Source organism: Odocoileus virginianus, chromosome 23 (assembly GCF_023699985.2).
Source record: "Odocoileus virginianus isolate 20LAN1187 ecotype Illinois chromosome 23, Ovbor_1.2, whole genome shotgun sequence".
NCBI lineage: Eukaryota > Metazoa > Chordata > Mammalia > Artiodactyla > Cervidae > Odocoileus > Odocoileus virginianus.
In genome coordinates, this window is record NC_069696.1 from 41,226,440 (window position 1) to 41,290,707 (window position 64,268).

Genomic DNA, 64,268 nt, shown 5'->3' on the forward strand with positions numbered 1-64,268 from the left:
TTTTATTAGTGACAATGAAAAGTCGTTCAAGTCCTAGCCTTGATTTCTCTGTCTTCAAAATGGGGATGATCATAACTGTCTTACAGAAGAGTGAGAGATTGAATGTATAATCATACTAAATGCTCAAAAACATTAGATACTTTATCCCATGCAGGACACTATGGGACCTCCCCAGAACAGACACCACTCCCTCCCGACCACCATCCCTTGTCCTCAGCCTGCCTCTTGCCTGTAAAAAACTTTAGTCAAAGAGTAAATTTAATCAGAGAAGACAGAAAATGATGAAACAAAGGAAAACAAGACTAAATAATAATAGTTTAGCCCCATCAAGCAAATTCAAGGACCTTCTCAAGGGCTATAGATAATATTCTGAGCCATATAGCCTTTGAGTTGTTTTTCAGGTACTGAAACTCCCATCAGGTGGAAGGAGTTAACTACACAGTGACCAGATTATAGCCATGACATAAGCTGCTCCATTTGGCCAAATCCCAAGGAAATGGGAAGAAACCTACCCTGGAGTTAAAGGTAAATTGTACTTAAAACAGTCAAGATGATACTGACCAGACTATCACGTGACCAGTGTCAAGATGACTGCAGGAGTCGCCTGCACTGTTACACATGTAACCCCCTACCTGTGAACTCCGGAATCTCCCCTTTAAAAACTCTTGCCCCTTGATTGCAGTGAGGACTTGATTCTTTGGGACATGAGTCTGCCTTCTCCCTAGGATTGCCAGCTTTCTCAATAAAGCTATCTTTCCTTTTACCCAGTATCTGTCTCTCTGTATTGGATTCTTGAGCGATGAGCAGCCAAACCTGAGTTAGGTAACAATACTATTTTTTTTCTAACATCCTGAATCTATGATTCAGAGTAGAGGTCACAGTCATCCATCGCTTTACTCTGTAGTTGAAATAAATTACTAACATTGGGGGTCTCCTGGTAATTAAATAGACTGATTCATAGAATTTTGAGCCCTCAACTCCTCTTGCAATTGCTGGAAATAGTCAAATATAGTAACAATAATCTGCTTTTTTAATTATTTTAAAAGATGATGGGATGGGAAGTTATATTAAATGCAATTTAGACTCAAAGACTTAAAGATTCCTTGTAAGTCACTTCTAACTTTTAAAATGTCCTAATAGATAAACTAGATGTTCTAAAGACTATTCACAAGAGTTCATAGTGACAATACCCCAGTGATCCAGAAAAAGAAAATCTTTATTTAGTTATTATATATATATATATATATATATATATATATAGTTATTATTTTTTCACTTATTTATATTAGTTGGAGGCTAATTACTTTACAATATTGTAGTGGTTTTTGCATTACATTGACATGAATCAGCCATGGATTTCCATGTGTTCCCCATCCCGATCCCCCCTCCCACCTCCCTCCCCATCCCATCCCTCTGGGTCTTCCCAGTGCACCAGCCCTGAGCACTTGTCTCATGCATCAAACCTGGGCTGGCCATCTGTTTCACAATTGATAATATATATGTTACAATGCTATTATCTCAGATCATCCCACCCTCGCCTTCTCCCACAGAGTCCAAAAGTCTGTTCTATACATCTGTGTCTCTTTTTCTGTCTTTCATATAGGGTTATCGTTACCATCTTTCTAAATTCCATATATATGTATTAGTATACTGTATTGGTGTTTTTCTTTCTGGCTTACTTCACTCTGTATAATGGGCTCTAGTTTCATCTACCTCATTAGAACTGATTCAAATGTATTCTTTTCAATGGCTGAGTAAAGAGCTTGATCATGGGAAGAAAGTTCTATTAACATTATTTAACTTCAAAGGCATCAATATCCTTGAGATACCATAGAATTAATTGATTGCTTTGTAAAAATGGAGATTACACAGAGTCACACCTGTCAACTGAAAAAAAAAAAAAAAGAACAGAAACAACTATGCAACAAAAAAGTTGCTCATTTATGTGTCCCCCAAAACAGTTTAACCTCTTGTCCTTTTTGAATTGACTTGAATTAACTTCAGCATTTATCAGAGGGAAGGAGAATAATATAGCCTTACAGATTGCTATGGCCTCTTTTATTTAGAGGAAAGCAAGGTTTCATGATGAAATCCTAAGCTTCAGCCCCATCTCTGCCCCTTATAGCAATATGTCTTGAACTAGTCATAAAATGCCCTGGAATTTCAATTTCCTCATCTGTAAATAGGGATAAGTTTTAAACACCTTGTAGAGCTGTTGTAAGAATAGCTGAGATTTGCTTTCCAAAATGTGTATTTTTTTTTTTTTTTTTGCAAAATAGTACAGCCACTTTGGAAGACAGTTTGGCGATTTCCTACAAAACTAAATGTGCTCTTAAAATTAATGACTCAAAGGCACAGAAAATTTATGTCCACACAAAAATCTGGACAAGGATGTTTATAGCAGTTTTATTCATAGTTTCCCAAACCTGGGAGTAGCCAAGCTGTCCTTCAGTAGATGAATGAATTGTGGTATATCCAGGCAATGGAATATTACTTAGTGCTAAAAATAAATAAGCTATAAAGACATGAACAGATATAGAGGAAACTTAAAACTTAAATGCATATTACTAAGTAAAGGAAGCCAATCTGAAAAGGCTACATACTATGTGATTCCAATTATAACATTCTGGAAAAGCAAATCTATGAAGACAATAAAAGGTGGGTGGTTGCCAGGAATTGGTTGGGGCAGGTGGAGGAATGAAGAGGTAAAACATAGAAGATTTTTAAAGCAGTGAAAAGACTCTGACATTAATGATGGATCCATGTCATTATACATTGGTCTAAATCCATAGAATTCACAAGAGGAGTGAACCTCAAGGTAGACAATGGACTTTGGTTGACTATGATGTGTCAGTGTAGGTTAATCAACTATAACAAGTGTACCACTCAGGTGGGGGATGTTAATAACGGGGGAGGCCATGTGTGGGAGCAGGGAGTATATGAAAAACCTCTTTACTTGCGGTGAACCTAAAACTGCTCTTATTTGCTGTGTGTCTCAGGAAACCCAAACAGAGGCTTTGTATCAACCTAGAGGGGTGGGATGGAGAGGGAGATGGGACGAAGGTTCAAAAGGGAGGGGATATATGTATACCTATAGTTGATTTATGCTGAGGTTTGACAGAAAACAGCAAAATTCTGTAAAGCAATTATCCTTTGATTAAAAAATAAATTTAAATTTTAAAAACTCTTTTAAAAATGTGATTCTTGTGTCACTACTGTTCTGCCTATAAAGAAGGTATAAAGAAACCAAACAGATAAAGTCTGGGTCCTCTCACTCCACAAAGTCCATAGTAGCTCCATACTGACTCCAAGATTTCAAGCATTTGAAAACCCTTCAACATTTTCATTTAGTGATTCAGGTATTCACACATGTATACTTTATTTTGCTATGATCCAGACACTGTCATAGCCCCTGGGGACACAAGAGTGATCAAGATAGACAAAGTCCTGGACTTCATATTCTAATGGGGTTATGTCCATAAGACTGAGGGGAAAGTGATTATTATTTTACTAGAGGATTGGCTTTAAGAAAACCAACAAGTCTGGCTGTCACTTGGAGAACATGTGAAATCTGAGTTTGGAAGCCAAATCTCTATGTCATATTTTTCAAGAAGTTGTGCCAATCTGGCCAAAATGCTTCCGCTCTGGGGAAACAGAGTTGCCAAATGGCAAGATGGGTTCCAGTGACATGGTACAGGCATCCTTCCCCAAGGTGGGGCAAGAAACCTACTGCTCAGAGTAACTTTCCAAGCATCCTCTTTATGATATGAAGAATTCACCACTCTCCACTCTTTAATCATATGGCTGCTTAACCTGCAATCAGAGGCTGTCTATGGATTGCCTTGAGCTAGTCTTTACTAAGCATGGGTCATTTTCATATCACTTCCAAGGTATTTCTCTTTTTTGCCATATATAGGTACTTTCATTATCATGTACATATGTGAGAGTTGGACCATAAAAAAGGCTGAGCACTGAAGAATTGATGCTTTTGAGTTGTGGTGCTGGAGAAGACTCTTGAGAGTACCTCAGACTTAAAGGAGATCAAATTATTCAATCATAAAGGAAATCAACCATCAACCCTGAATATTCACTGGAAGAACTGATGCTGAAGCTCCAATATTTTGACCACAAAAGAGCTGACTCATTAGAAAAGACCCTGATTCTGGAAAAGATTGAAGGCAAAAGGAGAAGGGGGCAACAGAGGATGAGATGGATAGACAGCATCACCAACTCAGTGGACACAAATTTGAGCAAACTCAAATTGAGCAAAGAGTTGGACACAACTTAGTGACTGAAAAACAACAACAAATCACTACATAGGTTTAAATCTACTCACATTTTACTCAAAACTTGCTTATAAAAACTTCCAGTGAATAAGAAACTGGAATCACTTTCCGGAAACCAGAAGGTGTGCGTAGGGAATAAATGCTACACACAAAAAAAATGTTATTAAACTTTAAAGCTGTCTGCTAAAGATTTTCAGCCTGAGACCCGCTGTCTCTTTTTAAAATGTACTAAAGAAAGGGTTCAGTCAGTCAGTCAGTAGCTCAGGCGTGAGTAGTTCAGTAGTCAGCCAGCCCACCAGGCTCCTGTCCATGGGATTTTCCAGGCAAGAATGCTGGAGTGAGTTGCCATTTCCTACTGCAGGGGATCACCCCAACTCAGGAATAGGACCTGGGTCTCTTGCATCTCCTGCACTGGCAGGCAGATTCTTTACTCCTAGCATCACCTGGGAAGCCCATAGCAAATGTTAGAATGCTGCTAAAGATATGCTGACAGTAACCTGGACTTCCTGCTTGCCTTAATCAGAAACATGGAAATTGAAAAAGGGCTGTCTCAGTATGTGACTCAATGATATTTAATTCCATGGCTGCATACCACCTAAATTCATCTCACAGCACACACTGATCTAAAATAAATAGACTGCCATACATTTCTCCAGCAAAGATGGGTTATTTAGAATCAGCAGAGAATTGCAATTTGGGGTCTACAACCATGGTGAGCCACATGCAAGACCCCACATGAAAAGGGAAGGAGAACCTTTTTATAGAGGGGGGGGGCGGAGGAAGAAGATGGGAGGGCTGCAGTAAACAAGGAATCTGTGGCTTTTCATTGGCTGAGTCCTTGTCAGGAAAAAAGAGGAGTCTCTCTTCCTCCCGTTGGGTTCAGCTCCCATCGCCAGGTGTGAGAGCTCCCCCTGCAGGTCTCCTGACTATTCAGCTGTGGTTTCTGTTCATTAGGGCTTCCCTGGTGGTTCAGGCAGTAAGGAATCGGCCCTCAATGCGAGATACCTGGGTTCGATCCCTGGGTCAGAAAGATCCCCTGGAGGAGGGAATGGCTATCCCACTCCAGTACTCTAGCCTAGATAATCCCATGAAAAGAGTTGCCTGGTGAGCTACAATCTATGAGGTCGCAAGAGTTGGACATGACTGAGCAACTAACACTCTGTTTGTTAAATGTTTATAATTTTTATTTTTTTATTTTTTATTTTTTTAGCCTTACATTTAGGTCTCTAATCCATTTTGAGTTTATTATTGTGTATGGTGTTAGGAAGTGTTCTAATTTCATTCTTTTACATGTAGCTGTCCAGTTTTCCCAGCACCACTTACTGAAGAGGCTGTCTTTGCTCCATTGTATATTCTGGCCTCCTTTGTGCCCAGAGGTGGCCAGAGGTGCATGGGTTTATCTCCGGGCTTTCTGTCTTACTCCATGGATCTATATTTCTGTGCTTGTACCAGTACCATACTTTCTTGCTTATTGTAGCTTTGTAGTATAAGTCTCAAGTCAGAGAGCCTGGTTCCCCCAGGTGCTTTTTTCTTTCTCAAGATTTCTTTGACTATTCAGGGTCTTTTGTGTTTCCATACAAATTGTAAAAAAATTTTTTTTTGAATTTTGTGAAAAATATCCTAACCCTAAGGTTTTGATTCAAAGGAAAATAGGAATCTCACTTGGACCTCTAGGGTTAACCCAATGATAGCTCAAAACAAATTTTTATCATACTTAGTCAGCCATCTGTATCTGTGGGCTCAGAATCTGCAGATTCAACCAACCACAGATCAAAAGTACTTGGGAAAAAAAGTCCAGAAATTTCCAAAAAGCAAAACTTGGATTTGCTGCATGTCAGAAACTATAGCATTTTCACTATATTAGGTATTATAAATCATTTAGACATGATTTTAAGTCAGTGGGAGGCTGTATGTATGTCACAAACAAATATTACACCATTCTATATAAGGAAATTGATCACCTATGGATTTTGGTATCTGCAGGGGGTCCTGGAGCAAATTCCCCATAGATACCAAGGGATGGCTGTACATTGAGTTTTGGGGGAACTGGATCTGCTAATGATAAAGTATCCTCCTATTGCTTCTCCTGTGTTTTGCTTCCTTAGGAACTTGGTGGAAATGGGAGTTGTATTATTTTCTATTGCTGCTCATCAAACCACCCCAAAACCTAATGGATTAAAAACAATGACCATTGATTTGTTCATCATTCTCTGGGTTGGCAAGTTGGACAGGGTTCATCTGGGATGGCTCATTTCCGCTGCACCTGTGTCAGCTGGGCTCATTCATGTGTTTCCAGTTGGTGGATCAGCCAAGTGCTGGCTGTCCCTGGATGCCTGATGATTGCCGAGGGTGATGGGGGAGCTGGGCCACATGTCTCTCACCACCCACCCAGTTAGTCTGAATGACTTCCTGTGGTGGCTAAGTCCCAAATATCAGTCCAAACAGACCCAGTCACATGACCAAGTCCAGAGACAATGTGGGAAAGGAGATGAGGTATAAAGCCTTGCATGAGCTGGGGCTACATTCACCTCTCTGGCTTTGTCTTTAGCTAGACCCCCCATCCTCAACCTCACCAGTCTCCTTCCTTCTATCTGCCTCACTCCCACCCTATCTTATGATCTAGATTCATGGACACTAATTGTATTCCCTACCTTCTCCAGGTTTATTTTCATCTCTGGCCCTTCGCTCATGCTATTTACCCAGCTTTGGACTCTTTTTGTTTTTTTTTTAACCTACCACCATCCCTCTTCTGCTTCTTGTGACCAGTACTGGCCATTCTTCAGCATTAACTGCAACTTCCTACTCAAAGCTTTCTGCCAATCCTCTGAGACTGTAAACTTTTCTTAAAACATGTTTTCATGGCGCCCATCTCCTGTGCTATTACATAACATATGGAGCTTCTCTGTTTGTTCATCTGTACCCCCACCAGACTAAGGGCTTTATAAGGATGGAAACCACGCACATTTCTGTGAATATAGCCCATCGAACTTGTTTCCTCTAGCCTTCCCGAGGAAAGAATTCTCTAGAATATAAGAAACTCACTTCTGCATTACAGTGGTGTGAGAACAGGGCAAGCTCGGGACATGGAGATGTGGCATTTTCCCATTCTTTTCTGGACTTCTGTTTGGCTAATATGCTCTATAATTGGCCTTCAGGATTTGAGATGTTCTCCTCTGAAAGCAGTTTACCTATTATATATAGTTACTCTAACATGCTCCCTGGGGGTATTATTGGGAAGGAGAAGATTTAACTGCTACAGTGTTAGGATTTTTTGTCCTTATTTCTTTTTTTTATAAAGAGCTTGTATTTGTAGACATAAATGGGGGAAAATTGACCCACATGGTACAACAATAGAGAGATGACTCGAATAGCTAGACTAGAATTTAATGGCTAATAACCAAACCTCAACACAATTATCAGCGTTTCTGCTTACAGGACACATACTGTGGGGGAAACGCCAGAAATACCTTAGTGAATAACCCTTGTCTGACCTTCAAGGGTTGGGAGACATCTTGCTTTGGGGAAGGAACCCCTCACATACATACCATCCCACCACCCTTAACATCAGTGTGGAAACCAGAGAAACTTTCGCAAAGTAATTAGTCATCTAAAAGGAGACATCTAGAAACCCATTCCCCCCTACACACCCAATGGTCATGAAGGTTGGATCCCATGTCTTGTTCACAAAGCACAAACACAGCTTTAAGCATCGGAGATACTTAATAATCATATGATGAATAAATTGATGATCTTGACAAACAGGAATATATAAAGTCCACATTCAAGTCTCTGTTCCAAGTGTGTAAAATTATGAATGAAGCACACCTTCTAGAAGGTGCTGAAAAAGTCTTTGTTGAATGAAGGAAGGAAGCTGATGCCCTAGAGAATGTCATCATTGCTATTCAATCTCAGGAGTTAGCCTCCTCTCTTTGATGTTTCTTCCAAAGTGAAAGTCCATTATCCTTGAAATCTGCTCCAACACTTTGCCTCTGATTATTCTTGAATATGTAAACAAAAGAAAAAAAAAACAAGGCAATCACCTGGGGAAGTAAAATTTATGATGGTAGGCTTTGAGAGGGAGATTTGATTCATTCTGGAATATCCAAGATGGAAACTTAATATGTAGCAATGGTAGAATAGTGGCAATGCCTCTGGGAGTGACATGAGTCCTGCCTACTGCTTCTCATTCCAAACTTCTACCTTGGGAAGATGCAAGGTCTTTAGAACATCAACGCTGGGTCTGAAATAGAAGACACCTTGTCTCTGCACCTTCTCTGACTACATAGAGCTACAAATTCATCTCAAGACAAACAGGAGGGCAGTACATGGCATAAAGACAGAGTTCTGTGTTGCAGGTTGATAAACCTGGGTTCAAATTCAGGCTGTCCAGATAACAAAGTCTAGATACTGCATGAATTATTTCTGCCTTTCAGGCTTTAATTTTCTCATCAGTAAATAACTACAATGATGTTTCAGGTTGTTGTAGGCAGTAAAATAGAAAATTATTTTATAATGAGCTGCAAGCTGTCATTACTATAAAGACAGAGCTCTCAACTAGAGGAACTTAAAATCTAATCAGAGATAGAATCTGTGTTTGAAGCTGGAATTCATGGAAATCCATAATCCTAATCCATCTGTTCCATAAGTGATTTTCAATCATTATGTGTTCATTTAACAAATATTAATCAGTCAGATAATGCCTAGGTACTGTGAGGATATAATGGCGGGAAAAAGAGAGACCATCCCTCTTCTCATGGATCTTCTAACTAGGAGGGAGATCTGCAGACACATGCAAACTGGATGTTAAGAGCTTTTAAGGCAAATCTCATTTGGTTGCCTCCTGTCTTCTTTTTCCATGGACTGTATAGTCCATGGGTCACAAAAAGTTGGACATGACTGAGCAACTTTCACTCACTCACTTTTTTTTTTAAAGGTTTTTTAAAATGATACAATTTTTTTACTTGTTTGTTTGTTGAGGTTAAAGTGTCTGCCTCCAATGAGGGAGATGGAGGTTCGATCCCTGGGTTGGGAAGATCTCCTGGAGAAGGAAATGGCAACCCACTCCAGTATTCTTGCCTGGAGAATCCCATTGTCGGAGGAGCCTGGTAGGCTACAGTCCACAGGGTCGCAAAGAGTCGGACACGACTGAGCGACTTCACTTTCACTTTCACTTTGTTTGTTTATAATTTTAGGCCACATGCCAAAGCATGTAGACCTTAGTTCCCTGGCCAGAGACTGACCCCTTGCCCCCTGCATTGGGAGGTGGAGTCTTTACCACCAGTCCCTCTCATCTCTCTTCTTTGACTACTGTGATCACTCTAGTTATTTCAACTGCCTGATCTTTGAAGACAAATGAGTTGGCAACAACTGGGCCTACTATTTGGCTTTTTGCTGAAGGGGATTTATGAACTAAGTTGTTGTTTAGTTGCTAAGTTGTGCTTGACTCTTCTTGCAAACGGCTTGGACTGTAGCCTGCCGGGCTCCTCTGTCATTGGGATTTCCCAGGCAAGAATACTGGAGTGGGTGGCCATTTCCTCCTCCAGGGGATCTCCTGACCCAGGGATCGAACCTGCATCTCCTGCATTGCAGGCGGATCCTTTACCACTGAGCCACCTAGGAAGCCCTTATGAGCCAAAAGGAAGGTTAAGATACACCTGACCATGGAAGGGATATGAAAAAAGTCCGGGAATGGAAAGATAAAAACTCTTAGGGATTTTAAGGATTCCCAGTCCGAAAGTTTTCACTGACATAAAGAATTCAGTTTAGGGACTTCCCTAGTGGTCCAATGGCTAAGACTCTGCTTCCAGTGGAGAGGACCTGGGTTCAATCTCTGGTCAGGGAACTAGGTCCCACATGCTGCAACTAGGAACTGGTACAGTCAACAAAATAAATAATTAACTTTTAAAAGAATCCAGTTTAGATGAAGACGTTCTTGTGTTTTTCCCTGGACTGGCTCTTTAAGGTTTTAGAAAAGTGGCTCTTGTAGAGGTAGATACAGGTCCACGTGGCGCTTGTTTCTAAAGTCAAGGAAAGAAAATCGGCAAGTCTTTCAGGAATATAGACTTTCAGCTTTCTGAAGTCACCATCTTAGTGAAAGGCACTCTGAGGAGTAGAAACATGGAAAATTTGTGAAATTCCCATTCTTATTTTTTTATTTGCTTTCTCATACAGATCAGCAGTGAAAACCCTTTAAAAAGCCAAGAAGGGACCACTTCTTCAGGAGAAGCTGAGAAAAGAAGATGTGGATAATTTACATCCCCTTTTGCAGCTGGAGTGGATCCCAAGCAAAAACCTGGATGGGGTGTGCTGCAAAGACAACACACTTCAGTGGCTCTGCTGGTTGGTGGGGGAACGGGGAGAATTAGCTGTTTGGATGCTTATCTGGACCAAAGAGGGCACTGGGGCTGAGCCAGGAAGACCAGGGAGGATTCCCTGAGGAAGGGATTTGGCTATGAAGCCAGAGAAAGTCACCCTAGGGCAACGATGTCATTCCCCAGATGGAAAGGCTGAAACCCAAGAAAGGCGTCACTTTTCACTGACCAAGAATCCTCTCCTCAACCCAACTCTCGCCAGGCCCCTCTGAGCCACCTTCTTGAGTGAGCATCAATCTTGGCCCCCATTCTGTCCTCAGACTGCAAGAGCCCAGTTTTAGCAAGAATCCTGCTAAGTCAGTTAGTCAACAATCCTCCTACCTTGATGACCTCATCACCCTAGAAATCTGATCAAGTTCGTCATCCCTCACCTTTGATGTGTAAATCCATGTCTGTCTTCAGCAAGAATCCTGTTAAGTCAGTTTAGCAAACATCTCCCTCCTTTTAGTGTCTCCTCCTAGCGATTTTCCATCCGCTGATCCCTCACTGTTGATTGGCTGTAAATCCTGCTGCCTCTGCTGTGTTTGCTGTTGAGCTGAATTCTTCTCCCCACTTGCAATAGCCTTGACTCCTAATGCCATGAAGTGAAGTGAAGTCGCTCAGTCGTGTCCTACTCTTTGCAACCCCATGGACTGTAGCCTACCAGGCTCCTCTGTCCATGGAGTTTTCCAGGCAAGAGTACTGGAGTGGGTTGCCATTTCCTTCTCCAGGGGATCTTCCCTACCCGTCCTGAATAAAAGTCTTTTCAACCCACTCCAGTATCCTGGCCTGGAGAATTCCATGGACAGAGGAGCCTGGCAGGCTCAAAGGGTCACAAAGAGTCAGACACGACTGAAGCGATGTAGCAGCAGCAGCTACCATTTTAATTGCCAGAATAATTTTATTTTCAACATGAACTCTAGTGACTCTGCAGAATAAGAGCCAGATCCCGTGACTCCAAATCCTGGGCTCTTTCTCCCAATCATTCAGACGTATAGATTCATACTACTCTACCCACAGCTTGACACAGGTCCTCTGCCTTACAGATCGTAGGGAAGCCTCATGGCAAGACTTAACTACTTATCATGATCTCCGCTGCCACCCTCTCCACAGTGTGGTCCAGGCAGTATTTCTGGAGAATGTGTGACAGGATACATTTACACCCCAGAGCAGGCTCTGTTAAGAAGAGAGAGGTTGAATTGTCTCTCAGTTTACATATGGAAGACTGGAAGTTAGATGCAGTCCTCATATATGTTTGTTTTACCCACAGTCTTTTTTATTATTTTTCCCCATTTGTAATTGACAAAATACATTGTGTGTGTGTGTTCTCAGTCACTTCAGTCATGTCTGACACTTTGCGACCCTTTGGACTGTAGCGCGCCAGGCTCCTCTGTCCATAGGATTCTCCAGGCAAGAATACCAGAACGGTTGGCCATGCCCTCCTCCAGGGGATCTTTCTGACCCAGGGATTGAACCCACGTCTCCTGTGTCTCCTGAACTGCAGGCAGATTCTTTACCCACTACACCACCTGGGAAACCCAAAATATATTTTAGATGGGCTAAATATGTTTACATATTCATAGTAGTCTACTGAACTCTTTTTAACTCTAACTGCTTATTGTCAGTTGATCAAGAAGCACTGTGAAGGCTTTCATAGCTCTGTGGATGGTGTTATTTCTACTGACACTTTAAATATGGTCTGACTTGATTAGCAAGAAGTCTGCTTCATGTCTAGTTGAGATGGAGTTGTTGGTTGGTGACCCAAGAGTTTTATTTTTTTTTTTAAAGAATATGTTAGTTAACAACTAAAATTAAGAATGAAATCAACCTGGAGAATCAGCTAAGAGCTTAAATTTCTTCCCTTGAAAAAAACGGAGCATCTAGCCTTACTGGGCCAGCATTTCTAAAAGGCAACAATCCATTCATCAGTTGATGGACATTTAGGATGTTTCTTGTCCTATTGTAAAGAGTGCAGCAATGAACATTGGGGTGAATATATCTTTTTTGAATTATGGTTTTCTCAGTGTAGGGTTCTCAACTCAATATTCTGTGGTGACCTAGATGGGTGGGATGGAGGTGGGGTGGGAGGAAGGACCAAAAGAGAGGGGATATAAGTATATATATATATATAGCTAATTCACTTTGTTGTACAACACTGTAAAACAACTACACTCTTATTTTGAAAATATAATTAAAAGGCAACAATCCAACGGGGGAGCAGTGGATGTTGTTCTCATAGGTGGTGTGTGCTCCTCAGTTTGCCCCAGTCCCCACCATTCCCTATCGCTTTACCCCCGTCCCACTCCATTGAGTGATTTAACTGCCTAATCTTTGATAACATACATGTTTATGACAAATGGGGAACCTACTCAGGCTTTTTTGTACTGTGTGAGATATGCAAGTTAAAGGGAAGAGTGGACATGTACCTAACAAGGGAAGAGATATAAACAGATTGGGTGGGGAGGGAAGAAGTTGGAGAGAAATATCAGAAATGGCTAATGGAGAAGTCTGATGAAGCAACCCACACCTTCCGTGAAATCTCTACTTCTGGATGCTTTTTGTCATTGGCTTTGAGAGTTACAAAAAAGCATTCAGAATCAGCCACAGGTAGACGTAGTCCCAGAGCAGAGACTGCCTAGGGGGTTGCCCAGCAAACATGGCTTGTGGATCTTCCTGGTCACATCACTCTCCTGTGATAAATCTGTGTCCCTCTTTCCTATTCAGCTGTGGGCCTCTCATGAGTAGGGACCATGTTTTTTTCTTTGTGTCTCTTTTATCTTTCTATCACTTTCCTGATTAACTCCAAGTTGCTGAGACTAGAACATAAGGCCTCCAAGATCTGATTTACTTCCCAATTCTTTTTTCTCCCTTCTTCCTCTGAAGCACTGTAAACTCTTTAATACTAAAATGTTTACAGTTCTCCAAATGCACCTTATTCTTCTACATCCTCCTGCCTCCACATTTGATGCTTCCACTGCCTGCAATATCAAACATCACCAAGCAAACAGAAAATTTTCTTCAAGCCTCAGCTTAAGTTTCTCCTTGTTTTTGAATTAACCCCAAACTCTCATTTTTCCAAGGGCCAAATGAATCCTTCAGCTGTTTTTGTGCATACCTGCATTACAGGCATTTCATTCATCATATTGTCATGTGAGCACCTCTTTACAGGATTATCATCGCAAAAGTTTTCAGAGCAGAAGATAATAGTAAAAGCATCATTCCATAGCTCAGCCCCCACCTGTTAATGTTCTGCAAATGGAATGCTGGCCCATCTATGAGCATTTCTCTGCCCTCTAACCAGCATGCTCTCTGCTGAATGGATGAGTCTGTGGATGGAGAAACATATACATGGCTTGAGAAGTGGAAAAGTGACTCCTGATGTGTCCTAAGAAAGACTGCTCTCCTCTGCACCCATGTTGTCTTGGCTCACACCCAAACTATCTTACATCCCTGCCATTGCCTGATGCAGTCCTCGTCCTCTTAGTCTAGAAAGTGCCACTGAAGATGCTCCTGCCTGGCATCCATAGCACCTAGGGCTCTGTCTTTGGGTCCCAGAATCTTTCACATGAGGGGCCAAATAAGGCCTCTGGCATGATTCTTCAAAGTATGCTCCGTAATTGGATCAGCAGATGTTCTTTCTGTCTTACTTGTCATTTTTCTTATCATGCAGTGAAAGCCTTCCAAAAGGGATACATCTCACACTGGGAATGTTCTCATTTCTCAGACATTTGCACCATTATCTGGGTGTTTTTCCCCCAAGTTCCATGGAGTGATTCATTTCCCTCCACACGGGAAGGTGCCCCTTCAGAGAGCTTGCCCCACCTTCCAAGCAGCTCCTTCAGCTTTCTGCTTCCTCTTCCCATTTCATAATATCTCAGTCAGCAGGCTTGACTTAATTCTTGTGATTTTCTTGAATGCTTTTGCCGCACATAGAGGTCTACCTCTCTCACTAGACAAGGCTTCTGAAGAATAGGAGCCATCTTTTCTCATCTTTATGGGCCCTAGCAGTTGCTTTATAACTACTTGTTTAATTAAATCCTGGCCTATAGTTGTAATAATAACTGTAATATTAATGACAGTTTATTGAGCATGGGCATACATAAATTATGTCATTTAATTTTGCCCTGAATCCTGAATGGTCATATTATTTTTTCCATTTACCAAACCAAGGTTCGGGAAAAGTATAAGACTTGCCCAAAGTTACACAGTTTAAATAGTACCCATGTTTTTGATTGGAACAAAGACTGGACTTCAAAACACATACACAGAATGAATGCAAGAGCAACTATGTGGACGTTTGCATTTGATAGTAAATGAACAAGTAAGTGGAGCCTAAATATTTCAGTGTAGGCATGATCCCATCACCTCCACACATGCTGTAACACTGCATAGCTCTTGTGATCTGCAGGTGCCTGGGGTCTTAGAAGCAAGAAACTTGGGTACTCTTCAGTCTCCCAATTGTTACTTGGCTGATGAAGAAGACTCAGGGGTTAGGGCAGAGTAGGAGGCAGAAGGAAATCGGGGAGGAAGTTAACAGAATTTTGCTCTGATCTGTTCATCCGTTCTCTGGCTTGAAACACATTTTTCTCCAATTCAAAAAGAAAAGAAAAGAAAAACCAGAGATCTCTTTTGCCTCCCCTTGCTCTTTCTGAAGTCTCAAGCTCTTTCCCACAGGTCCACAGAACTATCAAGTATCCACTGAAGTGGAAAAAAGGAGGTTTTCTATACCTCAAGTTCTGATCTTAGGAACACCTCTGGAATGGATCTTTCAAGGAAAAGACTGTCACCTCAGTAATTACATTGCCTGCCACAAATTCCCTCGATGCCTCCAGCACACTTTGCTCTCACTGGAATAGGTGACCTGAGACTGGAAGAGCTTCATTTTATCGACATAGGTGAGGGGGACTCAGAGCCCTTTTCTGTAAATGGATTTTCCTCGTGTTCTCAGGACTAGGACTGATAGGAGTGTTGAGCCTTCTAGCTAAGGACACTGTCATTCCCCCAAAGAGCTGGCACCAGGAGGTAGCTAGGCATTGTGAGGTAGGTAGCGGGTCTCCAGGACTTTTGGACTTCCCTCAGAAGCCCAAACACGATACACTCTGATCTTAGCAGCTTTCCCACTTTCTGTTCTCTCGTCCTCAAAATATGCATCTCTGGTCTCTTCATCAAAGCCATTGGAACCCAGACTTGTGATCTCAGCCAAAAGATCACCTACTCCAAGAAGTCTCTCTTGACCATCAGATTATGTCACAGTGGTAGAGTGATTAAGAGTGTAGGAGCTGGAATCCCTTGGCTTGGAGTGGTACCCAAGCTCCCACTTGGAGTTGGACCCATAGCTGTGATCTTTGGGCAAATTGAGCACATTGCCCTGTGCTTCAGTGTTCCCATTTCATATTAAATTGGGAGAATAATGCTGTGAGCATTAACTAACAGCGTATAAATCACACAGAAAGTCCTTGCCACGTAGTAAAAATTCCATAACTGTCAGTTATTGTCATTATCATTATGATTTTCCTTGATTACACTTTGGCACTTGGAGTTATTTGTTCAATATCAGCATTTGCCCCTAGACTTCAAGATCCAAGGGGTGCAGCGAGTGTGTTTGTCTTGTTTACTGCTGAATTATGGCTGTTGCTCATGGCACATCAAAGACTGAATAGTTTTGAATAATGAGTGACTCAATCAATGAATTGAAAATCTTTAACAAATGCTGAAAGTAATACCAGATACCTCTAAGAACATCTATCATGTTTTCTTTTAAATCCCGAAGACCCACCATGGTTTCAAGCTTCTAATAGACAAGAAAGAAATATTTTGGGGGTGAGCAAATGACACTTCTGCGGGGAGGAGGAAGAGTAGTAGAAATAAGAAATGCAATCGCCATGCATGTGGCAAAATGCTAGAAAGGGTTTGTTTTTGCAACTGTTTAACATCCAACAAAAGTCATCTAGGATAAAGGGGCTTGCCCTATAGCACCCTATGAGAACACAGAAAGGAAGCACAGTGTGGCTGCCGAGTGAATATGTTTCAGGCAAGTGACGCCAGGTTGTGTGGTGGAGGGTGAAAGCGAAAATAAATTCCTCACCACTGAAATCAATGAAGTTTGATTTCTGGCCCCGCTCTCGGTGCAGAGCTGATCTACAAGGAGCTTGCTCAATGGACTCCCCCAGGCACCAGGCTAACGGTGGCTCTCTGTGTGTGCTAAGTCCTGTCCGACTCTTTGAGACTCACAGACTGTAGCCTGCCAGGATCCTCTGTCCATGGGATTCTGCAGGCAAGAATATTGGAGTGGGTTGCCATGCCCTCCTCCAGTGTATCTTCCCGACCCAGGAATTAAACTGGGATCTCCTGCACTGCAGGTGGATTCTTTATCAGCTGAGCTACCAGGGAAGCCTCAGCAGAGGCTCTCAGTTCAGTTCAGCTCAGTTCAGTCACTCAGTCATGTCTGACTCCTTGTGACCCCATGGACTGCAGCACACAAGGCCTCCCTGTCCATCACAAACTCCTGGAGTTTACTCAAACTCAAGTCCATTGAGTCGGTGATGCCATCCAACTATCTCATCATCTGTGGTCCCCTTCTCCTCCCACCTTCAATCTTTCCCGGCATCAGGGTCTTTTCAAATGAGTCAGTTCTTCCCATTAGGTGGCCAGAGTATTGGAGTTTCAGCTTCAACATCAGTCCTTCCAGTGAATATTCAGGACTGATTTCCTTTAGGATTGACAGGTTGGATCTCCTTGCAGTCCAAGGGACTCTCAAGAGTCTTCCCCAGCACCACAGTTCAAAAGCATCAGTTCTTCGGTGCTCAGCTTTCTTTATACTCCAACTCTCACATCCATATAGGACTCCTGGAAAAACCATAACCTGGACTAGATGGACCTTTGTTGGCAAAGTAATGTCTTTTAATGCTTTTTAATATGCTATCTAGGCTGCTCATGACTTTTCTTCCAAGGAGTAAGTGTCTTTTAATTTTATGGCTACAGTCACCATCTGCAGTGATTTTGGAGCCCCCCCCCCCAAATAAAGTCTGTCACTGTTTCCACTGTTTCCCCATCTATTTGCCATGAAGTGATGGGACCAGATGTCATGATCTTAGTTTTCTGAATGTTGACCTTTAAGCCAACCTTTTCACTCTCCTCTTACACTTTCATCGGGAAGCCCTTTAGTCCTTCTTCATTTTCTGCCATAAGGGTGGTGTCATCTGCATATTTGAGGTTATTGATATTTCTCCCAGCAATCTTGATTCCAGCTTGTGCTTCATCCAGTCCAGCATTTCTCATGATATAGTCTGCATATAAGTTAAATAAGCAGGGTGACAATATACAGCCTTGATGTACTCTTTTCCCTATTTGGAACCAGTCTGTTGTTCCATGTCCAGTTCTAACTGTTGCTTCCTGACCTGCATACAGATTTCTCATGAGGCAGGTCAAGTGGTCTGGTATTCCCATCTCCTTCAGAATTTTCCAGTTTGTTGTGATCCACACAGTCAAAGGCTTTGGCATAGTCAATAAAGCAGAAGTAGATGTTTTTCTGGAACTCTCTCACTTTTTCCATGATCCATTGGATGTTGGCAATTTGATCTCTGGTTCCTCTGCCTTTTCTAAATCCAGCTTGAACATCTGGAAGTTCACCGTTCACGTACTGTTGAAGCCTGGGCTGGAGAACTTTGAGCATTACTTTACTAGCATGTGAGATGAATACAATTGTGTGGTAGTCTGAACATTCTTTGGCATCGCTTTTCTTTGGGATTGTAATGAAAACTGAACTTTTCCTGTGGCCACTGCTGAGTTTTCCAAATTTGCTGGTATATTGAATGAAACCCTTTCACAGCATCATCTTTTGGATTGGAAATAGCTCAACCAGAATTCCATCACCTCCAGCTTTCCATCAATACCAGCTTTATTCATAGTGATTCCTAAGGCCCACTTCACTTCACGTTCTGGGATGTCTGGCTCAAGGTGAGTGATCACACCATCATCATGATTACCTGTGTCATGAAGATCTTTTTTATACAGGTCTTCTGTGTATTCTTGCTACCTCTTCTTAATATCTTCTGCTTCTGTTAGGTCCATACCATTTCTGCCCTTTATTGAGCCCATCTTTGCATGAAATATTCCCTTGGAATCTCTAATTTTCTTGAAGAGATCTCTAGTCTTTCCCATTCTATTGTTTTCCTCTATGTCTTTGCACTGATCACTGAGGAAGCCTTTCTTATCTGTCCTTGCTATTCTATGGGACTCTGCATTCAAATGGGTATATTTTTCCTTTTCTCTTTTGCCTTTCACTTCTCTTCTTTCCTCAGCTATTTGTAAGGCCTCCTCAGACAGCCATTTTGCCTTTCTTTTTCTTGGGGATGGTCTTGATCTTTGTCTCCTGTACAGTGTCATGAACCTCCATCCATAGTTCTTCAGGTACTCTGTCTATCAGACCTAGTCCCTTGAATCTGTTTCTCACTTCTACTGTATAATTGTAAAGGATTTGATTTAGGTCATACCTGAATGTTCTAGTGGTTTTCCCTACTTTCTTCAGTTTAAGTCTGAATTTGGCAATAAGGATTTCATGATCTGAGCCATAGTCAGCTCCTGGTTCTGTTTTTGCTGACTGTATAGAGCTTCTCCATCTTTGGCTGTAAAGAATATAATCCATCTAGTTTCAGTATTGACCATCTCGGGTTGTCCACGTGTAGAGTCTTCTCTTGTGTTGTTGGAAGAGGGTGTTTGCTATGACCAGTGTGTTCTCTTGGCCAAACTGTATTAGCATTTGCCCTGCTTCATTCTGTACTCCAAGGCCAAATTTGCCTGTTACTCCAGGTATTTCTTGACTTCCTACTTTTGCATTCCAGTCCCCTATCATGAAAAGGACATCTTTATTACCTCCACCATAGTTTGAATGAAGTGGCTCAGTCGTGTCCAACTCTTTGCGACCCCATGGGCTGTAGCCCACCAGGCTTCTCCATCCATGGTATTTCCCAGGCAAGAATACTGGAGTGGGTTGCCATTGTCTTCTCCAGGGGATCTTCCCAACCCAGGGATCGAACCCAGGTCTCCCGCATCACAGGCAGACACTTTAACCTCTGAGCCACCAGGGAAGGCCTCCACCATAATTTGGCCCTAGGTAAATAGCAGAGAGGGAACACAGCTCCACCCATCAACAGAAAATTGGATTAAAGATTTACTGAGCATGGCCCCGCCCATCAGAACAAGACCCAGTTTCCCCCTCAGTTAGTCTCTCCCATCAGGAAACTTGCATAAGCCTCTTATACTTCTCCATCAGAGGGCAAACAGACTGAAAACCACAATCACAGAAAACTAACCAATCTGATCACATGGGCCACAGCTTTGTCTAACTCAATGAAACTATGAGCCATGCCGTGTGGGGCCACCCCAGACGGACGGGTTATGGTGGAGAGTTCTGACAAAATGTGGTCCACTGGAGAAGGAAATGGCAAACCACTTCAGTATTCTTGCCTTGAGAACCTCATGAACAGTATGAACAGGCAAAAATATAGGACAATGAAAGATGAACTCCCCAGGTCGGTAGGTGCCCAATATGCTACTGGAGATCAGTGGAGAGATAGCTCCAGAAAGAATGAAGAGACAGAGCAAAAGCAAAAACAACACCCAATTGTGGATGTGACTGGTGATGGAAGCAAGGTCTGATGCTGTAAAGAGTAATACTGCATAGGAACCTGGAATGAAAGGTCCATGAATCAAGGCAAATTGAAAGTGGTCAAACAGGAGATGGCAAGAGTAATGTTAACATTTGAGGAATCAACAAACTGAAATGAACTGGAATGGATGAATGTATCTCAGATGACCATTATATCTTCTACTGTGGGCAAGAATCCTTTAGAAGAAATGGAGTAGCCCCATAGTCAACAGAGGCTCTACCATCTTATAATTCACCATCTCAATGCAAAACTTCAGGGTTTGCATCAGCAATGTGAAGAACACAGGGAAACACATGTCCCACAGTTCAGGGAAAGAAACTGTGCCTTAGATCATTTGGCAGTTCAGTTCAGTTCAGTTCAGTCACTCAGTCATGTCCGACTCTTTGCAACCCCATGGACTGTAGCATGCCAGGCTTCCCTGTCCATCACCATCTCCTGGAGCTTGTTCAAACTTGTGTCCATTGAGTCAGTGATTCCATCCAACCATCTCATCCTCTGCTGTCCCTTTCTCCTCCTGCCTTCAATCTTTCCCAGCATGAGGGTCTTTTCCAATGAGTCAGTTCTTCACATCAAGTGGCCAAAGTATTGGAGTTTCAGCTTAGCATCAGTCCTTCCAATGAATATTTAGGACTGATTTCCTTTAGGATTGACTGGTTTGATCTCCTTGCAGTCCAAGGGACTCTCAGTAGTCTTCTCCAACACTGCAGTTCAAAAGGATCAATTCTTTGGTGCTCAGGTTTTTTTATGGTCCAACTCTTACATCCATACATGACTACTAGAAAAACCATAGCTTTGAGTAGGGGGACTTTTATCAGAAAAATAATGTCTCTGCTTTTTAATATGCTGTCTACTTGGATCTAAGTTTGCACTACTCCAGTATTCTTGCCTGGAGAATCCCCATGGACAGAGGAGTCTGGCAGGCTGCAGTTCATGGTGTCACAAAGAGTCAGACAACACTGCGTGACTAAGCAAACGTTCACTGAGCTGGTACCACTGGATCTGAGTCTTTCATACAACTCCTAGAAAGCAAAAAGAGTGGGAGTGAAAATGCATTATCTTAGGAGCCGGTAGCAGCATTTTTCTTGAGGATGAAATTGTCTTTTTTAAGGGAAATGCTTTAGGAAGTTTCTTGGGGTAGGAGGTGGGACTCTGAAAGCAGTGATGTTGGCAGGAGCTCTAAGAGGAAATAAGCCATTCTGAAGGAGATACCAGAAACAAATGTAAAGGAGAGGAAATCTCATTTGTTCCTAAGAAGGGAAAGATGGTTAAGTGAATGAAACGATGCTCTTGAGATCTAAATCATGCCCCAACTTTCCTCTCATACACATCTTCAGTAATATCAACCAACGCAAAGAGAGCTTAACATAAGCATACAGTGCATGAGTGTGTGGGTGGCTGAGTTCCTATATAGGCCGACCATGTATGGAGTGAAGACACCGTACAGTGGTGGGTGAGATATCCTGCCCAACGTGGAAGCCAAAAACTCTGCCAAAGGCAACTATGAGAAATGGACAGCCCCTGGGAATTGTCAAAAATGTGGGACAGTACTTTGAATTTCCGGAGACTAGGATGGAGGCCAAAGAGATAGGAAGAGTCTGGCTGGAATCTGGGACATCTATAAATTAAACGCTCATGAAAACATTTCTTCTCTAGTGCCCTGCAGTTGTAAAAATCACATACTAAAAATAAAAATGTTCATGGGAAGAATGAATTGGGGAAGATCATTCGAAGCTATTGGTTGGCCAAAAAGTTTGTTTGGTATTTTTCTGTAGGACCTTACAGAAAAACCTAAATGAACTTTTTGGCCAACCCAGTATTTGTAACCAGAGCACTCATAAGAAAATAACAACCCTAGTACAAAGGTCTGTGTGGTCAAAGCTATGATTTTTCTGGTAGTCATGCATGGATCTGAGAGTTGGACCATAAAGAATACTGAGCAGTGAAGAACTGATGCTTCTGAACTGTGGTGCTGGAGAAGACTCTTACAAGAGTCCCTTGGAGAGCAAGGAGATCAAACCTAAAGGAAATCCTAAAGGAAATCAACCCTGAATATTCATTGGAAAGACTGATGCTGAAGCTGAAGCTCTAATACATTGGCCACCTGATATGAAGAGATGACTCATTGGAAAAGACCCTGATGCTGGGAAAGATTGAGGACAGGAGGAGAAGGGGGCAATAGAGGGTGAGATGGTTGGATGGCATCATCGACTCAATGGACATGGGTTTGAGTGAACTCCAGGATATAGTGAAGGACAGGGAAGTCTGGTGTGCTGCAGTCCTTGGGGTCACAAATACTTGGACACCACTGAGTGACTGAACAACAACAAAGTACAAATAGTAACAGAATAAAGTTTGCAGCAGCAAATACCTACAAAGCAGAGTGAGATCTCAGGAGCTTTACACCTGGGCCTTATGTCTCTTTTAACTAATAATTTCATCAAAATTAAAAATATGACCTAGGGTGTAACTTTCTTCCTGAACCCATCTCTTTAATATAGGGGAAATATCTTCCCAGAATCTCTAGAAGCTTAATATGTGGAAAGCACAGTAGTTCTTGTGGAGAAAGAAATGACACCCACTTCAGTGTTCTTGCCTGGAGAATCCCATAGACAGAGAAGCCTGGTGGGCTACATACATTCCATGGGGTCGCAAGAGTCGGACATGACTTGGCAACTAAACCACCACCTCAGTAGTTCTTGAGACCATCAAACTAGCCATGAAGTGTACAAACATTGCTGGGTCACTATCTTCTGTTACAATCTCTTCTTTAATTATTGGAAAACTTGCTCCTAATCATGTTTTTACATGATTAAAATGCTGGGGGAAAGCTGTGAATGAGCTAATGTGACTTCTGCCTTACACAGACATCGTCTTTTTCTTAACTGATCACATAGGAGACAATTCATGTCAACGAAATATGTTGGAAGAACAGACGGCATTGGCTACTTGCTTCTCCCTATCCCTTCTTTGTTATTTTTTCTTTAAGATGATGGAGACTTTAGGACATCTTGGATCCCTCTGAATCACCCATCTGAAGCAACTTCTTACCCCAGACAGCATCCCTGGCAACAGAGTAGCAGTGATCACTGAGACCTGGATAGGACCAAATGTTAGTCACTCAGTCGTGTCTTACAGTTTGTGACCCCATGGACTATAGCCCATCAGGCATCTCTGTCCATTGAATTCTCCAGGCAAGAATACTGACTGGAGTGGGGTGCCATTTCCTTCTCCAGGGAATCTTTCCAACCCAGGGATCGAACCTGGGTTTCTTGCATTGCAAGAGCAGGAGCTCTTTGTAGCTCTATTTGGACTTGGACAGGACAAAATATCTGCTAATTAATTTTAGAACATTTTCATCTCCTCCAAAAGATGATGGCTGCACCCTCAGCCATTACTTTGGTAATGGCTCTTTGCGACCCCATGGCCTGTAGACCACCAGGCTCCTCTGTCCGTGGGATTCTCCAGGCAAGAATACTGAAGTGGGTTGCCATTTCCTTCTCCAGGGGATCTTCCCAACCCAGGGATCTAACCCTGGTCTCCCACATTGCAGGTAGACGCTGTATCCTCTGAGCCACCAGGGAAGCCCCAATCCCCTCAATAACTCTTCTCAGAACTCTCCTATTGAAAAATGTGTCATAGATGCAAAGGAATAATTTAATATATATGTAAAGTTTTAAAAATAAAACAAAGAATAAGCTTTCATTGAATGAAGAACTAATAAGTAAAACAATGTTAAAAAGTGAAAATGAAACAAATCTCGAATATTCATTCCCTAGATGAAAATACAAAACATTGCAAATACTATTGATGCTCCCCGTGCTTTTCTCTGATTTCATCCACTTACTTTCCACCTAGAGGTACCCAGTGTCCTGAATATTTAAACATTAGTTTGATTGCTTTTGCTAATAATTTTAGAAGAAATGCATGTGTTCTTTCGTCGTTGTTGTTGCTGTTGTTGTTCAGTCGCTCAGTCGTGTCTGACTGCAGCACGCCAGGCTTCCCTATCCTTCATCATCTCCGAGAGCTTGCTCAAACTCATGTCCACTGAGTCGGTGTTGCCATCCAACCATCTCATCCTCTGTCATTGCTTTCTCCTCCTGCCTTCAAGCTTTCCCAACGTCTGGGTCTTTTCTAGTGAATCGGCTCTTCGCATCAGGTGGTCAAAGTGTTGGAGTTGCAGCTTCAGCATCAGTCCCTCCAATGAATAGTCAGGACTGATTTCCTTTAGGATGGACAGGTTTGATCTCCTTGCAATCCAAGGGACTCTCAAGAGTCTTCTCCAATACCACAGCTCAAAAGTGTCAATTCTTCAGCGTTCAGCCTTCTTTATGGTTCAATTTTCATATCCATACATGATACTGGAAAAACCATAGCTTTGACTGTATGGACCTTTGTAGGCAAAGTAATGTTTCTGCTTTTTAATATGTTGTCTAGGTTTGGCATTGCTTTTCTTCCAAGAAGCAAGCGTCTTAATTTCATGGCTGCAGTCACCATCTGCAGTTATTTTGGAGCCCAAGAAAATAAAGTCTGCCACTGTGTCTATTGTTTCCCCATCTATTTGCCATGAAGTTATAGGACTGGGTGCCGTAATATTTGTTTTTTGAATGTTGAGTTTTAAGCCAAGCTTTTTCACTCTCATCTTTCACTTTCATCAAGAGGCTCTTTTGTTCCTCTTCACTTTCTGCCATAAGGGTGGTGTCATCTGCATATCTGAGGTTATTGATATTTCTCCCGGCAATCTTGATTCCAACCTGTGCTTCATCCAGCCCAGCATTTGGCATGATGTACTGTGCATATAAGTTAAATAAGCAGGGTGACAATATACAGCCTTGACTGTATATTCCTTTTCCTATTTGGAACCAGTTTGTTGTTCCATGTCTAGTTCTAACTGTTGCTTCTTGACCTGCACACAGATTTCTCAGGAGGCAGGATTGGTGGTCTGGTATTCCCATCTCTTTAAGAATTTCCCATGGATCTTTAACTATGTGTTATTTAGTTTTATCTGTTCTCGACTAGGCTTCCCTGGTGGCTCAGTGGCAAAGAATCTGCCTAACAATGCAGGAGCCATGGTTCGTTCCCTGGGTTGGGACGATCTCCTGGAGGAGATGGCAACCTACTCCAGTATTCTTGTCTGGAAAAGTCCCATGGACGGAGCCTGGTGGGCTACAGTAAGGTTGCAGAGTTGGACATGACTCAACATGCAGGCATGCATCTGTTCTTGAAAGTTGAATAAATGATATCAAACTTAATATACTCTTCTGCAACTTGTTCTTTTCCCCTTCAATGTTATGGTTCTTGAGCTGTATCCATGTTGATGCTTGTAGCTCTAGTTAATTTCACTGCTTATTCATTTCTGCTGCATGAGTGGAGCACAATTTATTTATACATTTCATTTATAGACAATTTAGTCAGACATTTTAGTCATTGTTTTTGCAATTCTGGAAAAAAAAGCTGCAATAAACATTCTTTACATGCCTTTTAATATTCATAAGTATGCATGTATATAGAGTATAGTTTCAGTTGTAGAAAGCTGGGTAATAAGGCAAGTCCCTGTTCAACTTTATGAGCTAGTGCCAAGATGTTTATCAAAGTAGTTGTTCTATTTTCCACTCCTTTTGTAAATAAATGATATTCCTAGTGTTTCACCTCTTTGGTATTTTTGACTTAATCTTTTTTTCAATTTAATATATTTATTTGGCTTTCTCCCAATTAACACTGAGGTAACAAACTTTTTGTCACATCCGTATTAGCCAATCATGTTTCCTGTTCTGAGAAATGCCTAATTTTGTCTTTTGCTTATTTTCTGTTTTGTGATTTGTCTTTTCATACTGTTTCACAAGCACTCACATACATTCTGGATAATAACTCTTCCTTGGTTATGCATATTGCAAATACCTATTTCAAATTTATGGCATATGTTTGTGGTGTCTTTTGATGAGAAGAAATTCTTAGTCAAAATTACCAAACTTTTCTTTATGGGTTGTATATTTTTGAATCTTGTTTAAAAAATCTTGTCCTTTTTGCCATCAGAAAGACTTTGTTTTATACTGTTTCATTCTTTTTTCTTTTAAGATTTTTTGATGTAGACCATTTTTAAAAAGTTTTTATTAAATTTGTTATAATATTGCTTCTGTTTTATGTGTTGGTTTTTTGGCCCCAAGCCACAGAGGGGTCTTAGCTCCTTGACCAGGGCTTGACCCTGCACCCCCTGTATTGGAGGGCAAAGTCTTAACCACTGTACTGCGAGGAAAGTCCCTTCACTGTTGTCTAATAATTTTAAAAGTTTTCTTTCGTATTTAAATCTTAGATACATCTGGGTGTGATTTTCATGTGTACTGTGCAGAAAATATCAGTCCTACTTTTCCCTATGAATAAGCACTTAATATATAATGAAAAGGACTTCCCTGTAGCTCAAATGGTAAAGAATCTGCCTGTGATGCAGAAGACCAGGACTTGATCCTTGGGTCAGGAAGATCCTGTGGAGACAGGAATGGCAATCCACTCCAATATTCTTGCCTGGAGAAATCCATGGACAGAGGAGCCTGGCGGGCTACGGTTCGTGGGGTCACAAAGAGTCAGACACGACTGAACGACTAACACACACACACAAATAATGAAAATTAAGCTAATGCTTCTGTTCATCTGAAACATCAGCTCCATCATGCATCATGACTCCAAGTAGACAAGGATATGTTTATGGTCCAAAATTGTGTTCATATGGATTAGTTACCTTGCTTTTGCACCAATGCAATCAATTACTATTATAGCTTAATTGGACTTCCTCAGTGGCTCAGTGGTGAAGAGCCCGCCCACCAATGTAGGAGACACAGGAAATTCAAGTTTGGTCCCCGGGTCAAGAAAATTCCCTGGAGAAGGAAATGGCAACTCACTTCAGTACTCTTGCCTGGGAAATCCAGGCAAGAGGAACCTGGCGGGCTACAGTCCATGGTGTCGCAAAGAGTTGGACACAACTGAGTGACTAAACCACAACAGCAACAACTATTCATTCTTTCTCCTTTATAATTATTAGTCTATCAAGTTCCATGAATACTCTTCTTGGGATGTTGATTGGGATTTTGGTGAATTTGCAAATGAATTTGGAAGGAATTGACATATTCATGACATTGAGTTTTGCTGTTAATTAGCATAGTATCTCTTCCTCGTATTTGAATTTTCTTTAGTGCCTTTCATATAACATTTTATAATTTTTACCATAAAAGTCCTAGACAACTTCTCATATATTTTGGTGATTTAAATATTGTTGGTTCATTCATTTTCAATTTGACCATTGCTAATGTATAGAAATGCAATTGAGTTTTGTATGTAGATCTTTTATCTAGAAGTTTTGCTAAACTCTCTTACACATTACAAGAATCTTCAATAGATTCTTTGAAATTTTTGATATAGAAGATCTCATCCTCAAGTAATGACAGTTTTATTCTTGGTTTTCAGTGCATTTATCTTTTACTTCCTTTCCTTGTTTTATTTTGTTGACTGGAAATTTACAATAAAATACTGAAAATAATAGATGATAACTATCATTCTCATCTTTTTTTCTGATTGTAAAGGAAATACATTAGCTATTCTACCAGTGGTGTAATATTTGCTGCAGGGTTTGTGTGTATATGTTAAAAGCAATTATTAAACTCCAAATCTGAGAATTATAATCTATTAATGGGCATGGAATTTTGATAAATTCATTTTTACATCCATTGAGGTGATCATTTATTAATAATTTCCCTTTAACTTGAAACACAATGGTTACAATAATAAAATTTTCTAATTTGAAACAACCAGGCATCCTTGGAAGAAATTTAACTTGGTCATACTATATTATATATTTTTATGCCTATGGATTATTAGATTTAGAGTACAAGTGTATATTCAGGAGTGAGATTGATCTATAATTTTTTGTCACTATGATTGCATGGTATAGTTCTGATGTCTAAGTATGGAAGGCAAAGAGTTGGGAAATTTTTCATCATTTATTTTTAAAATTTATTTTAAATTTATATATAGTAAAATTCATTATTTTTGATGCACATTTGGCAAGGTTTATTTTTTTCTGTTCAGCCTCCAAATGCATAGATAAGCACTGATATCTCAAGCAGTGACTAATGGTGTTGAATATCTTTCCACGAGCCACCCATATATCTTCCTTGTTAAAGTATCTGTTCAGATTACCTGCTCATTTTTTAAACTGGATTATCTGTTTTCTTATTGTTGCACTTTTAAAATTCTTTATTATTCCTATGTGTATACATATAGATATATATATAGGCTTCCCTAGTGGCTCAGATGGTAAAGAATCTGCCTGCAAAACAGGAGACCCAGGTTCAGTCCCTGGGTTGGGAAGATCCCCTGAAGAAGGAAATGACTACCAACTCCAGTATTCTTACCTGAAGAATTCCATGGATAGAGGAGCCTGGTGAGCTACAGTCCACGGAGTCAGAAAGGGTCAGATATGACTGAACTGCTAATACTCCACACATATATGCATATATATATGATTTACAAATATTTTCTCACCCTTACAGTTATGGTCTTTCTTCAAGTTTTGATTTCCTGCTCCAGCTGGCCTGTTATTATTTTTTAGAATTCTCAGGTAGTTATTTTTTGGGGGAGTGAGGCAGGAGTCTAGAGCTTTGTTATAATCAGTGGGAAAGTCAGGCTATAAAAAACTAATTTCATCTCAACCTGCATGTAAAGTCAGTCATTCTTTTATCCTCCAAAAAGTTTTTTGAAAGATTAGAATGATTAGTTTCTTTATGTTCCACAGAATTCACATATAAGACCATTTGAGCCTCTTTGGGTAGATTTTAATTATCTACAGGTTTTGAAATGACCATAATATCTTTCAGTTTTTCTATTTCTCCTTTAGCTGGCTCAGTAATATACATTTTGGAGGGAATTTGTGATACTACTTAAGTTTTAAAATTTATAAGCATAAAGCTATTCATAATATTCTCTTTTCAATTATTGTTTATCTCTCATTATGGCTTTCTTTTGCTACAGTATTGTTTATCTTTGGCTTCTCTTTTTTGTGGAAGAGGAATGTGTCAGCTATGACAGAGGTTGACAAATACGTTACCGTTTATAGAAAAGGACTTTCTACTTTTTTATACATTTGCATTCTATTTAATCTCTTCCTATTATCTTCTTATAATTTCCTTCGATCTCTCTTCTTTGAATTCTATTTTATCTGTAACTTTTCTAGTTGGCTGTGTATTTCATTTATCTCCATCTCTTCAGGATTGTAAGCATTAGAAGCTATACTTCTCCCCTATGTATACTTCTCTATGTAGTTCTAGTCCACATGAGTATTGGTTTGTGGTTAAGAATTCTTCTGATAGACTCTTGTATGTCTTAGTTATGCATTTTTTATAGTCTATCCCACAGGGAAAATATAGCCTTTTGTTTGAGGTTTCTGCAGTTTCCAGTCAATTTTACTAGCCTCGCATGTATAGCACATGCCTTGTTGGTCACCTGCCAAGAAGAGTCCATCTGGATATGACATGTCTGATTCTCATGCCTGATTCTCAGTAGCTGTTGTGGCAGGACCCTCGGGGAATAAGTGACTGGCAATCAGCAGCTCACCCAGGAAAGTCTCATCTCTCTCTGGGATTTTCGTTCTTCTATTTTCCTTTGCTCTCATAGCCCTCAGTTATCTTTTAAAATATGAACTTGCAGTTTACTAATTTTTTCCAGTTAACGCAAAGGGAAAGTGAGTCTACCTCAACCTACAACATATCACTTAGAAATAAAATCCTCTTTGTACATTTTTAAACCATTTCTCATTTTCTTATGATGTATAAATTTATATCTCCAGTCCTGAGCTGTTTCTTGATTCTTGAATTCACGTGTTCACCTGCCCTCAGACCCATCAACAAGAAGGCCCTATTTAGTTTCAACAGGGTATCCAGCATGGAGCTCCTAGGCACCGCCTCCCACACAGCTCAGCCCTCTCCTGTTCCCCGCCTCAGTCGGAGGCTCCACCGCCTCTCCAGTCACCCCAGGTGTTTGCATACCTCGCAGTCCTAATGTGAATTGCTATCTACTTACATCTGTAAGCGTAATGATTGGTTAATGAACGAAACCTTGACTCACAATGGGCCAATCAGAATGCTTCCCTGGAAATGTCATGCCTAAGCCTGAAATAAGAGGCCTTTCCCATCTGGAAAGACGTGTGCCTGAAGCTATTTGAGACCAAGGTCCCAGTCTCACAGATAAAAAAGGGCTGAGACGGTGAGACAGTAATGATAGATAACTCCCTTTACTTGAGCACTTGCCATGTGCCTGGCGCCGTTCTTAAAGCCTTGCATGTATTAACCATTTAAATCCTTATAATAACCCTATGCGGTAAGTCATATTATTCTCCCCATTGTACAGATGAGAAACTGGAGCACAAAGGCGTAAACTAATGGCCAAGGCGGTCCAGTGGGGAGGCCAGGCTAGGAACACAGGCAGGCTGACTCTGCTCCTAGTCGCTATGCTATACTGCCCCCTAATGGTTAGTCAGGCATTGCAGCTGAAGCACATCACATGGAAAGGCATGATCACGTGCAAGTTCATGGGAACAAGTATTCCCATTGGTAGGGAGTAAACATTCCTACATAAAAGAAGTAGGAGAAAAGACTGAGTTCTGTCACTTGCTCAGGGCAGCATAACCAGCACTCAAATCCAGATCTCACTGCTAGCAGCAGTGATATTTTAGTCCATTCAGCCTACCTCTTCATCATCAAGGTTACACAAAAGTTTCCCCCATGGACGCCACGCTATTGATGTGCCAGTGCCAGGGGAAAGCTGACCAGGTGGTTCCTGATCAGTCACACCCGGGATCAACTTTTGTCATTCAGTCGCTAACTCCTGTCTGACTCTGCGACCCCATGGACTGCAGCACCAGGCTTCCCTGTCCTTCACTATCTCCCTGAGTTTGCTCAGACTCAAACCCATTGAGTCAGTGATGCCATCCTACCATCTCATCCTCTGACCAAAGACCCTGCGGAACCTCCCATCAACCTAAGAAGACTTAAAGAAAATTAGCTTCCGGGTAGGAAAACGAACACTCCACGGAGTGGACTGTCGTTTGCTCTGAATACCACCAGGAAATAAAGCACGGAAGACAGGTGAGCCGTGTTCCTGGCAGCCGACGAAAGTGAAAATGAAATCTATTCTAAGCTGCCAACTCGCACCTCTCCTTCAGTTTAACAAGTATATTATTGTTGAATTTGCAGCTACGGACATGCCAGTTATGGTTCAAAACCCTTTCTGTTTTAGCCCCAACTCAGTCAGATTTGGCAGGGAAGGATTTAGAGAAACAAAAAACAAAACAGAATACTTTTCAGTCATTGTTCTCCAACGTGAATCTTAAGTTACTGTGGCTGTGTGTGAGTAGCAGTCGGAGAAGTCCCCGGAGGCTTTTCTCAGGTCATTGAGGAGGGCACTTTGCCCCAATTCCATTCCCTTATCTTTAACTTCTTCAAACAGAATTTTCTTCCCCTGGAATTGTTTAAAATTTCAAACTTCAAACACAGCCTCCAGGGAATCCTGGTTGAGGGCATAAAATCCTTGCTGAGCCAAAGGAAAAAAAGAGATGATTTTGAATTAAGGAATTTACTCCCTTGAAGAGATGCTACATTAAGACCTGCAGATGGATGAGGAGTCAGAGAACCAAGAGATCTATTGTAAGAAACAAGAAAAGGGAGAGAACCCGGCCACTGCTGTATACTGTTCCAAAAATTTACAGTTACTAACTCATTTATACATCACAACACCTTGACTGGTCAAGTACCATATTAGTCATCTCCTTTTACAGATAAGGAAACCGAGTCACAGAGAAGTTAGATACATCACTCAAAGTAGAAAACATTGGTAGAGGTCTGGTTGAATGCAAGTTGTTTGGACCAAGAGGCTATGCTATTGACCATCAGGCCACATGGCCTCTTAGTGCTTGGTTTGTTTCAAGGGACTTTCATGAAGACAGTTGTCATGCAGCTGAACAGAGGAAGAGCTTAATCAGGATACAAGCAATGCATAGTGGGTGCATACAAGACGCTGGAGGGGATGGAAAATAAGCACCCACCTTAGAGCATGGGTAGATTCGTGCAGGATCATGGGAAGTAGGTAGGATTTTGAAGGATTATGAACAAGAGGTTTGTAGATGGTTCCTTGCTTTTGAGTTCAGGCATGCAACTTCTTTTTGGACCTTCTAAACTTGGCCACTCACTGTGATTTCAACTCAGCATATCTGAAACTGAACTCAAAAGTTTTCCTCTCCCTCCAAAACTGTTTCTCTTGCACTCTGCTTCAAATAGTGGCCCCTTCATTCCTTCCACCACCCAGCTCAGTAATCAACCTCTATTCATTTCCTCAACATCTCATTAACAATTATCCTGACTCTCACAATCTTATTTTGACCGGAAACCCAATGTATCAGGAGGGCTTGGCCTAAGGGACACACAGGGGAGTCTTTGGGAAACTCCAAATGGGAAATACCCTCAAGAAGCTTGATTTGTTAGACTTGCCCATCATTAACTGCTGCAAAATGAACACATCTCCTTGGGGCTCAAATTTCTCTTCTGTTAAATGGCAGGAGAAACAATAAAGAATAAAAGCTGATGGACTAAATTATTTCTAAATTTCTTTTTAGCTTTAGCATTCTCTTGTTCTTTGCTTTCTGTCCATTTGCTTGCAGTTACTTAAGAATTTATGATAGATTTTGTTTGGTCTTCATCAAGTTTTAATTAATCCTCTTCCCATCCTTCATAAGTTCTGAAGGCAGAAAGAGCTTGATGGACCTGTAAATTCTGATTCCTACAAAATCAGAGGCCCTAGGGATCCCCAGGAGGCTCAGTGGTAAATAACCTGCCTGACAATGTGGGTGATGGAGGAGATGTGGTTTTGATCCCTGGGTGAGGAAGATACCCTGGAGAAGGAAATGGCAACCTGCTCCAGTATTCTTGCCTGGGAAATCCCATGGACAGAGGAGCCTGGCAGGCTACAGTCTGTGGGTCTCGAAAGAGTCGGACACATCTGAGCGACTAAGCACACACATACACAGAAGCCGCAGTGAATCACCTCGCTGAGGTCTTCTTGTTCCCATCTTAGTTATCAAGGTTAGTCCATTGGTCCCTCTATCCTAGATCAGACAGCAGATCTCCGGCCTCAACAAAGCTTCTTTTTCTATAAACCACACTCTGATTCCTGCCAGGTCCCTCAGGATGAAGTTTTCTCTTGAGAAGAGGCATCCCTTGATCTGCTTTATCGAGCTAGTCCCACAGGATGGAAAAGAGAAAAAAAGAATCAGATGAGAGAGAGAGAGAGAGGAGTCTAAGACAGATCAAAGAAAAGAGTATCGTAAATCCCCCAAATTTGAAACAAGAAATCTCAAAATACAAAGGTACCCAAATCCAGTAAGAAGTTGATTTTTCCATCCCCAAGTTCCACTCCTTCCTCCTTCCCCCAAGGTCACAGCTCAAAACTGAGTCTTTGACAAAGAAACTCTCCCTTGGACTGAAATGAGGCAGAAGAAACCTTGAGCTCCTCTTGGAAGTCAAATCCTGCCACTGCTATACAACCTGCCAAATGAAAGGCAGATGTTCAATTGATATCTGTCAAGTGAAGGATGAATACATTAACATTGTTATATTCTTCTCAACACTACATTTAATAAAAAAATCTGATTCAAGCCACCGTAAGTATTTGACCAGATAAAACTGAGTTTCCTTCTCTCTGTTTTCCAATCATTTGGCCTTTGGATCTCTACTAATGTTGCTTTTATTTTTGTTTTATATATTTGTCAATTGAAAACATACTGTTAATATTCCATTCTTTTTATCGATGAGGAAACTGAATTTCAGAGTCTAGGCACTGACTGACAAGTAATAGAGCTGTGAGGGGAGCCAAGATTCAAATCCATTTCTACCAATTTTCAACTGGATAGCCTTTCCATCTCACTGTGTATTGATAGGAAGCGATGTGAGCAAAGTTCAGGACAAATAGACTCAAGTTTTATCATCTTCCTACCCTCTAGCTTGCTGAGAAAGTAGAACTTTAATTTCCACTTTGCCTGTTCAAATATGTCTCTTAGTAGCTATATCAAGAGGAAGATAGTGTTTCTTGAAGGAGTATCCCATTTCCATGTTTAGAAATGATAGCTATGCTGCAAGGCTGACATTACATTACTATAGACTTTTTTTTTACTTATTGAAATTAATGAGTGTTTCAGCTGGGACTCTCCTCCTGAGAATCTACCATAAGATGCTGAAAGTACAGTCAGGTATATCTTTGTTACTCTCTTTCATTCCGAAGAATAGGAACAAAACAGCCTTCTCACCAGGTGTGCAAGATGAGTGGGAGAGGCTGACAGCTTTTTCCTTCTACCCTTTCCCATCTCTGTCACTGCAATCCAGTCTATTCCACTTGTGATTTAAAGAAGTTTTTACACCCTTGATAATAGTTCAGTTGGTAAAGAATCTGTCTGTGATGAAGGAGACCCCAGTTCTATTCCTGGGTTGGGAAGATCCGCTGGAGAAGGGAAAGGCTACCCACTCCACGGTATTCTGGCCTGGAAAATTCCATGGACTGTATAGTTCATAGGGTAGCAACGAGTCAGACACGACTGAGCAACTTTCACTTTCACTTACACCCTTGTTGGTTCTTATGGAGCCCACCACTCTTTACAAAAGACCTATGCCCAAACTATGAAGACCTTAGTCAAACTTTTAGAGGTATCAGCATGAGCTGCAGGGCTTATCTAGACATTAGTTCAGCTGAATGTAGATGCTAAATCTTAAGGAAAAAAGAGACAATGTTTATACAATTGTCCAAATGATCCATACAATTATAACTTTAAAGAGTTTCTGTTCTTTAAAGATAATTTTTTTGTGATGATCTTTCAATTTCTGTAGCTTTTCAAGGTATAATATTAGTAAAATGACAGGTTGGATAGTGCCAGTATTCATCAATTCATATTGATACATAATCACCTGTGCACATGTACAAGTACCCACATACAGCAGCTCCCTTTTCATCCCTTTCCACTTTAGAATTGGTAGACAGGAATCTTATTTGTATAATTTGATGTTTCCTTGCAAATGAATTAACATCCACTAGAGAGATTCCCCTGCATCTTGCTGACACCTCACCCCCTCCTCCTCTGAGTATGAGGGGCAATGCTTGCTCTGGTAACATTTGTATGTTATATGACTTTGAGAAGATGAACCAGGTATGTATAGAGATCTACCTCTTCCATTCTTGTTATCTCTTTGAGAACACCCTTCTGTCAACCACAAGGTAAGTTTACCTGTAAAGTCCTGCCTCCCGTTAGTGAGACTTTTCCCAACCCTGCCTGTCTCATTCTGAAGCTTGGTATCAGGAAGCCCGCAGTGGCAACTCATCCAAGCCATGAGTCTCGCTTTAATAATGCTGATACCTTCTCTCTCAGTGCTGAACACAGGCAGGGGGAAGGGAAGTTGTGAATTTACAACAACCCCCAACAATGACCACTGCAATTGCCCCTCACTATGAGAGAGTCAATTCCTAGGCAGTTTGATAAGAAGTCGGGGGTCCCCAAGGAGAGAGGGGTCTGGTATTCTCAAGGAGGAGGAAAGGACAATTTTTTTTTTTTTTTAGCTACATTCCTTAGTCTTAGTCAATTACACATCTCAGTTTAAACTCTGTTACTAGGGATTATACAACAACAATATATTCTGCTTGAGGACAGTTTCCCCTTCCTGAAAACCTTCTGGCTAATCCTGTTATTTTAAAATGTAAATTATGGGAGTGGGTCTAGTGAGGTCTTTACAACCTCCAGTCTTTTGATTCACTGTAACAAGTAATTAAAAAGTATATAACTTCCTTGCTAACACTAGAGGGGAGTACTGTTTCTGCCCCCTTCTGATGCCTATGTCAGAAGCTTTCTCTATCTCCTTTATACTTTAATAAAACTTTATTACACAAAAACTCCGAGTGATCAAGACTCGTCTCTGGCCCCGGATTGAATTCTTCTCTTCTGGAGGCCAAGAATCCCGGTGTCTTTCGTGGTTCAGCAACAGCCTTTCATCTGTCTGTGGAGAACTGGTTCCAGGACCCATGGCAGACCCCAAACACTATAGATGCTCTAGAACCATAGTTGACCCTCCATATACACAGTTCCACATCCGAATATCAATAGACAATTCTGAATGGTGCCATGCTGTATACATTTACTGAAAAAAACTTGCATATAAGTGGTCCTGAGCAGTTCAAACCCATGTTGCTCAAGGGTCAACCTTATTTCCATTTTCTAACCTGTAAGTGGACACTGGCTAAAGGAAGGGAACAAACACAGTATATATTGCTGGAACACAAAAGTCCTCCCCAGACAACAGCTCTCAAATATCCCTTCCATTAAATGGTGGGGGTGGGAAGCGAATCCTGGCTTCCTTTTCAGGCTCAGCCAGGAAACCAGCTCCATCACAGTACCACCAAACAAGTTACACACACTCTTATGTTCATAGCAGCACTATTCATAATAGCCAAGGCATGGAAACAACCTAAGTGTCCATCAAGAAATGGATGGATAAAGGCGTGGTGCATGTATACAATGGAATGCTACTCAGCCATAACAAACAACAAAATAACATTACTGTGTCAGCAAAGGTCTGTCTTGTCAAGGCTATGGCTTTTCCAGTGGTCATGTATGGATGTGAGAGTTGGACTATAAAGAAAGCTGAGCGCTAAAGAATTGATGTTTTTGAACTGTGGTGTTGGAGAAGACTCTTGAGAGTCCCTTGGGCTGCAAGGAGATCCAACCAGTCCATCCTACAGGAGACCAGCCCTGGATGTTCATTGGAAGGACTGATGTTGAAGCTGAAACTCCAATACTTTGGCCCCCTGATGCGAAGAGCTAACTCCTTTGAAAAGACCCTGATGCTGGGAAAGATTGAGGGCAGGAGGAGAAGCGGATGACAGAGGATGAGATGGTTGGATGGCATCCCCGACTCGATGGACATGAGTTTGGGTGGACTCCGGGAGTTGGTGATGGACAGGGAGGCCTGGCATGCTGTGATTCATGGAGTCACAAAGAGTCGGACACGACTGAGCGACTGAACTGAACTGGCCTGAATGCCATTTTCAACAACATAGATGGAAACAGAGATTATGACACTAAGTGCAGGAAGTCAGACAGACAAACACCATGTGACATCTCTGACATGTGGAATCTAAACTATGACACACATGAATTTATCTATGAAACAGAGACAGAATCACAGACATAGAGAACAGACTGTGGTTGCCGGGGGGAGGACAGTCAGAAAGGGTAGGAGTGGGAGTTTGGGGATTAGCAGATGCAAACTGGTATATATAGCATGGATGAACAACAAGGTCCTACTGTACCGCATAGGGAACTGTATTCAACATCCTGTGATAAACCATAGTGGAAAAGAACATGAAAAAGAATACATATAACTGAGTCACTTTGCTGTACTGAAGTAATGAACACAACATTGGAATTCAACTACACTTCAATAAAATGTAAATTAAAAAAAAAGACATTTCCCCACACCCCTTGTGAGCATAGAGATCCTGACCCGGTCAGCATAGCATACTGACCCGTTTTATAGATGAGGCACCTCTCTGGGCTGTACCTCTTTCACCTACTGGGAATAATATGTAAATAATGGTGTTATCCACCTTATAGGGTTACTGGAGGATAAAAGGAAGACACCAGACAGGAAATAGTTTTGGATGCTCTAGAGGTCTCAGTAATTGAGACTTTATCCAGATTTGTTATTTCTTTGCTTTGTTTTTACTTCGCGTTGTTAGTTTTGACAATGAGGCCCAGGGAGGTTATGCATCTTCATGCAAACACTCATTTCACAATTTGACATCTGTTTGCCTTGACATCTCACCCATCTCTCATCTCAGCTCGTTGTTAGCGTAATGCCAAATTAGCCTAAGTGGGCAGGTCTCCTTTTCATGGGAATTGAGTTAGAGTCCTAATCATTTTTTCGAAGTGATCACCTTTAATCAAGAGAGACAGGACCTCTGTGTGCACAAGAGTCCTCGCTCAGTCCTGCATTGATTGGTAAAGGTGTTTGTGGCACCAAGTCTATAATTAATTACGCAGCCCTCGGAGGTCAGCTTTTCCACTATCACCAATTTTATCACAGATGCATCTAACGTGAAGGAGGAAGGCACAGGGGAAGAGTCTAATAGGCCCTTCAAGACAGTTACAGCCCTGTGAGGACTCTGGGAGCCATAGCTGCAGAAGAAGCAGATCAGGTCAAGAGGAAGTGATGATTTCAGAAGGGTGCGTGCGTGCTAAATCTCTTCAGTTGTGTTCAACTCTTCGCAACCCTATGGACTGTAGCCCACCAGGCTCCTCTGTCCTTGGAATTTTCCAAGTAATGATTCTAGAGTGGGTTTCCATGTCCTCCTCCAGGGGATCTTTCTCCACCCAGGGATCTAGCCCATGTCTCTTATGTCTACTGCATTGACGGGCAGGTTCTTAACCACTAGCGCCATCTGGGAAGTCTTATAGTTCAGAAAGCTGGGCCCCTGAGCAGAGAGGGTATGGCTTTGAAGTTTGGAGTTCTGGGTTCAGGTCACCTGTCTGCCTCTAAGTGGTTGCCTGAACGCTGACAATAGAAGGAAACTAGCATCACTGAATGCTTACCCTGCCAGACTGCTCATGAATTTTATTTCACTTCTTTAATATCGCAAAGAGAGCAACATTATTTCCCCTCCCCCAATCTACAAAGAGTAAAAATTAAGCTCAGACCAACAAAAACTGACTCAAGGGCACACAGTGAGTAGATTGCAAATATGGGATCCAAACCCTAGAGACAGGCTTGTTGCCTGGCATCCTTCTGTCTCCAAGATACAAAGTTTCCAAACTGCAAGATGAGGGATGCCTCTACATCACAAACTGTTCACATGTTCCTCATCAATCAAGGGGGAGCTCTGTGCTATTTCAACCATCACATTGCCTCTGACTCCAGCCAGGTACTATTATCTCTTTGTCCTTTAGATGCCAGGGTTATGACCATTTAGAGGAATCTTCTCATTACCTCTGCCTCAAATATACTAGTCCTTTAAAAAGCATTTTGCTTGTGCCTATAATGGACATAAATTATTAAGTCTTCCCAGAATTTCTCCCTTCCAATGGTAATAGAAATTTCTTTTCCTGGAGCTTCTCTTCCTGCAATTCCAGCCATGGTGTTCAAGTGGCTACCACTCTTTTCTTACAAACCCTATCTTCCTGATTACATCGAGTTCAAACCAGTCTATCATAATACCACATCTCCCAGCCTTTCTCCACTCTTGCTTGATTGGTCTAGACATGAAACAAGCAAAGGAAAGACTCTGAAAGTGGAAGCAGCAGGATTAAAAATGGGTGGCCCATGGAACTCATGGGTGGCCATATCCCATGTCAAGTGGAGAAATCAGTGTGTGTTGGAACTGATTGAAACAGAGGGTTAAGACCAAGGCAAAGGGCACCCTGTTATTGTTATTGCTCTGTTGCTAAGTCATGTCCACCTCTTTTCGACCACATGGACTGTAGCCTGCCAGGATCCTCTGCCCATGGGATTTCCCAGGCAAGAATACTAGAGTGGGTTGCCATTTCCTTCTCCAGGGGATCTTCCTGACCCAGGGATAGAACCTGCACCTCCTGCACTGGCAGGATTCTTTACAGCTGAGACACCTGGGAAGCCCAAAGGGCATCAGCTCAGTTCAGTAGCTCAGTTGTGTCCAACTCTTTGCGACCCCATGGACTGCAGCACACCAGGCTTCCCTGTCCATCACCAACTCCTGGAGCCTACTCAAATTCATGTCCATCAAGTCGGTGATGCCATCCAACCATCTCATCTTCTGTCATCCCCTGCTCCTCCCACTTTCAATCTTTCCCAGCATCAGGGTCTTTTCCAATGAGTCAGTTCTTTGCATCAGGTGGCCAAAGTATTGGAGTTTCAGCAACAGCATCAAGGGCATCAGGTGGTGTTCAAATCCTCCAGGTCCTGTTTAGCTGCATCTGTACACTGCCTTCCACATTGTAGTTCAGCTAATACCAGGATACTTTTACAACAACTTCTGATTTTTGCCTTCTTAAACTGAGTATACGATTTGGTAACAAAAATTGATAACAAAATAACAAAAAATAATGAGTCAGCTGTTCATATCAAATGGCCAAAGTATTGGAGCTTCAGCTTCAGCATGAGTCCTTCCAATGAATGTTCAGGGTTGATTTCCCTTAGGATTGACTGGTTTGATCTCCTTGCTCTTCAAGGGACTCTCAAGAGGTTTTGCCAGCACCACAGTTCAAAAGCATCAGTTTTTTGGCTCTCAGCTTTCTTTATGGCCCAAGTGTCACATCCACACATGACTACTCAAAAAACCATAGCTTTGACTTATGCAAACCTTTGTTAGTGAATTCATGTTTCTTCTTTTTTATATGTTATCTAGGTTTGCCATAGCCTTTCTTCCAAGGAACAAGTGTGTTTTAATTTCACGGCTGCAGTCACCATCCACAGTGATTATGGAGCTCAAGAAACTAAAATTGGCTGCTGTCTCCATTTTTTCATGATCAATTTGCCTTGACTGGATGTCATGATCTTAGTTTTTTGAATGTTGAATTTTAAGTCAGCTTTTTCACTCTCCTCTTTCACCTTCAAGAGGCCCTTTAGTTCCCCTTCACTTTCTGCAAGTAGGGAGGTATCATCTGCATATCTGAGGTTGTTGATATTTATCACAGCAATCTTGATTCCAGCTTGTGATTCATCCAACCCAGCATTTTGCATGGTGTACTCTGCATGTAAGTTAAATAAGCAGGGTGACAATATGCAGCCAATTTCTATTATTCATACACACACACATATATATATATGTCTATAAAGAGAATATTACATATATAAATGTACATAAAGAGAACTTAACTACCATATATATGTGTGTGTGTGTATATATATATATATATATTCCCTGGTGACTCAGTGATAAAGAATCCGCCTGCCAAGCAGGAAATGTGGGTTTGATCCCTGGGTGGGGAATAGCCCCTGGAGAAGGACATGGCAACCCACTCCAGTATTTTTGCCTGGGAAATCCCATGGACAGAGGAGCCTGGTGGGCCACAGTCCATGGGGTTAGAAAGAGTTGGACATGAATGAGCAACTAACACTTTCACACGCACACACACACACACACACACACCCCCATATGTATCCATATATGTGTGTGTGAGAGAGGGAGAGAGAGGAAAAGAGAGTGAGAGAGATTTATTAGAAGTATTTTCCAAAAATCCTCTGATGGATAGGGACAATTTTACACATATTCTTGAACCCTTTCCTCATCACTACCGTACTTTCCTCTTACTATTGAGTAAATAAATGCATACTGAATGAAATGATGATTTTCTCACCTATCTAATCAGATGCTAATTATCAAGCACCTACTGTAGCACCATAGACTGTATATTACGACTCATCTGCACAGAAATCCTGCAGAAGCAATCATAACCACTCCCAATGAAAGGAGAGCAGCTTATCCTGGGTTTACCAATTGTCAGGGGCATTGGAGAGTAACTTCAAGAGGAAGTAGAAACATGAACTTGGGTAGTCTAATACCTGAGTTTGATTTTTAGCACTCATTAGCCCTGAGACTTTGGCCAGTCACTTAATATTTGTTCCATAAAATATTCCTCTCTCCATGAGAAGGTGCTCTAGAGAAACCCTTGACCAGCAACCCTCTGAGATGTGTGATGGGCAAATGTCCCTGCAATCACGCAGAGGAAGGGGTTCTAGAGAATAATACACTCTCAATGCCTCCCTTGATAGTGACTCATGACAGGTAAGATGAGAGAGCTCGCATAAGACAACACAGAGAAAGCTTGAGCCCACAGCTTCATTCTGAAACCACCAGAAATAACCTACCAGAGTCAAAGCTAAAGATGCCAGCAGGGGTGAAAGGAGGTTGAGTAATTAAAAGCCCCAGCGAGGATTCTGTAATAAGGGGAAAGGTGAATTGTGGCACGGTGGGCAGAAGCTATCCTGGAGCTATTTGCAAATTAGGAGAACAAAAAGACAAATTCCCGAGGAACCTTTAGTGATCTGGGGAGCCAGGTCTCTATAGCCAAGCCTCCTGTGCATGCTTAGAAGCTGCTGACTAGCTAAATATGTTGCATAAAAGAAAATAACTGCTTACACATGGCCTAAACACTTTTTAGTTGGCAAAGCACTTTCCCTATGTTGTCTCACATTTGATTCTCGCAAATACTCTAGAAAGTAGGCACTTTTACCATAAGGAAATAGAGACATATAAGTTAGGCGAAATGCATGAGGTCACATTGGCAGTGAGTCACAGCTGGAGCCAGAACTCAGGTCATCTGATTCCAAACCCAGAGCTCTTTCTGCCCACCATCACTGTGTCCACTAGACATAGGGACCCTAGGGACATTAGGAGTATGTTCTGGACTTCTTCATAGGGGACAGAAATGGTAAACCTCATTTCCTATACAGAAACGGAGGAAATGTGATACCTACGAAGGAACAAACACCAGGTTGGACCCAAACATCTTCTCACGGAAAAGGGGAAAGTGTTTTAAGATATTCTCCAGGTGAGTCCAATGTGCAAACAGGGGTGAGAACCACTGGACTAGGATAGTGTTTTTCAAACTTTGATATGCATCAAAATCACCTGTATTATTTATTAAAACACCTATTCAATTCAGTCGCTCAGTTGTGTCCGACTCTTTGCGACCCGATGAACTGCAGCACGCCAGGCCTCCCTGTACATCACCAACTCCAGGAGTCCACCCAAACCATGTCCATTGTGTCGGTGATGCCATCCAACTATCTCATCCTCTGTCGTTCCCTTCTCCTCCTGTCCTCAATCTTTCCCAGCATCAGGGTATTTTCTAATGAGTCAGCTCTCTGCATCAGGGGGCCAAAGTATTAGAGTTTCAGCTTCAACATCAGTCCCTCCAATGAACACCAAGGACTGATCTCCTTTAGGACGGACTGGTTGGATCTCCTTGCAGTCCAAGGGACTCTCAAGAGTCTTATCCAACACCACAGTTCAAAAGCATCAATTCGGGGCTCAGCTTTCTTTATAGTCCAGCTCTCACATCCATACATGACCACTGAAAAAACCATAGCCTTGACTGGACCTATTACTGAGCCTTTATGTGCCAAGTTTCTGATTCATTCGTGGGGTAATTCATTTTCACTTTTAATGAGTTGTCAAGTGGTTCTAACTGACACAGCTGGTCCAGGGACCACACCCTGAGAACCACTGGGTTACAGCATGATAGGCTCAGGTATGCCTCTCTCCCCTCTTCAGTCCTACCAGTTTGCAGAGACATTTCTTTCTAGGCAGTTTCCCTGCCTAGGCAGAAAGCTACATGGGAGAGACTCTTACTCCATCAGAGTGAGATATGCAATTTTTAAAGGGAAACCAAATAAATCTCAGACTGAAGCTGTATTTCCCAGTCCAGCTGTGCTTGAAATGAAGCTAATGTTTCTGATTCCTTGTACAATTTTCAGCTGATTCCACACCCAGAAGATGAAGACAAAGTTATAGTTCATTGGTACTCTTCAAGCTCCAATAATAGAGAACATAATTTTCAGAACATTGAGCCTGATGCTAGATGGTATGAAACTTTGGGGGGCCTTGGGTGAGGGTGAATATATCTTGCATGTGCGACCAAGAAGGCTGCTGTGATAGATGGAATCATTAGCCCAGATGCTTCATTCCCCCACTGTGGTGTTGCGTATCCACGAGCATGCCATGTCACTGATGGTGTTTCCCTATCTGTGCTTTGACTTGACAATGGGATTTTAGCAAATGTGACATTGACAAGACTTAACATATGCCTTCCTATTTGAATTTCCCCTCTTGTGCTCTGAACCATATCTCTGTAGGAAGAATGTGTCTAAAGAAGCCGTGTTCCTCTGACCTCTGCTCCCCTAAAGACATATGGAACAGAGTTAATCTGACCAACACTCAGAACCGAAGCTCCAAGCAGAGACATCTGTGAACACCTAAGTGAGAAGTATCTGCTTATTACTAAATGTCATTGCATTTTACAGTGAATTTATGTAGCACAATTAGAATGATGATTGAATAATACAAGAGGGATAATAGAAATTTCAGAATGAGATTAAATAAGAAATAGAGGAATCAAAATATCTGGAGAAATTATAAGTGTGCATCAGTCAGAGTAGTCTATTAAAAAGAAACAGTGGCATACATATATATTAAGGAATTGGCTTATATGATGTTGGAGGCTGACAGGTCCCAAGATCTGCAAGCTGGGGACCCAGGAGAGTTGGTGGTGTAGTTCTAGCATGAAGGCCAGCAGACCTAAGACTCGAAAGAGTCAATGTTTCTGGTCAAGTCTGAAGGCAAATAAAGAAAAAAAGATCCCAGTTCGAAGGCAGTCATGCCGGAAGAGATTCCTTTTATTCAAGAAAGACTCCACCTTTCTGTTCCATTCAGGCCTCCAACTGATTGGATGAGGCCCACCTACATTAGGGAGGGCAATCTGTATTATTCACTTTATTACATGGCTCAGTTAAGTTGACACATAACATTAACCATTATTATCTGCAAGAATGTTCCCAAAGTAAAGAAAGAATAAGACTGCATATGGAAAAACCTCACGTAATACCAAGCAAGATAGAAAAAAGAAGCCCTCAACTCAAAATACATAGTGAAACTGAGCACTAAATGACAAAGAGAAAAATACAAGTGCTTATGAGAAAAACATCTTTTTATAGAGATCACACCAGTCAGTCTTAAAGGAAATCAACCCTGACTATTCATTGGAAGGACTGGTGCTGAAGCTGAAGCTCCAATACTTTGGCCACCTGAAGGGAAGCGCTGACTCATTGGAAAAGTCCCTGATGCTGGGAAAGATTGAGGGCAGAAGGAGAAGAGGGTGTCAGAAGATGAGATGGCTGGATGGCATCATTGATGCAATGGATATGAACTTGGACAAACTTTGGGAGATGGTGAGGAACAGGGAGGCCTGGTGTGCTGCCGTCCATGGGGTCACAAAGAGTTGTACACAACCGGGTGACTGAACAACATGACAAAATGGAAGGTCAAGTAAAGAGAGAAAATACTTGGTTTGGGGAGTTTGGGATTGACATAAATGCATTACTAAATTTAAACAGATAACCAACAAGAACCTGCTATACAGCACAGGGGACTCTGTTCAATGTTGCATAAAAACCTGAAAAAAAATTTAGGTTTTTAGGGAATATTACTTTCAGGGGAGAAATATTTAAAATAATAGATATGTGTATATGTATAACTAGATCACTTGGCTGTGTGTCTGAAACTAACACAATATTGTTAATCAACTATACTTCAATATAAAACAAAAATTAAAAAATAAAGACCTTATTTAAGGGGAAAAAAGCAATATTGCATAGTCAAATTCAGCTGGACTGAATGGCTAGCAACATATCATTAGTCAAGTGACTTAACTTCACTGTGCCTCATTTCCTTATCTATAAAAAGGGCTAATAATGGTAATACCCACATTTATGAAGTCTTTATGGATATTAAATGGACTATTATATATCAAGTACCTAAAATAAGACATGGCACACCAGGAGTGATATTTAAGTGTTTACTTCTGTTATTTATCTAAAACTTGTAAAAAACACCAGATGCTAGAATATGAGGTAATATTTTAAAGTGTTGTAATGATGGGGATTTTGGATTTATATTTTATGCTTCACTAAACTAAAAGTTAAAATTAATATAAAATATATTCTTGGTTGTTTAAGTCCTCATAATGTTTATGTTTAAAAAGACCTTTATGAAAATGTTCCTGGAGAAGAACTATGGCAGGGAGGAACCAGAGAAATATGATACAAAGAGGGGGGATTAATGGGACTCAATAAGAGTTAATATTGATTACATAAACAGTGACCAAACATACAAGGAAAGGAAAAGCATACTTGTGACAGCACAGACCAAAACTTTTTGATTAAATCAAATTGCTGGAGTACATGGCTAGGTGGATATGCACCACGACAATTTGTGCACAAATGAAAGAACTTGCCTGCCAATGCAAGAGATGTAGTTTCAATCCCTGGATTGGAAAGATCCCCTGGAGAAGGAAAAGGCAACCCACTCCAGAAATCTTGCCTGGCAAACTCCATGGACAGAAGAGCCTGATGGCCAATAGTCCATGGGGTTGCAAGGAGTCAGAGACAACTAAGCAACTGAACATGCACATTCATAGCAGCACTATTTGTGATAGCCAAAAAGTAGAAACAACTCAAATTTCCAACAACCAATGAATGGATAACTAATATGTGGTATCTACAACAGATTAGTAATAAAAAGAAATGAAGTGCTGGTACATTTCACAATGTGGATGAACCTTGAAAACACTGTGCTAAGTGAAAGGAGCCAGTCACAGAAGACCATATGTTTTACAATTTAATTTATATGAAATGTTCAAAATAGGCAAATCTACAGAGTCAGAGAGTAGACAAGTGAAGTCTAGGGCTCAGAGGTAGAGGCAAGGGAGGAACACAGAGAGTGACTTAGTGGGTGAAAGTCTTCTTTTTTAGGTTAATAAAATGGCAATGGTTGCACAACTGTGAATATACTGAAACTATTGAATTGTACACTTTAAATAGGTAAATTGTATAATATATAAATTACATCTCAAAAAAGAAGAAAGTTTAAGCAAATTTAAATAAAAATTCTTCAAGAATTAATAAAAATAATTCTAGGCGATAATCATTTCAAAAAGGTCATTAAAATTAATAAAATATTAATTTCAGTTCATCTTAGAGGTCAAGAATAAGATCAAAATTTTTATATATTAGATGAGAAATTTATAAAAACAATCCTTGAGAATGAGTTTAATACACCTTTCTCACTTTGGACAGAACAGAATGTGAAAAGAAGAGAATGACAAAGAAGGTTTAATCATTTAAACAGTATGATAAAATTAATAAACTACATATACAAATATACTGACATTAAACAGAAGACACACCTTTCTAAGTATTCATGTGATGTTTCCAGAATTTAATTATATAGTAGAAATCATACAGGCCATATTATATTCTCTGGCAACATTGTACGAAAGCTAGAAATTAATCAAAAAGTGTAATCAAAACAATGTGAAAAAACCACTTGGAAATTAAGCAACATTCTATTAAAGAAGGATTGGTTCAAAGAAGAAATAAGAAGTATAATTACATGCTATTTAGAAACCAGAAAAAAATGAGAACAATATTTATCAAACATGATAGGAAAAAGTTACCCTTTACCTAAAGTCACAGTCAACAAAAGAGTCCGAAATGCAGTACTTGGATGCAATCTCAAAAACAACAGAATGATCTCTGTTTGTTTCCAAGGCAAACCATTCAATATCACAGTAATCCAAGTTTATGCCCCGACTAGTAATGCTGAAGAAGCTGAAGTTGAACGGTTCTATGAAGACCTATAAGACCTTCTAGAATTAACACCCCAAAAAGATGTCCTTTTCATGATAGGGGACTGGAATGCAAAAGTAGAAAGTCAAGAAATACCTGGAGTAACAGGCAAGTCTGGCCTTGGAGTACGGAATGAAGCAGGGCAAGGCTAGTAGAGTTTTGCCAAGAGCACTGGTCATAGCAAACACCTTCTCCCAACAACACAAGAGAAGACCCTACACATGGACATCACCAGATGGCCAACACCAAAATCAGATTGATTACATTTTTTTCAGCCAAAGGTGGAGAAGCTCTATACAGTCAGCAAAAACAGAACCAGTAGCTGACTGTGGCTCAGACAATGAATTCAATATTGCCAAATTCAAACTTAAATTGAAGAAAGTAGGGAAAACCACTAGACCATTCAGGTATGACCTAAATCAAATCCCTTACAATTATACAGTGGAAGTGACAAATAGATTCAAGGGATTAGGTCTGATGGACAGAATGCCTGAAGAACTATGGATGGAGGTTCATGACATTGTACAGGAGGCAGGGATCAAGACCATCCCCAAGAAAAAGACATGTAAAAGGACAAAATGGTTGTCTGAGGAGGCCTTACAAATAGCTGTGAAAAAAGAGAAGTGAAAGGCAAAGGAGAAAAGGAAAGATATACCCATTTGAATGCAGAGTTCCAAAGAATAGCAAAGAGAGATAAGAAAGCCTTCCTCAGTGATCAGTGCAAAGAAATAGAGGAAAACAATAGAATGGGAAAGACTAGAGATCTCTTCAAGAAAATTAGAGATACCAATGCAACATTTTATACAACAATGGGCTCAATAAAGGACAGAAATGTTATGGACCTAACAGAAGCAGAAGATATTAAGAAGAGGTGGCAAGAATACACAGAACTATACAAAAAAGATCTTCATAATGCAGATAATCACAATGGTGTAATCACTCACCTAGAGCCAGACATCCTGGAATGCGAAGTCAAGTGGGCCTTAGGAAGCATCACTACGAAAAAAGCTAGTGGAGGTGATGAAATTCCAGTTGAACTATTTCAAAACCTAAAAGTTGATACTGTGAAAGTGTTGTACTCAATATGCCATGAAATTTGGAAAACTCAGCAGTGGCCACAGGACTGGAAAAGGTCAGTTTTCATTCCAATCCCTAAGAAAGGAAATGCCAAAGAATGCTCAAACTACCACACAATTGCACTTATCTCACACACTAGCAAAGTAATACTCAAAATTCTTCAAGCCAAACTTCAACAGTATGTGAACCGTGAACTTCCAGATGTTCAAGCTGGATTTAGAAAAGGCAGTGGAGCCAGAGATCAAATTGCCAAAATCACTGAAAAAGCAAGAGAGTTCCAACAAAACATCTTTGACTATGCCAAAGCCTTTGACTGTGTGGATCACAACAAACTGTGAAAAATTCTTCAAGAGATGGGAATACCAGACCACCTGACCTGCCACCTGAGTAATCTGTATGCAGGTCAAGAAGCAACGGTTAGAACTGGACACAGAACAACAGACTGGTTCCAAATAGGAAAAGGAGTATGTCAAGGCTGTATATTGTCACCCTGCTTATTTAACTTATATGCAGAGTAAATCATGAGAAATGTTGGGCTGGATGAAGCACCAGCTGGAATCAAGATTGCCGGGAGAAATATCAATAACCTCAGATATGCAGATGACACCACCCTTATGGCAGAAAACGAAGGACTAAAAAGTATCTTGATGAAAGTGAAAGAGGAGAGTGAAAAAGTTGGCTTAAAGCTCAACATTCAGAAAACTGAGATCATGGCATCTGGTCCCATCACTTCATGGCAAATGGATGGGGAAACAATGACAGATTTTATTTTGGGGGGCTCCAAAAGCACTGCAGATGGTGACTGCAGCCATGAAATTAAAAGACGCTTGCTCCTTGGAAGAAAAGTTGTGACCAACCTAGACAGCATATTAAAAAGCAGAGACATTACTTTGCCAACAAAGGTCCCTCTAGTCAAAGCTATGGTTTTTCCAATAGTCATGTATGTATGTGAGAGTTGGATTATAAAGAGGGCTGAGTGCAGAAGAATTGAAGCTTCTGAACTTTGGTGTTGGAGAAGACTCTTGAGAGTCCCTTGAACAAGGAAATTCAGCCAGCCCACCCTAAATGAAATCATCCCTGAATATTCATGGAAGGACTGATGCTGAAGCTGAAACAGCAATGCTTTGGCCACTTGATGTGAAAAACTAACTCATTTGAAAAGGCCCTGATGCTGGGAAAGGTTGAAGGTGGGAGAAGAAGGGGACGACAGAGGATGAGATGGTTGGATGGCATCACCAACGAGTTTAAGTAAACCCTGTGTGTTGGTGATGGACAGGGAGGCCTGGCGTGCTGCAGTCCATGGGGTCGCAAAGAGTTGGACAAGACTGAGTGACTGAACTGAACTGAAAGTCAAAGCCCTTAAAAGCTTTCATTATTAAACACAAAATAATGCCATTAGAATCACTAAGCATTCTATCTTTAAAAACTAACTAAAATGACACCAAAATTAACTGGGAAAAGAGAAAATGATACTGTTAAAAGGAGATACTTGTGAATTACAAGTTAATAGCATTCTTAATTAACTTTGGAAGTAATTCCTTGATTCAGGAATAATGAGAATGCGACAACACTAGATGTCCAAAAAGACTTCTCAGAACAACATATGAAATGCTGGATAAAATATGGAACTTGTGTGTTTAAACACACTGCTCAGCAGGCTAGGATGAAATACAAATCTTAAAAGACCAAAAAATAAAACAAAACATGCAGAATGGTAAGTGATCCTTGTAGCACCATTTGCCCTAAGGACTTTTGTCATCCCGTGGTGGCCTAGAGTGTGAGTTTTAAGGGTTCCAGACATGATGGGGCTTCCTTGGCAGCTCAGTTGGTAGAGAATCTGCCTGCGATGCAGAAGACTAGCATTCAATCCCTGGGTGGGGAAAATCCCTGGAGAAGTAAATGGCAACCTGCTCCAGTATTCTTACCTGGGAAATCCCACAGACAGAAGACATGTGTGACGAACACAAGGCGTGTAATCAGAAAATAAAACCTAGAACACACAGATGGAAGACTATGGCACAAATTCAAACACCAGTAAGGGCAATGCCATCCTTGGTAAGCTGAAAATACGCACACACAGACACACACACACACACATCCTCAGAGACAGACAGATAGAAAATACGGATTCTGATCTGACTTGAACTTGACTCAGCCTCGTGTGAAAATAACAGTAATAAAGACTAAAGCAAAAGACAAAAGATTTCACCCACCTCTGAGTGAGGGGTGGGCCATTGGGGAAACCACTGTTCAACGTAATCGCTGTCAAAATCCCAAGTTTCTTTAACAGCAAGTTTACATTCACCTTGCCCACTGCCCTCAAAATATATATATATATACAAAATATATGCATTATATATGTATATAAATGTATAATGTACAATATCCTGGAATAAAAACCCTCCCTAAGCCACTGGCAGTAGCAAGTGTATTTCTCTCTGAAGAAATGGACCTTAAATTCACCTCAAAAATTTCCACAGATAACGTTTCACAAAATATCAACTTATAATCATAAATCATAGGTGCAATGGGGAATTAAGCCACCCTAATGGGAGGCAACAGAAGGAAGTGATCAAGCTCACGATGACTGTAGATGTGGGAAATATCAGATAGACGGTATATAACTGAATATACAATTTACTTAAAAGCAAAAGAAGTTATGGGATTTAGAGTTCAATATGCAGTTGTTGTTTACTTGCTAAGTCACGTTCGACTCTTTTGCAACCCCATGGACTGTAGCCCGCCAGGCTCCTCTGTCCACAGAGTTTCCCAAGCAAGAATATTGGAGTGGGTTGCCATTTCCCTCTCCAGAGGATCTTCCCTACCCAGGGACCGAAACCTCATCTCCTGTATTGCAGGTGGATTCTTTACCTCTGAGCCACCAGGGCAGCCATAGCTCAATATAATGTCTATCAAAAGCCTAATGAATTTTTTTTGCAAAAGTAGAAAAATCTTCCCTAAAATTCATATGGAATCTTGAGGGACCCTGAATAGCCAAACAAAATGTTGAAAAGGAAGAATAAATTTGGAGGACTTATACCTTTTGACTCACTCACTGCAAAGCTACCACATCCAGCAGCAAAATTAAAAGAATTATTCACAATGACCAAATAAGAGTTACCTAAGAAATGCAAAATCACTTATTATATGGAGATCTATCAATGTAACATTTCATGTGAATATACTTAAGGAGAAAAAAGGAGTAACAATTTTAATAGAGGAGGAAAAAACAGTCAGTAATAAGCAAAGTACAGTCTATAATCCCCAAATTTGCTTTTTGGGGGGAAATAGAAATAGAAGATTTTTAAAAACATATTAAGACTTTGAGTCTGAAACTAACTCTAACATTATGTTTAAGAGTGAAAAACTAAAAAAGAATTCCTATTAAAACCATAGGCAAAAGCAAGCAAACAAGATACTCACTGTCATCATTATCATTTGCCATTGTTCTGAAAATCCTCAGCAAAGCAATTAGCATGAAACAAGAAGAGATATGATTATCAAAAAGATGACAAAACTCTTTGTACAATAATGCAATTATATTCTTTAAAACTCCAGAGAATCAATCTTTAAAATATATCTTTTTAGTTTTGTAAAATAGCTTCATAGGAGGTATTGTTAAAATCTGTATTTTTATATATACATCAATAATAATCCATGAGAATGACAAAAAAGACATTTTACCATGATAATCAGAATATAAAACTCTGAGGAAAAAAAGACTTTTTGAAGAATACGTAGAATTTATGGGGTACCCTAAAAAAATTACTGAAAATAACAAGAAACATTTTTAATATACAGGCAAAAATATTCATGTATGAGGGATTTGTACATTAATTCTCCTGGAATTAATTTATGGGCTTAATGAAATCCCCATTACAATCCTAATGGAATTTGTTTGGAACTTAATTATTGGATTCTTAAGTTCTCCTAGGGGAAAAAGCAATAATAAGACAAACAAAGCTGATTAATAAAAAGAAAAACTACTGAGAATTTTTTAAAAAGAGTGATTAGGAGAGAATTTTCTTGCAAAAAATAAATCAAAGCATACAACCATCAAAATCATGTGATAAAAGCAAAAGGAGAAAGGTCATTTGAGGAGGGTGGTTGACAAATAGGACTGTTTCCTAACTGAGTAGGGAAACCTCTACTCAGGAAGTGAGAGAATATTCACAATATTTTAATGGAATAATTCACTCTAGGTTTAGGGGAATAAACTGTAGCTTCAACCAAACCACTACACACGACTTTTGTGCTGATAAAGAAAAAAGTTGAAACAAACAAACAAATATACAAACTCAGAAATCAGGAATAAGGGGAAAATATGTGTAAGTGTTTTAACTTCGGCAGCTCGTCAGTGCTTCTTCATCAAGCCCTGCCTGCCTCCTCACACCCCACCGCTATCTCCGTCTCACCCCTCATCAAGTCCTTTGGAACTAAGTCCTACAGCCTGTCTCTAATGCATGACCCTTTCTCCATCTTCTCTGCTACCTCACCTGTCCGGGTCACTCTCCCCAGGACCACTGCTGCTATCTCCAGGGGTCTTCTGGTCTTTCGTCCTTCCAATCCATTCCCCACCTAGCAATCAAAGTGACCTTCATTACACACAAATTTATTTGCATTATTGCTATCCTTACTTCCCTTCCAGGCTTCCCAGGTGGCACTAGTGGTAAAGAATCTGCCTGCCAGTGCAGGAGATGCAAGATACCCAGGTTTGATTCCTGGGTCAGGAAGATCCCAGGAGGAGAAAATGGCAACCCACTCCAGTATTCTTGCCTGGAAATTTCCATGGACAGTGGAACCTGTGTGGGTCACAGAGTCGGACATGACTGAGCACGCACGCCAGCACACTTCCCTTCCTGGCAATCCATTGCACTTAAATACATCCCACAATCTAAAAAATTTTCTTATCTGACTCCTCTTTGCCTCTCCAATCCCAAATTTGCACATCTCCCCCTCTCTCATCTCCTGCTCCAGCTACATTGCATTGATTGGTTTTCAAAAATAAGAAGCTTGGGAAGAAAATAGAAACAGACAATGAAAGAAATAGCTAAGAGAAAAGATTGACAGACCTGATTACATAAAATTTTAAACCTTCTTTCCATAAAAATAATCACTGAAAAAAATCATCATTAATAAGAGGGTGAGAGATGATGAACTGGAGAAGGATTTGCCACAGATAACTAGACCTGGATTCAGTTGCACTGCTACTTAACAAGGCTTTTCAAATTAGTGTGATAAGACACCAAAATTCCGATTGGAATCTGGGTCTGGAATACACCCAGGGAATTCACCAACTAAATGCTTAAGACAGATTAACATGTGAAAGATTTTCTTCCTTACTGAGTCAAAGAAATGAAAGTTTGAACTACAAGATAGCATTTTCACCTATTGCTTTGGTAAATGCATTTTTTCTTTAAAAAAAAGTTTCTATTGAATTATAACGTATATATAAAATACCCAAATATGAAACATACATAGTTTTTGTATCCATGTAACCACACCCAGTGGAGAAGGCAATGGCAGCCCACTCCAGTACTCTTGCCTGGAAAATCCCATGGACAGAGGATCCTGGTAGGCTGCAGTCCACGGGGTCTCGAAGAGTCGGACACGACTGAGCGACTTCACTTTCACTTTTCACTTTCATGCACCGGAGAAGGAAATGGCAGCCCACTCCAGTGTTCTTGCCTGGAGAATCCCAGGGACGGGGGAGCCTGGTGGGCTGCCGTCTATGGGGTCGCACAGAGTCGGACACGACTGAAGCGACTTAGCAGCAGCAGCAGCAGCAACCACACCCAGATCAAGATATAGAACATGTACAACCCCCTGAGAAGCTTCTTCAGGCCTCTTTCTAGTTAATACCTCCTTCATAAAAAGTTACTGTTTGTCTGGCTTCTGTTTCCCTAGTTTAGTTTTGTCTGCTCTTGAATTGGACAAAGGTGGGATTTTATAAAATGTCCTTTTTTGTATCTGTCTTGTTTTGCTCATATGTAGAAAACACTTCAATGTGTCTCTTCATTTTCTTTTTGATGGACATTAGGGTTGTTGTTTAGAACAAATTTGAACAGATTTGCTCTGATACCAGCACGCCTGCTAAGTCACTCAGTTGTGTATGACTCCGTGACCCTATGGACTGTAGCCCGCCAGGCTCCTCTGTCCAGGAGATTTTCCAGGAATGAATACTGGAGTGGGTTTTCACGCCCTCCTCCAGGGGATCTTTGTGACCCAGGGATTGAACCTGTGTCTCTTAAGTCTCCTGCATTGGCAGGTGGGTTCTTTACTGGGAAGTCCTTCCTTCCCAGGAAGCACCACCTGGGAAGTCCTTGCTCTGATATTCTTGTATATATATTTTGGGGGACATATATATTCATTTCTCCTAGATATAAACCTTGCAGCGGGACCAGATTGCCTGGGTCGTGTGTATTTCATTTGTTTGGCTTTGGTAAATAATACCAAAAGTTGTTCAAAGTTATTACACCAGCGCTGGTGCTCAAGCCTTCTACAATGGAGTTTGGTTCTCTTTCCTAGAATGTGAAGGTAGAATATTCTTTTCTTCCTCCACCACTCCTTCCTCTCACCCTCCCCTCCTTTTCCAATCTCTCCCTCCCTCCTTTCATCTCACACTCTTCTTTCTCTAATTTCTTTCCCTTTCTTTCCCGCCTTTACTCTCCCCACTCAATCTGTCCTCTCCCCATTCTCTCTCTCACCCTCCTACAGGCACCATTTCAGACCACTTACAGCTGGAGACACTTCTGGCCTGAGCAAGGCTGTAAACTAGATTCTGTGCTCCTTGGATCAGCAACTGCCTAATTAGAGGCACAATTTGCGGTCCAGCGAAGTCTCCACCAGCCTAATGCGCCTCGCGGAGCTGCATCCTGCCTGTGATTACCTCCAACTTCCAGTTAACAGAAGGGCAAGCGCAACTGTATCAGGAGTGATGAGAAAGCCCTTGCCCAGGGCCCTCTGCAACAAGAATGTAAAGCAGGGAGCCAGCATGAATGGTCCTTCCGCGGGCCATCCTCCACTCCTTCCGACAGCTCCTCAGCATCTCCTGTCCTCTGTCTCTCTTGCTCAAAGGAGAGGACTCAGTTTCTGCTTTTGGAGCCAGTATTTATCATTTAAATGGGAGAAGGAGGAGAGAACGAGGCTTGTGTGCAGCACATATTCTTATTTTTTAACTTAATTTACTCATTTTCATTTTATTTTTGGCTGTTCTGGGCCTTCGTTGCCGTGCAGGCTCTTCCCTAGTTGCGGCGAGCACGGCTGCTCTCTAGCTGCTGTGCACGGGCTGCTCTGGTCGCGGTGGCTTGTCCTGCTGCAGAGTGCCGTCTCTAGGGTACATCAGCTTCAGTAGCTGCAGCTTCCAGGTTCTGGAGCCAGGCTCAATAGTTGTGGTACACGGGCCTAGTTTCTCTGCTGTGTGTGGGATCTTCCCAGATCGGGGAGCAAACCTGTGTTTCCCACATTAGCCGGTGGATTCGTTACCACTGAGCCACCAGGGAAGTCCTGGAGCATGGATTTTTAAACATAAGAACACTGGGGCATGTTGCAAAGTTAGTTGGTTCCTGATATTTAAAGTACCAAAATCTCCAAGTGATGCTCTTTTCCAATAGATAGAAGATGCACATCTTTCCTTACAATAGCAATTCAATACCATGCGTTTGACTCTCTTTAGCACCTACCATGTGCCAGGCAGTGTCAGTACAAGAAAAATAGAAGTTCTTCCTATTGTAGTACTTTTACAGTCTAGTTGCATATTAAGCAAGTCATCACTCAGTTATTTACTTAGTAACTGTTTCAGGTTGGGAAGCAAAGGAGAGGTTACGGAGATATAAGGGCAAATTTCAAGGGTCTTAAAGAAGGGTGAGGAGGTCAGGAAAGGCATCATTGAGGAAATGACAGTCGTGGGCTACAGGATGGATGGTTGTTAGGAGGTTGGAGGGTCATGGACCAAATGGTCCAGAGTGAGAGGGTGCTGTGTTGGTGGGAGAGAAGGGGCCAGAATGACAATCAGGTACCGGAATTACCAACTTCCCTGGTCATTCCCATTAGAACATCACAGGCATGCAAAATTTACTCTAGCTTGGTTGGCTGGAACAGATAAAAGCAGAAACTTGGTCTGGCAGATTTCATTTCTTGAGCACTCACTATGTCCCATGCATCAAACCAGTCAATCCGAAAGGAAATCAGTCCTGAAAATTCACTAGAAGCACTGATGCTGAAGCTGAAACTCTAATACTTTGGCCACCTGATGCAAAGAACTGACTCACTGGAAAAGACCCTGATGCTGGGAAAGATCGAAGGCAGGAGAAGGGGACGACAGAGGATGAGATGGTGGGATGGCATCACCATCTCAATGGACATGAGTTTGAGCAAGCTCTGGGAGACAGTGAAGGACAAGGAAGCCTGGCACGCTGCAGTCCACGGGGTCACAAAGAGTCAGACAACCTAGAAACTGAACAACAATGTGTTAAAAGTATTTTCTCATTTAATCTTTACACTCATTTTTTGAGCTTGGCCCTCTTGTCATTCCCAATGTACGGAAGTGGAAACTGAGGTACAGAGTAGTTAAGCAAACTCACAAAGTTGCTAGTAATTTCAGAGCCAAGTACATAAAAATTTCTATGTTCGGTGGAAGCAGCAGCAGGCCACCATCCATCCTGGGCCTTCTCTTTAGTTGCAAACCTATTGTTAGCCCAGAGAGTTCCCACCCAGACTCAGTGAAGCCAAAAGGTTTCTCACGGGCCTCTTCTTACATGCAGACTTAGCTGTTGGTGCTGACCTTGCCCAACTGACCTTCTGAGATATATCCACCCAAGGAATCTGGAGAAGCCTAGGAATGGCATGAGGAAGCGAGTAGAACAAACCCTGTACTTTCAACATGATATTACCCAGTGTTGCAAGCATGACTTTACTCCACAAATTTCAGGTTGAAAAATATTTCAGAATTTGATCTCTGAACCGAAAGAAATCTGGCTTCTAGGGTCATTAGTGGGCAGATCCTGCCTCTTTCTAAGGTCACCCAAGGGCTCAGAGGGACAGAATCAGTACAAAAAAATGTTGTGAGTACCACTGTTCTCTTCTTCCCTCCAGCTGAGTCTTCTCAGCTCCCTCTGATGAAGTTTGGACTTCTCCCCATCATGGGAGTTCCAGCCCTAAAGCCCAGCTTTGGAGGTTGGGGGGAATGTTCATTCTTTCCCTGTTGGGGCAAGTGGAATCCAGCCCTCCATTTGCTACATGGCAGAAGCAAAATAATGTATCACTTAGTGCTTTCTAATGAGCTTAGGCAAGAAGCAAGCTATCTTGGGGGTCTGTGAGAGAGAGAGAGAGAGAGAGGAGACAGGAGAAGACAAAAATCTAACTAGAAGAAAATACTCCAAATATAAATACTAATTATCTCAGCATATGGGGATTTGGGATGATTTTTGCTTCTTTCTTAACATTTTTTGCTATTTTCTAAATTTTCTAAGACTGACTTTTGTTGCCGTCATAATCAAAAAGGAAACAGTAGAAGTCCTCCCTCTCCCCTGCTTCCTTCCTTCCTTCTTCTGTTTCTTTCTCTCTCTCCACTCCTCTCTCTCTCTTTCTTTATTTTTCTCTTTGGCTCTTGTGTTTATTCAACTCTGTATAATTGCAGGGTGCCTTCGCTGAACGTGAGCTCCTAGAATTCCACTGCACTTTCAGCTGCATTTTTGTTTCCTTCTGTCTACGTGCTGTAAGCAAGCACTGCTATTATCTCCAGCTTTCCCCCTGCCTCGCGGTCCAGGGAAATGGGAACTCAGACACCCAACCTCCGCGTCTCACAGCTGCAAATTAGGTCTAAGGTTGTGGTGACCGTGACCCGCACCAGGAGACCAGAACTGAGAGGGAATTTGTTGAGGCCACGTGGGTCTCCATTAGGCTAGGAGGAGAGAGGGGGAGAGACTCGGGACAAAGGGACCTGAGATGCTGCTGTGCTGGCTCTGCAATTTTGTGTGTTTTGACAAGAGTGATTTAGCTCTAATTACCGACAATAATTATTTTCCAGCCACAGTGGGAAGCTGTCAGGCTTGTAGCTATGTGGATTCCAAGGATCTCTACTTGGGCAATGCCTCTGCTGAGAAGCAGTTTGGACCCTAAGGGCTCTCTGGTATGAAGGACTGAGCCTAGAGATAAAGGGGAAGTGGGGAGGAGGAATTCCAGGAGGGGAGAGCTGCTGGAGACCAGGCTGATGGCCAGAGAGCCCACATCAGAGCATCTACCCATGGCTAGAACACTAGCCTCAGCACCAGAAGCCCAACTCTCATGCTAACTTGCTGTGTGAATGCAGACCTCTTTAAGCCTCAGTTTTCTCCTCTGTAAAATGGTGATATAATTCCAACCTCACAGGCTTGTTGTGAAGATTGAATGGAAAGCTCTGGAAGAGAGGGCCTTTGTTGGGTAATGGCCTCCCAGCCCTCTTGCTACATTCCCTGAGTTAATGACACTTCAACTTCTATCTGAGGAACTTCTCCCGCCCCCTTCTTGGTTCACATGTTTCAGGGGGCTTCCCTCACTTGGCTCAAGTGGCCCCAAGTCAATCAGCACACACAGGTCCAAGGCCCTCAGGTCTCACACGAAGGTGTGTGTGCAGGTTAAGTTACAAAAGTCAAATGGAAATTGTACATGTACTCAAAGTGAGGTCACTCAAGCAAACTGAAATGTCAAATTTTCTTTCCTTTTTTTTTTTTCCAAATTTAAGACTCAAACTATATTTTTTCAATGTTAAAAAAAATGATTAATTTGCGCCCGTCCATAGGTCTATTTGTGGAATATCTTTGGTTTTCAAAAAAGCATAAGTACAAATTAATTATTACTTAACAGATGCACTCTTTTAGATAGAGCCTTCTGAAACATTCGGTCCCAGGGGAAAATAGCTACAGGGCTGCTTGGGTGTTAAAAATGATGAGATCCTAACGAATTCCCTTCTGGCTCTAAGCATCTATGAGCATCCTGTGGAAACTGTAAGCCTCCTGACAGACAGAAGGGAGTGTTTGAGGACTTGGGAATATAGGTCGACAAACCTGAAACCGCGCTGTACTTCCAGGTGAAGGAATGACCAAACAGTCGGCTCTGCTGGGCTCTTCCCATGAGTGTTCTCACTGAAGTCTCACATACCCTGAGAGGTGGGAAGGTTATCCACATTTTACAATGGGAAAATTGAGGCTTGGTGAAGTGAAGTAACTTTCACAAGATCCCTGTGAGAGAGCAGTGCAGTCAAGGCTGGAAGGCAGGAATTCAGAACTTTAAAGGGATGTCCAGCCTCAGGCCCATCTCCCCTAAGCTGGCTCAGAGGCAAGAGCTACAGCCAGTTTCCTGACCCCTGAATTGTAGCTCAGCTGTCTTGTGCCTGGAGTCAAAATTTCTAGTGTTGGAACTTCTTAATTCCCCAAATTCTTAAGAGTGACAGAGGAAGCAGCTCCATTGGAAGCAGCTCCATGGGTGGGCTAGTTCTGTAGTGTCATTCTGGGGTGTTCTATGAGCCCAGACTTCTGGCCACTCCTCTATCCTTTCCAAAGATTCTGAGACATCCGATTCTTCTGTTTGGGCTTCCCAGGTGGCTCGGTGGTAAAGAATCTGCCTGCCAAGGCAGGAGATGCAGGAGATGCGGGTTCAACCCTTGGGTCATGAAGATCTGCAATTGTTGTCATTGTTCAGTCGCAAAGTCATGTTTGACTCTGTGACTTCATGGACTGAAACACACCAGGCTTCCCTGCCCTTCACTATCTCCTGGAGCTTGCTCAAATTCACATCCATTGAGTCAGTGATGCCATCCAGCCATCTCATCCTCTGTGGCCTCCCTACTCCTCCTGCCCTCAGTCTTTCCCAGCATCAGGGTCTTTGTCCAATGAGTTGGCTCTTTTCATCAGGTCTCCAAAGTATTGGAGCTTCAGTTTCAGCATCAGTCCTTCCAGTTAATATTTAGGGTTGATTTCCTTTAGGATTGACCAGTTTGATCTCCTTGCTGTCCAAGGGACTCTCAGGAGTCTTCTCCAGCACCTCATTTCGAAAGCATTGATTCTTCCATGCTCAGTAACCCACTTCAGTATTCTCACCTGGAAAATTCCATGGACAGAGGAGCCTGGCGGGCTGCAATCTCAGGAGTCTCGCAGAGTCACACATGACTGAGCAACTGAGCATAGCAGACAGCAATCCTCTGTTTAAAATACTTCCTGATGAAAGTATCTACCACACTTTCTGTGCCTGCAACTGATTCCTGATTGAGTCAATTCTCAACCTTTCTCACCATAAACATGCTTCTCTTATCTGGGAGCAGGAGAAAAGGAAACAGCCAGCATGTCTGAACACAAAGCAGAACCCCTGCATGGGGCTTATTTTCATTTCTTTACCCAGTGGATTCTGTCCACTTACCTTGGGATGTCTGTGACTATACTGGGTTTGGGGCTATTAAATCCACTCCTTCTTTTCTACTTTGCAGCAGAATGTCTCCCAGAACACAGTTGCTTATGGAGCACTGATGCGCCTTCTTTCTTAGATGTCCTCCAAGGGTAAATTGGCATTTAGGAAGTCCTTGCACATTGACAAAGTGTTTAGCAAAACTATTTCTCTAGATATCCGTTCCACTGATATACCAAACTAGGCTCTGAAATAGGGCCTCAGAACCCATGTAATTGGGAAGCTAAAAATTCCTGTGACCAGAGTACAAATAAGCACTTTCTAGGAACCCAAAGGAACCTCTAGAATCTCCCCCATCTCCCATCCTTGCTGGAAGGCAGCATGGTTCTCTGGGGCCTCCCAGGTTTACAGTAAATATTTTGTATTTATACCAGTTTTCCATAATGCTGTACAACCATGGACATTTTTTTAACCCCTTGGTGTTATTGTTGCATTGACTGAAAAATTAGGATTAAAATGGTACCTATGTACTCCGTAAAGTTGTTGTCAGAATTAAATGAAATGATGTGTATACTTCACTTAGGACAAACAGGTCCAAGTAAAATTAAGTTCTGTACAAATACTCACTGTTATTATTGTTCACATAACGTACAAGGCAGACAATATTTCTCCATGTTACATTTGAGGAATCTGAAGCTCAGAGAAGTAACTCACCTAAAATCTCTGCGGCCACTTCCTGTCTATCAAACAAAATGCTGTCCTACTTCCTGGCCCAATACGAATGCTCTCTTCTCTGTGAAGCTCTTTCTAGTACATGTACACTTATAGATGGGCAAACACACACACACATACACATATACAGCCTCCAGGTTAGGTAAAATGTTTCCTTTTACTATATGCTTCCCATAAGATTTAACACATTTTGACATATACAATTGACAAGGGCACTAACGTTATCCACTTTCACAAACTGCAAGTTTCTACGAGACAGAGACACTATTTTAGTGTTTGAATTTGCCCCGGTGCCTAGCATTTTGCCTTTAACATAATAATTATAATGATCACAACACAGGTATGTGGACTTTCAGTTCACATCAAGCTTTACTTCGGTCCCATCATGAGTTCTCACCATCCCCCTAAGGACTGGATGTTGATCTCCACATTTTACAATAAAGAAGCAGAAGCTGGGAGGTATGATGGAGTGAGGGTTTGAACTTCGGCCCGACATCAGAACTCGTGGCTTTTCTAATACACTACTATTATTTCAGGAAGAAGCTTTGGAATGGAATGGAGTGGAGGAGGGTGGACTGGGGAGATGAGACAGATGAGAGGCAAGGTGAGGGCCATGTCTACAGGAAAAACCGGACGCCTTGTCAGAGTTGGATGGAGGAGGTGAACAGTACAGCTTGATCACTGGAGCACATCTTCACAATAAAACCAGTTGTACCTTCCTTTTCTTCCAGGCTCTTGTGAGAGGGAAATGAGGGGGGAAACCTGAAACTGTTGAGGAGAAAACAGTGCTTCCTGAAAACGTAAAGGATGGTTAATGTCATCCCACGTCATCCCAGTGAGGACCAGGAGATGACAACACTTCGGGGCACTCTCCCGGTCAGAAAGCCCTGGTCTGACAGTACTGACATTGAGACTATTGAGGGCAAATCACTCTTTCCTCTCCTCTCACAAATGCAGTGCCCATTTCTCTTCTCTGTGGACCTGGATGCAAGAACAGAAGGTAAAGACTAGACCTACTAGGCTCAGGGCAGCTCAGAGGAACTGAGGCCCTGGGTCATGTTTCTAGCTGGTCAGTCAAAGGCAGGAATTCCTGTGGGGATAGTACTGAACATCTGGGGGGGAACCATGCAGAAACTCAAGACCTTAGCTCTAGGTCAGCATCTGGACACCCTGGTCTAAGGCAGCAAGGACTCACTTTACTGGAATAGACTTAATGCTCAAAACTCCATTTTTTTTAATGAATTTTGTACAGAAGCAATGATATCTTTCTGTTTCACTTATTTCACTTAGCATAATGCTCTTCAAGTACATCCATCTTGCTGCAAATGGCAAAATTTCATTTTTTATGGCTGAGTAGCATTCCATCATGTATCTCACATCTTCTTTGTCCATTCATCTGTTGATGGACACATTTCCATATCTTGGCAATTGTCAATAATGCTGCTATGAACATTGGGGTAAATGAAATAAGTCGGACTAAGAAAGACAAATATGGTGTCTTTGACAAATGTGGAATCTAAAAAATACAACAAACTAGTAAATATAACAAAAAAGAAGCAGACTCACAGGCATGGAGAATAAACTAGTGGTTACCAGTGAGAAGCAAGATAGGAATGGGGGAATAGGAGATACAAACAAACTACTGGGTACAATATAGGCTCAAAAATGTATATTGTACAACACAGGGAATATATTCAAAATTTTGTAATAATTGTTAGTGGAAAGCAACCTTTCAAAATTATAAAATAAATAAATAAATAAATTTAAAATTGTAAATATTTAACATTCTTTCCACAGGCAACGTGCCTTACAATGGATAGGAACTGGACTACAAGAATGTTCAAAGCCTGTATATTTTTGAGATTAATCCTTTGTCTGTTGCTTCATTTGCTATTATTTTCTCCCAATCTGAGGGCTGTATTTTCACCTTGCTTATAGTTTCCTTTGTTGTGCAAAAGCTTTTAAGTTTAATTAGGTCCCATTTGTTTATTTTTGCTTTTATTTCCAATATTCTGGGAGGCGGGTCATAGAGGATCCTGCTGTAATTTATGTCGGAGAGTGTTTTGCCTATGTTCTCCTCTAGGAGTTTTATAGTTTCTGGTCTTACATTTAGATCTTTAATCCATTTTGAGTTTATTTTTGTGTATGGCATTAGAAAGTGTTCTCGTTTCATTCTTTTACAGGTGGTTGACCAGTTTTCCCAGCACCACTTGTTAAAGAGGTTGTCTTTTTTCCACTGTATATTCTTGTGTCCTTTGTTGAAGATAAGGTGTCCATAGGTAGGTGGATTAATCTCTGGGCTTTCTATTATGTTCCATTGATCTATATTTT

At 41.4% G+C, this 64,268-nt stretch overlaps 1 long non-coding RNA gene across 1 annotated transcript; it reads right to left on the reverse strand.

Moving 5' to 3' along the window:
* Positions 1-52,252: 52,252 nt before the first annotated feature.
* Positions 52,253-60,430, reverse strand: LOC139030694 (uncharacterized). The gene is made up of 3 exons (XR_011483101.1): positions 59,873-60,430; positions 53,327-53,408; positions 52,253-52,279 (listed from the first exon to the last, which is right to left on the reverse strand). It is a non-coding gene; the product is annotated as an uncharacterized lncRNA (long non-coding RNA).
* Positions 60,431-64,268: the final 3,838 nt, after the last annotated feature.